Source organism: Melopsittacus undulatus, chromosome 6, assembly GCF_012275295.1.
Source record: "Melopsittacus undulatus isolate bMelUnd1 chromosome 6, bMelUnd1.mat.Z, whole genome shotgun sequence".
NCBI classification, from domain to species: Eukaryota; Metazoa; Chordata; class Aves; order Psittaciformes; family Psittaculidae; genus Melopsittacus; species Melopsittacus undulatus.
This window is the reverse complement of record NC_047532.1, coordinates 23,734,888-23,806,976: the sequence shown is the minus strand read 5'-3', so window position 1 is coordinate 23,806,976 and position 72,089 is coordinate 23,734,888.

Here is a 72,089-nt window from a genome sequence, read left to right as displayed (position 1 = left end):
TTGCATTCTTTTTTGAGCCACTGGCACTGAAGATGACGGATGGGAATCAAATGAAGTGTGCTAAGTGTTGCTGCTGTAGGCTTTCATCTGCCTACATTTTGTGGTATGATTTATCCTAGTAATACATCATGTGCCTCATTTTCTTTTGCTTATTTTATTTAGTGTTGTCACAAATAATATCATTTGACCATCTACCATAAGCACTAAGCAGTTGTAAATTAATGAAATAAACTGAATCTATGGATCTCATCTGTCCCAAATTTGATTAGAGACGCCAGAGTTGTACCAAGCCATTTACTACAGATGAACCTCATTTATTAAGGACAAAGCTTTGCAGGGTCTTAGCTAACTATGGTAAATTGTTATGCATTGTATTTACAATTACTTTAATGAAATAGTTAAAAGTGTTCTTTTTTATATCTCAATTGTGACTGGTGTTTTATATTTCTAAAACTGGCATTTTTAGTTAGTCTGTTGCTTTGTTCTAAGTCACTGGCATACATCTGCTTAAGTGCGTCTCCTCCTTCTCTCCCCAGAATGAGGTGTCTTGTGAGTAGGAGGCATTGAAAGATAACCTTAAACTGGCTTAATAACTAGAATTCAGTATCCCTCATCATGGTTTTGGAGATTCTTCTAGTTTTTATTTACTACTATCTGTAGTATGTGAGGTTTTTAATTACTTTTTTTTTCTCCTCTTAGTATGGCTGATGCATTCCAGTGTAATGGGATAATATAATATCAAAGTGCATGCTTGAGCCAAACCCCAAGATGCAACTATTCTGGATGGTGGAGGAAATTCTTACTTGCAGAGTTAGTGAGAAGACAGGAAAAACTACTCTTCATGTGGAATGCAGTTTGAAAACCTGGTGCATTCAGATAAAGAAAGTTAATAAGATAGTATGGTATTTTAATGGTACATAAAACATCTGATACGTATTGAGACTTATGTCCTGGCAGTAAAAGCTGAACAAAGGTTAAAAATGACTCAGACAAATTCTGAAATGTGTATGCCGGGAAGTGGCTGAGTTAGATATAAAACACCCAAATGTTCTGGACTAGCAATCACATTTTTAAAAAAGTAGATGAAAGAATATATTGCTGGAACACACAGGACAAAGCATGGAAAGGCTGGGGAAACAATGGTAACTGAGAGGAGAAAAACAATGTTGATGAAGAGGGAAGATTAGGTAGGTAGAAATACTGTTCCTTGGAAATACTAATTATATGAACACAGGAAGAATTGACAGTATCTAAATGAAGCTCTTTTTGTGGTATGCATTGGCAAAGGATAGTGATGACTATCCAGTAACCTGTAGCCGAGGTTCATAAGCCCACTTGATTATTTCATTATGGTCAGACTGCTAGGGTAATGGTAATGCATGACAGGAATTATTGTATCAAAAGCAAAATGAAAATACAATACTTTAGCTGAACAAATATATCATAAATGTCTAAGAAACCTCTGTTTTTCTCCCCCTTCTCCTAGGTCTTTTCTCTTACATTAAATTCTCAGCTTAAACTGTTTTAGGGTAGACTTGTACACTTGTTCTGAGTAAGTTGGATATGTTCTTCAAATACACTGTCTTGTAGTTGTAATGTTTTATCTCCTGTCTAAATGTGTGTTAAATGAACTGGAGAGAACATTGGTACATGTAGGTTGTAAATAGCACATGCAAATAAAACTGCATTCAGCACAGTTGCCTAATGGAATATTAAGAGGGATTATATGTGCAACTCATTTTAATAATGTTTTATATGCAAAAAGAAAAGCATGAAAATTTATGAATGGCAGATAGCTCTAAATTGACTTAAAAAAATAAAAGGGAATGTTTTTTATTTCTTTTCTTGAACTAGCTTAATGTTATATTCTTCAACTCAAGAGCAAAACTAAAATTGTTTTTCTCATAGCTGGGTAAGATCAAGATTATCCTAAATAAACTGATTTTGATTGTTTTGTGTTTCACAATAAGAGCTTTGGGAATCAAAAGTAACTTAAAAAGTTATGAATGCCATAGCAAGCAGAGTACAGTTCTGCTGTGTGGGTGGGATACATGAAGCTTTAACTTTCATCTGTACCTTAACAGCTAAGTACTAGAAGACACTAAAGTATAATGGAGGAAAAGACTCTTAGCAAATTTGAAATCCTACTGGTGATGATTTGCAATGAATCATGACTTTGGATTCTGTTCAGTAGAATTCCTGCTCATGTGTGTATTTGGCCTGATGTGTGTATGAATATATAGATATGTTTGTGTGTGTATGTATATGTGTTGTGAATGTATACATATATATATATGTATATATGTATACACAGACACAGGTAGATCTAGGAAGCATCTGTATTATGTAAATCAGAATGTAATAAAACATCTCAACCTGAACTGTTGTTTCCAGGGGTCTGAGCTCAGTACTGGTATATCCCCAGGCACAGACTCTGCCCCAAAGACCTCATGCTTCAGTAGTTTGATGATATGTAGTGACAGACTGAAGTTAAATAACTAGAAGGAAAGGGCTGGCTTTTTTTCCCCTGTGTATGACTGAAAGAAGGGGTTATGATGAGGTAACATTGGGCATGATGAGTTCTGTCTCACAAGACAAGTTTCAGCTCTCAACAAGGGTTTCTCTTTTATGAAGAGTAACTCCAGCCCTGCAATTCATTATGCTAGTTAGGTCTTTGATTCCTGTATAAGGTCTGGATCAATATCACCAGACTGATCTTAAGTAAAACAGAAATGGGTTTAGCAGATTTTACTGTTTTTTTACAGTCTGTATGTTTATAAGAGGCAATATTTTTCTCTGTGATGTATTTTTCCCAGCACATCTATATTGAATCACACTGTTTAGACAATGTCTCTTTTTAAAAAAAGAAAGAATTTAGTTTCTGAGATTTAGATTTTCTGGCAGCCACTTGGCATACTTATCTACAAAGCAGAAGTCTTAAATTTAACATGTATACCTAGCTAATGAACCTTTCATGAAAAAATGTAATGCCACCTTGTACCAAATATATGGCATCTGAAAGCACTGAATCCCATAAAACACCTTGCTGAAAAAAAAAGAATTATAGCACACACTCAGCAGGCTATCACTAAAGCCCAATTTTCTTTACTATATAAGCACTTGAAGTCTTTTGCATAACACCCCAGAGACAACTCTAATACAGTCTCTGCCACCTATGGTTCACATCAAGATGAAGGTCAAGGTGTAGAACCATTTAACTTAAATCCCTACTACAAGTTATTAGCTAGGAAGAGAAAAGGAGGAAATGTGCAATGGAGATGTGTTCTACATGACCAGCATAAAATAACTTTTTACTTATAAGTGGTGATAGGTAAAACAGAAAACAGCATCTTACAAGCCATTAGAATGTTTTAGCAGAGCTTCAGCTCTTTTCCTATAGCCTGGATGAAATCATATAAATTAAGGGGGGAGGAAAAAAAAAGTTAGAGATATTGTAAAAGGAGAAGTGTGTGCAAAGATGTTAACTGCTACCTGTAAGGGTCTGCTAAGGTTTTTACATTAAACTTTTCATTTAATAGGTTTCTTTGTGTTTTCTGAATGTTAAATTTATATCTGTGAGTTTAGGATGGTATAGTGGTACAATACCAGTTCCATAAATTACTTATATTCGGAACTACCTTACTTGCTATTTTGTCATTGTGTTGTATAACTTCTATCTATAACTAATAATAATAAGAAAATTAAAAGGGTATTGTGGGTAATGGATGATGATGGTGTAGTGGAGGGAAACAGGAACAATTATCATTTTCTTGTACATTTATAAATCAAGCAGTTGTAAGATATGTATTCCAAATTAATAAAATAAGTAATTTACTTGCAGAGGTGAACCATCAAAAATTTTGTCACCCTCCATGCCTCTGCTTTTTTAGCTCCCTATATAATCTTCCCCAGCAAATCATAATGATTGAAAACAGAACTTTTAAATGGAACTCTAGATGTGACCATAATGATAACGCTGCCTACCATGAAAGCTAGAATAATGATTCCAATTTAGCTACATTGCTGTGTACTAGGAAAGCTTTGGACATGATAAGCGGCCCAGCTGCAACTTAAGTACCACTGCTAGGCAATTTCCATTCCAAATTTCCATTCCATTGAAAAGTTCAGTGCCTCTAAAGAATCAGTTGGGAAGATCTTGTATACATCAGTCTGCATGTATGTTCACCTTCAGTGAAATGTTTGATTCATAGCATATTCTTATATATGGCTGTGGTGTTACATTTGAGCTCTCTCAGTGACATGATCCCTCACAAAACAGTTTCCAGTATAACACCTGAGTAGCTCATACTAAGAGAAATCTGTGTTTGAAGGCAGAATTCAGTTGCTGATTTGGGGAAACTCAACTTTCTCTAGGAGAAAGTTTTCCCAGAATTTGTTCCTCTATGCCAATACCATGTCCTCTGGAGTACGTTGTATCGGCATAGAGGAATCCAGGCTGCTGGGTGCTCCTCTTGACATAATAAGAAAACTTCTAATACCTAGGAATGAACCTCCATTTCCTCACAGAAGGATGGAGTAACTTGCCTTCATGTGGAGGCTACGGGATGTGCATGGTGCTTGTGCATTGTGCTGCACGTGTGCAAGGGAAGGTCTAGGCAGAAGCTCAGCAGTGAGAATCACCATGATTGGCAGGATATTTTATTTATAATGTGAGCACTTTTCTGAACTTATGGAAGTGTCATAAGCCATAGGGCTATTGGCAACATGCTGTCGTTTCTTACTTCTATCAATAAGCATTTTGATGCCCAGGATTCTCCCCTTGATCTCCATGCATGGGAGCCTCCCAGGTACTTGCTACTGCATCATTTGCATAAAGAAAATGGAAGGAGAATAGGCAGTGTGGTATAGAAAGTCCATTTAAGGTAAAGGAGGAAACCTGAAGAGATGGGTTTGCAATAGACCCTGGTGGATACAGGAAGGGGCTGATGTAATTGTTACTTCAGGCTCATGAATGTTAGTTAGCCTGAAGAGAATTCAGTGTCACAGCAGCAGCAGAGCTCCAGCACGGGCAAAATAGGATTGTTGCCAGTTTGCTTCCTTGATGACCTCCTATCCTATCCTGTCTTGCTTCACTGTTTTCTTCCATTAGTGGAATACTCTCATCTACCAATTTGGGGTAGGAATGATGAGTCCTTGTGTGACTTAAAATTGTGTGTCCCTTTATGCAGCCTACTTCTCTGCTTCTTCTGTCATTTGGTATAGGTCTAACAGATTGGTTATTCTGTATCTATGACTGCATCCTCTTCCATGGCAGCTCCAGTGTGAGCTTCTGGTAACAGCTGATCATATCAAACCTCAATGCCAGTAATTGCCATGCACTAGGCCTTTCTCTGTCCATCTGTGCCAATGTGAATATCACTCCATCGACCTGTCTTTTTAGTGATATGAAAACTGTCATTCTGGGCTAGAATTATTGCTGGGCCAAGAACAATGAGGGGTTCATAGCATTAGTCTCAGCTAGGGGTGACAGCAATTTTTCATTTTTGTAGACTGATAAAATTTGATCAAAATCGGCAAGTTTGCACAGTTAAATGATTGAAATTAAATTCCAGCCTGCACCCCATGTATGCATGTATTTGCGTACACAGGGAGCAGAATTTTCATGGAGATAAATGGGGTTTCTTACAGCGCAGAAAGCTAAGCACATGCCGGTCTTTGCAGAATCTAAGCTTCAGTGTCTTTCCACTCCTGATGTAATTATAACCTTGCACTGCAGTCACTGTTGAAAGCTCGCTTACTGAAATCAAACTAAATGAAGACATGCTGCTAGTGCCTAAAGGAACCCGGTTGTCTAGTTAGAGATGCTTTTGTTTGTCCTTAAGCAGCACCAACCATAGGTATGAACTACGCACACCACTGACTTCCCTGCTGTATAATTTTGTAACCAGATGTGCAGAGATGAATTGTTTGCGGTCTTATGCTGGACATTACAAAGCTCCTTGTGCTTTACCTGCTATTAGAATAGCTGGTATTAGAATAAGCTATTAGAATGTCTATGTACATATCAGGCATATTGCATAAATTGTACACAAAAATCAACTAAGATCATATTTGATGTCTGAAAAGGTTAATTTGCTAGGAATTCTTTCATTCTAATGGCTGTGATTTACTGAACATGATGAATTTTCTTTAAAATATTTTGAATGATACATCAGGTCAGTTGCCTTGATCATATCATGACTCATGATTGATAGACTGATATAATTTGTCAGTGTTATAAATTTGCTGATTACATCACTGTTTCACTTACTAAATTTTAACTTTTTTTTTTTTGTCTTGCTTAAAAATAAAAGTGTGGAGAAACATCATCAAAGACTTTATTTTTTTTTTTTTGTTCAAATCTTCCTTTTGATTCTGCCTTCAGTTTCTGACAGAACTGTGCCTGAATTAATAGTGTGCCAGGCACCCAAATGAATACAGAGTTTATGGAAATTTGGAGAAAGTAGCTTCCCAAAAGACATGATACTTCTTGGTGCACATAGAAGTGTCTTTTCAGTGAGCAAAGGAATGATCCACTCGCATCATACATCAGATGACTTTAAACTTAAAAAACAATAGAAGTGTACTGGAGAGGCAAAAATGAATGAGCCACATTCTGTTTGTTTGTCCTTTTGCTGCACGTGGTAATGGTCACTTATCTGAGTACCGGTGAATATGAAAAGGCTTTTGAAATTATGAACTCTCTGTTCCATGGCAATGACAACAACCCGTGACATTTCTAACCTTACCAGCAGGTTAGAAACTATTTGTGTTTTCTTCCATTAAGAATTTTACCCCTTCTGATACATCTATTTAGTTCTGTTTGAAAGAGAAAATCATACCAGTATGACTTAAAACCACAAATGAAGACTATCTTCTCCCACGTAATCTGCATATGTTTAAGTATTTATGAGCCACCTGCTGGGGATATGAGTTGGTTATCAATCTAATAACACCTAGTGTTACTTGGAACTCTCTTTGTAAGCACCAAAGTATATATGCATTAACACTAAACAAAACCAAGCAACTGATAGTAAAATATTGAATATGTGATGTTTGTCTCTTTCTCATTTTTCCCCCTTTTAATCTGAGTTCTCAAAAGTATCTGAACAAGGTAAAGAATAAACAATCTTTATGGATCTCCAACCTGGAACAAGTGTGTAATATATTTCACTCAGCGTGGTCTAATATTTTTGCATCAGAAATGTCAGTCTTGCTTTATAAGTAGGGCTGCCATGTAGCTGTATTTTTAAGGCTTATGGAGGTTTTCATTTAAGTATTTCAATAGACTCACAAACAGTTATCCATATCCTCTGGATTTGCAGAGTTAATTTTGGTCATGTTGTTCTTTCTTTTATTTTTGTGCTATTGTTTTCAGTTTCAAGGAGTGAGAGGTATTGCTTGATAACAAAGGTAGAAGCTAATGCTGTTGTATTTAATATCCCTTCAGTGTGTACAGTGTAAAGACTGCAATCTAGATGAAATTACTGTTGATGCCAGTGAATAAGTTATTCATAGTTTTGCAGAAGGAGCTGTACTTCCAACTTGAATGCCTCAAGAGTTGTTTATTTTACATCTTTGGATGTAAATTACCAGCTATTTTAATCTAGGAATATATCAGAAACAGAGCTGTAGAGCGGTCTGTTTTACAGCAGCTTTGTCAAACTTACCGGTATTCAGCCTATTTTCTGAAATTACATGGGTCAAATAGCAAGAAGATTGTTTAGAATTTATACAGAAAAATATATTGGGAGATCTAATTTAGTTTCTGACCACTAATGACAAGTGGGGTCTGTATTTTGCCAAAATGCTGTTACTGTGGTCCTTAGCAATCAGCCTTTACTTTTCTGTAGGAAAAGTATAATGGATTTAGGGCTTTATTTTAGAATCCTAGAAATTCTTTTATATCCAGAAAGACACTGGTCATGGTTAACAATAAGATATTTTTCAGTGCATCATTAAACTTGAATTTACATTACTGTGCATCAAATTTCCCATACTCTGTATTTAGTAATAACCTGTGACTGAAATAGGATTAGAAAGGGAAAAATAGACATTACAAACTGTTTTATTCAAGTTATTATTGTTGGATTTTTATTTTTCTTCTCTCTATGTTTTTCATTGCTGCAGCCCTGGCATGACATTACCCAAATAAGTTATCCATGGACTAGATTGTAGTCTTCCATGCTTCTAGTTTTGAATGCAAATAACTGCAGATGGCAAATAATTGATAAGTTTACATTGGAGTAACAGCTTAGCTTTTGTTGCTTGACCCATTGTCCTCCCACAGATAAAAATGTCCTGGAAGACACCAAGGTTGATCACAGATTCTAAACCCTTATGGAACAGATTAACATGTGTGCTTTGCAAATCTTGCCAGTAGAATGGTGTTACCTAATTTCTGAAAGAAATATTTGTCTTAAAAACTGCAGAAGCATGACTTAAAAATAATGCAAATTTTTATTTGTTCTACACTTAGCACAAGTCTGGCAAAAGTCAACCACAATTAATAGTGGAACTATAGATATATTACAGAAATTCTTTACAATTTAAAACTGGTAGTGATCTGATAGAACTTGCTGTCTGAGACAGAAGCATACAGGAAGTGTCTGGGTGGTTAGATACCCAATATTGCTCTAAACCTTAAATTGTAGTTACAGTACTTAAAATATCCTACTTAAAAGGTAGAATAAGTGTTAATAAATAAAATGTATGGGTGTTTTTCATAGTGTATATCTATGTTAATTTTTAGAAAAATTATATTAAAATAAGAATAATTGAGCAAATGAGAAAACAAACACCAGATATGTTGTTTCATGCCAGTGTTAATTCTTAAATATCTGTATCTTTTGGTATGTATTTATATATTTATATTCCTTCATTTACATATATATGAAGAAAAGTAAAAATATTTATCATGCACTGTAGTAGGATGTACAGAAGATTTATTTTGGCCTTTCAGAGAACTACTGTGCTTTCGGAGACAAAATGGAAATTTAGGTTTTTAGAATTCATGATATTTAGTTATGCCTTAGTTCAGCAAAGCATTTACACAAGTACTTTACTTCACTGATTGCAGCAGAACCAAATTTAAGTAGTTAAGTGCTTTGCAGAGTAGAACCACAGTTTCTTTAAATGCCAACATACCAGACAAATGTCACAAAAAGTGCTCTTAGGGGAAGGAAGCTACCAGTAACAACAAACAATGAACAGCAGGTAAATCAATATTCTTCTTTATGAAAAATAGCATGGAATATTGCATGGGAAAAGAGGAGAATAATAATTAGTGTAGTACATTAGTAAGAAAGGATACAGACAAGTTTAAGCTGATATTTAGGTGTCAAATTAGTTAAATACAAAAATTTGAGTCCTATAAAATTAAGTTTTCCTTAGGTCTTGTACTAGCTCCCTTAAAAAAAACCAGCCTTAATTGTAAATAACCACCCAGTGTTACAAGCCACTGCCTGTTGTTAATAAGTGGAGAGGCTTTGTGGTGCCTCAAGCTGCTTACACTTTGGAGTCCAGAATGCAAGCACATTGCTGAGTTAGGCAGGGTAACTTTGCAAGTAGTTAGCAGCCTCCCAGCCGCTCTGACCTCTGCATAAACTGCACTTGATTTTGCCCACCTGTATTTGCAGGGTAAGTAACTTTTATTAGTTGGTAAGCAAGCTCACATCAAGTTTACTACAGAGTAATATCATGTACATTGGGCAAATCAGCTCCGTGAGCTGCTCATTCAGACTGTAATTTGCCTCATGTTGACATTGTTGTGCATCCATCATCTGGAGTCACTCACTGTTTTGTTTTCTTTTATGTCAAGTGATAAATTGGTTGGTATTTTGTTCTATTTAATTTTAAAAATCATCATAAATGCATGTATTTAGGTGTTTGGAGATGTTTTTATACAATAGAAGATTAATATAGCCAGTGAAAACTTTTACTACTTTCCTGTCATGCTGGTTTGTAGAGCATGGGGCTGGCTACAAAGACATAAATAAAATTAACATTTGTAAGCAATAAATATTGATTACACGAGGCTTATGTTTCAGTGTGCTCTTGCTCCTAGCAGGTCCCACCTGCATGGCAGAGCACACTGTTAAATGAGCATTGCTATCGGAATAACTCCTAGTGGGATTTCACTAGAGAAAAGGCTTTTAGATAGGGTAGATGTGGACAGATTTTTTTGGCTTCAATTTGAACCAAACAATTTTTAAGTCCGAGTATCCTCCTCAAAGTCTAGTATGTCTAAACTGATGTCTTTGATTCAGACTATTCAGCATGCAAGTACATGAACAAATTACCTGCTGGTTAGTATTTAAACCATGCTCATAAAAGAAAGTTCGTATGAGAAAAGGTCATTCACAGGTATTTCTTCTAATGTGTGCTTATGTCCTCCCATGTATCTATAGCCAGGTCAGTCTTTTTGCTCCTGTGGCACTAACAGCAGATGTGCCGTGCGGTAGCTGGGACTGTTTGCCATGTTTGGTTTTATGGGGAGTGGTAAAGGGGGTAAAAGGGCTGCAGTGCTCCATTAGCATGTTTCTGGTCATCATGGCTAGACCTAGGTTGTATGTGAGTGTATTCCATCACATATCTGTTTGTCTCAGAGCTTCTATTATATAACAGAAAATAGTCTTTGGCAATTAGAAAAATAGTAATGATTGTTAGAGGTAATAGCTTCAGCTTTCCAGAGCTGCAGTGTACTAAGGGATTCAAACTCTAACATATACTTTTAGTTTTCCAAATTATTTACTAGCTCACAACTCCTCCTAGGCAGGGGACAAATTGCAGACTATTTCTGGATCTACACTGAGCCCATGAATGCAGGTTTGCTGCAGTGTCCCATCTCCAACCTGCAATGCAAAGAAAGCAGCTCTGAGAGGCTAGGGTTGATTTTGTTCTTTAGCCAAAAAACAAATTGCAGAGGCATGAACTTATGATGATAAAAAGCCAGCAAGACCACGAGAAGAGGCAAAATGATTAAAAAAAAACCCAACCAAAAACTGAAACAAAACCCAAAGCAAAACAACCCAAGCTCCTAAAAAAAACCAAACCAAGACAGACAGAAAAAAAAATAAAACCCCAGACCACTAAGGGGCCCAAGGAAAACCATATGTAATTGAAAAGGTTTGGTGACTAAGTAAAATGAAAACAAAAGAAATTAAAATGTAAAAAAAACCCAACCAACCAACCAAACAAAAACTTAAAAAAAATGTTTTCACTAAGGAAAACAGTCATGCTAAGCACATAGACACAGCACAGAACAAAAGATGGAATGCTCTGAAGATTTATAGGGAGTCTAAAAGATGCCTCATCCAAACCGGCTTGATATCTGGCAAGTTTTCTAACTCCTCTAATGTTTCTTTATTTTAATTTTTGTCAAAAATGAGAGCATGCCTGCCAAGCTGTTCTCTTCCCAAAGCTCTCACAGCTCTACCTTTTTCAAACCTTTGTACTTTGATTAATACCTGCTTATTTCTGGTAAAGTACTATAGATCATAATTCAATAAAGATGGCATTTACTGCCATCTGTCTTGACAGTCTTTGAATAAAAAATGTGAAAGGTGAAAGGTTTACTGGTAGGGCTTATTGCCTCCAGCATACAGGTGGAATAAGAAGTATTAGATATGGTACACAGTAATAAAAAAAAAATTCATCTTATTTTCCCTATCTTCTCTATTGCAGTTGTATGTTCTCTAGGCATTTATCTTACCAAAACAGCTTTCTCTAAAGAGTACAACACATCAGGTCATAGTCACTGTTTGTCAGAGCAACTGCTGTAACTGGGACTGAGTGCTTGAAGACTCTATCACCATTCTAGACTGTTAAACTGCTGTTCCTTATTAGAGAGAAAACAAGAAAATATTTTATACTGCTTTAATGCTTATTCCGAAAGCCGAGCCATTTTAGTTGAACACCTCACTGTAATACATAATTGTCTTTTTTCTGGCAATTCTCTGCAAACATTTTTTAACAATGACATGTTTATGTTTTCAACTGTACTTAACTTCTTTAGTAGCTTCTTTAATTATTATTTATTAGTAAAATTAATTGAACTGAATTTTAGGATTCTTACTGTAACTGACTAGGATCCTAGATCCATGATAGATTAGCCTAATAATTCTTATGCTACAGTGTATATGAAATAGCCTTAGAGTTTAAAAGAGGGGAGATTTTTGGCAGTTTTAAACCTAAAAAAATTATACAACTGAGACTTGGGTTTTGCCTAATTGATTGTTGTTTTTTTCTACCACCACCTGTTTTACGTATTAGTCTGGTGTGAAGCAAGTCTGGTTTTAAACTGCCTGAAATTTGTTTTTCAAAAACCCATGACATACTGTTCTCAAAAGATGCTATATAAAAGCTTATGTAATTACTTTGCTAAAAATACAGAAATCAGAAAAATCAAATTGTCACTTTTAAAAGCCAAAATACAAAACAATGTGCAATCTTTTCACCACACTATAAAAGAGATGATAATAAGTATCTTGCTTTTAATTATTACTGGACATGGCTAATAGAAACAAGAAAATAACTTTCCCTTTTAGTGTCCTTCAGTTTCCTACAGTGTGGAAAATATTTCCTCCCCTATGTTTCTTGTACAGTTCAATGCAGCCTTGAACATAGTACATACCCTAGTATGATTTACTCATCAGTATCCCTGATGATGTTCTCAGTGACATCAGCTTGATTGTAGAAATAGGACCTGTGCTTCTTACTCTTCATTAGGAGATCAAGGTCAGATCAAAGGTGAGGTAATGAATCTTGAGTCAGAGTTTCTTTTCTAACTGTGAACCACTCTTACCCCAAATATCACAGAATCACAGAATCCCGAGGGTTGGAAGGGACCTCGAAAGATCATCTAGTCCAAGCCCCCTGCAAGAGCAGGGTAACCTAGAGTACATCGCACAGGAACTTGTCCAGGCAGGCCTTGAATATCTCCAACGTAGGAGACTCCACGACCCCCCTGAGCAACCTGTTCCTGTATCCTGCACTTTATTGTCAATTTTAAGTAATCGTCAGTCCAAACTGAGTGGCCTAATAGAAATGATAGGAGCTGGTGCCTCTTTTGAGCCTCAGTGCTGTAGGAATGCGTAGAAAATCTCATCCTGAAACCAATTCCCTTTTTGGGTCATACTTACCCAATACTTACCCCATACTTAGTCCTACTGACCCTAAGGCTGACACACACAGTAATCTGCCAGTGCAAAATGAATTACAGAATTAAGTTCTCAGATGATAGCATGTGGCATGTATTTTGGAATTGCCTTCCTCTTCTTTCACCACTTAAAATGCAGTTTAATCTCTCCCAGGAATGCAACTGAAGTATTTTTCAGGTCATTGGATGACAAATGCTACGTATTAAATATGCTACATGATGCCTCTCAGTTGTATAGCCTACAACTAGCTAAAAGGGGATAACACAAAGGACAGGGATACATATGTGTGGCAGAGGCTGTGGTGTAATGTGTTGTATTATACGGAAAGATAGAATGCTTCAAGCCCTTTCAGCTCTCCTTAACACTTAACTGCTTTATTGCTTTGTGATCTTTAAAGGTTAAATTTTTAAGGCTTCAAACCAAGCTGCTTTAGGAGAGGTGAAGCTTAAGGTGAAACTAAGATGGGTGATTGCTTTGTTTTACTCATCCATGGGGAAGGGATAGGCTTTGCCATCCTTAGGGCCTGGACCGTGAAAAGCTGACATGGAATTGGGTGAGTATCCCTGCCCATGGCAGGGGGGTTGGAACTAGAGGATCTTAAGGTCCTTTCTAACCCTAACTATTCTATGATTCTATTTTATGAGTCTATGATCTTTGAGTAGCTTGTGTGCCTTGAGTTCCAGATCAGATCTAGACAATAATTACTAAGTTTCTCTGGTAAGAATAGACAATGTATAAACTGTACACAGCTGTGTTTAGACCATGTTGAGGCCTGATGTAAGTAAGTGCAGCTCTGCTGATGTCAGTGAAGTTACATCTGCTTGCACTGGCTCTTAATATAGTCTTCAGACTGCAGGAAGCCGTATTTATGGATGTACTGAATGCTGTGTGGTAGCAGTAAATAATGGAATTCACTCATACAAAGTGTCTTCCATCTGAATATCCTAAAGCACTTGGGAAGCCTGATTTTTCTTTCAAGGGAGGGGAAGGAATCTAAATAGCTACCCAGATATGTATCCTTTACTCATTTGAGAACAGGAAAGATTACGCATTGTGGATATGGGGGTGGTATTTTCTTTTTTAAAAAGTAATGATATATTTAGACATTAATGGTATAATTTTATATCGTCAAGAACTGAATATTTTCTGTCCTACCCAAATGTATTTTGGAAAGATGATCTGTGGTATACATCAGTTTGCAAACAGCATGAATATGTTAGCCTTTGCTGCTTTATCCTCTGCCAAAAATGTAGAGACGATAGCATCTGTTTCCACTACCCACGCTATCCAAATCATTAAAAACTCACAAGAGTTGGAAAAGAAGTTCTGAAAGCTTTCACATGTCTGTCTTTGCTAGGAAAATCATTCTCTTGTAACCATGTGTTCAGACAGTCTTCCTTGCTTGTGGTCCTGAATTTCAGGTGATAATGAGTGATGCCTGTAAAGGTGGGATTAAAATTTAGAAAATGACAGATTTCAAACACAAATAAGTCCCAAGTGCATGATTTAATAAGTGCTGCTTCAGCAGTCTTTGAAATCTTATCTACAGTTTTCTTTCTTTTCAATGAGATATAGAAAACACTTCAGAAACAAGGGTAGCTGAGGAAAAGTAACAAGATGCATACTTAAGTTGTGGTCATATGGATCTTGGATGCATAAATAAGTGACTAGTTCTCTCCAGTGCTGAAAACCTCTATTACAAGTTGGCTTTAGAACATATGAAGGTTTGGAACTGGTTCACTCTTTTTCCAGATAGTTTGCTAGCAGCTATTAAGAGCCTTCTAAAATAACCAATGTACATTTCCCTTTCCCATCTCTTTCCCACACTCACTTTATTTCTCCCATATGCCACTGGTGGGTCGTAGGTAGAAAGAACTCTATGTACTGAACTGACCAAACTACAGGAAATAGTGGTCTCTTACTTGTCTTTCCTTATTATTTTTTAAACCATATTTCTCCTGTGCAACATAGAACAATTTGAAACCGTAAAGGAACCAAATCCAAAGCGACGTTGAGTTCTTTCACTTTCTTCCATCTCTGCCGCAAATTCTGTGTTCTGCTGTTGCAGAGTCTGGTCCCTTGTTGCTAGTATCAATAACAGTGCAGATAATATTTTCTGAGCAAGCAGAACTGGCTTGGGTTTTGTGGTCTAAAGCATAGAATTTAAAGACATTAAACAGCAAAGAAATGCATCACTGGTGCCTGTGCAATTAGATGTACAATAACCTTTTTAAAGCTGTCTCAGTACTTCAGTAGAATAGGAAGTAGGAGGTTAGTGAAGAAAGCTACAAGGGGGATCAAAGTGTAAGGGTATGTAAGAATTTGAGGACCACAGAGCCAAGTGAGAAATAATAATGTTAAAAAAGCTTGAAATAACCAAACCTGGGGAGATGAGAGGAGAGTAAAACTTAGAATTCTACTAATATATTATCTACATCTTTTTAAATGTTAAAGAATTTGTTTTTATTCTTCTTGACTTCTGTGCTCAAATCAGGAAGATTTGAACCCCTTTATAAACCTTAATACTATTTCATCCTAGCCTTTTTCAAAACAGGCAATATTTGCAATTATATGTAGCTTTTATGTGACTTTCTATGTAAAAAATCTTTTGTCTGAAACTTGGTAATAGGAACAGGCTATATGGGCACCTTAACTCTGTTATATTAAGCTCTTCTTTCATGGCATCTATCATGTAGTTGGATAACAGACCATCAAGTGACTTTCTGATACAATTAACAAGAGTTGCTTGCCAACTTCTATTGGAAATTGTTCTTCCAACTTTTTGGACAGAAAAAAAATCACCACCACCACCAAAAAAAAAAAAAGAAACCCACCTCAACATTTTTGTAGCAGTGTGGCCTAGAATGTGCAGATATGCTGACTTCTGTCATTAGAGCCTATGCTTAATATTCTAAACATGTATGTTTTGTCAGGTCTGAAATAACTTCTGGTGTGAGGATTTAAAGCTCCCAGTATCTGTCTTGGGGCTGAGCTCATTTCCGTGCAGTGTGAGAAATTCATTGTTTTTTCAGTTCTAGTTTCATGAGTAAGAGGAAAATACTGCAAGGCTGGTCCTTATTCTTAGTGGGAAAGCCAAAACAGTCTGCTGTGCAGTGTGCATATGTGGCCTCAGGGCTTCCAGACTTCTAGTCAATTAAAAAGTTTTAAGTTGAGCAAGTTTTGTCCCTTTTAGTGACAATGCAGGATATCCCTGAATAGTCACAGAAAAGTATCTCTCCAGATGAGTCACGTTTTTAATATATTAGTTACATGTGTTTTCTGTAACTTGGGGAAAAACACAAGTTACTGGTGTGATTGTAAGTCACATGATCAAAAAAACCATATTTTTCTTGGTGAGCCTAGGACGTGATGCTGACCTAGCAGCGGTCCTCCAATGATGGACCTTCAGTCGTCTGTATAATTGTCCTCTAGCTTGTTTCCTCGACTACATAGTAAGCTTGCTTGACTTTCATCTAACCTCAAATTAGGAGCTTTTTGAGGTTTTTAACATTGAGGCATGGTAAGAAACTGGCTTGAATTTTGGCCTCCTCGTTGTCTTGCAAGAGAGGTTTTTTTGCAGCAAAAAACGGCCATTTCTTTCTATCACCCATATGTTGCACAGCAGAGCAGGAACCTGAAGTCTGGCAGTGATGGTTCCTACACTTCCTCCCTGTCTCAAGAAATCTTTAAGCAATGCCCTGCTGTGTTATATGCTATTTTGTTTAACAACATTGTAATGATAGAAGTTTAACAGCTTGGTGTTTTTGCTAATTGTATCATAAATGTAGCCAACAATGCTGATATTTTATTTGCCACAGGTAGGCTCCAGGGTTAATTCTCCTTTGATTTTTTTTTTTAAGTTATTATGTAATAAGGCATTCAAAATGAATAAGCTTGCCCATTTAAAGAGAACAAAATATCTGAAGATGTTATACTGATCAAATTAGAAGCAGCAGCATGTTTACCTGTGTTTTCTTCAGCTACACCACTGAACGAATGTTAGTTCACAGGTTTCAGAGCTGTTATTGTATGCAGCATGCAGACACGTTTGCATAGTTTATTCTGAATTTCTACCTGTGGAGACTATGTACAGACATCCAACATTTCCTTAGGCTCATGGCTAAACATTTTTATTGTGTGCATTCCCAAAGGGAAAATTCAGTCCTCTTTTCTTCTACTTCTAAATCTTTAAGATAGTTATAACTGACAAAGAATATAGCATTGGATAGAAATATGGAAGCAGCTGGGGCAACGGACATTACTTGTTCAATGGCTTAGGTAAGATGTACGGTATCTTACAATGTATCAGTGATGGAGTGAAGGATGGAGACAGACATCTTCCTGCACCTAACAGTGAGAGTCTTTGAAGGGAATTTCTCTTGCAAACAAGCCTAACTCCCTCTAAAGTATCCTAAAAAATCAGTGTTACAAAAATGCCAAAAGGAATGAAGTAGGCAGTTTTTAATTGAGGTGAAACAATTCCACAAATTCTTCTTCAACTTGTAAATAGATTGTGAATGCTTGGAGAGGTGAAATAATAATTGAAAATTATATTTTTCCCTCTATTGTGAGTTGCCATTATGAGCACATGTTGCTATGTGCCAAAACATACAAGAAATAATAAAAACACAGTTTTCTTTTCTTATTGATAAATCTACATCAGTGGTGCATATGCAGAATAATGGGTTAAAGTAGAGAAAATATGTGCATGCCATTCTTTCAGAATTTACCAGACATGCCCATGACTTATCGGTGTGAAACGCTGTGTGTGTCTAGTATGATGATGTAGTAGTCTCAGAGATAGCATGCAATGTGGCAGTTACTATGGTAACAAGATGTTTTTCATTGAAGAGCCATTAAAATGGTGGCATATAAATAACATATGTACACTACGTTTTCTTTAAGATAAGTTCTTGTCCAGGGATTGTAAGCACATGCTTTCATACCCCTTTCCTTCTCCACCCCACCCCCTCTACCTCCTTACCCAAATTCTTGCATATTTTTGATGTCATATGATCAATCTGCCTCATTTTTAGCACTTTGCCTCTTTGAAGCTGTAGTGCTTGCAGACCTGAAACGGTGTAATAAGAGGTGCCTGGATAATGTGCTTGTTGTTAAGGACTTGAGACAAAAGGAAATAAAGCAAGTGATACTCTCATTCCACAACTCCTAAGCATGGCACTTGGGTAAGAGTCAGTTAGGAGTATGAACTTCCGAAGTGCAGAACAGTTTGTCCTAGTGCATGCTTCAGTGCTTTATTGCACTTAAACTGTAGACACCAAAATAATTCAGTGGACTTCAGTTAGGTAATTCACTGAATTAAAGCTAAACAAGGGTTGAAATGTTTTCCTGAGCTAGAGCTTGGCAGTTCAGATCTGTCTAAGATCAAGTCACTATATATTTGTAGAGACCAAACGTTGCAGAGGCTCTGTTCCCACTTCCCCATGTGTTTGGAGAAGGCAGTAGGGCTGCAGCAGCATAGAAGATAAGTGATTCCACTTTAATGCAATTGGTACTGAAGACAAATGTTTCTCTTTTCCAAGTGTCTGCTATCCACAGTCATGTAGCACAGGACATGCAATTTTTATACAGGTGTTGTGATTTATATGGGAAATATGTGTAGCTGTACAGTTTACAATACTGAACAAAAATTCCTGAGATTACCATGACATGCATTAACAAAACCAGCCGTTGCTCACTTGGTGCTGTGAAAGTGGGATTTTATGCCTTTCACTATTGATCCCTAACCTGGAAAAAGAATAAAATATGCTACAGCAGGAAATGCATTTCAGCACTAATACACAATTGCAAAGCAAATGATAAAAACTTGTCTAACTGCTGGAAGTGAACTGTTGTAACAAGAACAATATCTTAATTCTTCATCAAGTCATTGCTCTATAAGGAATACTGTATTTGAAGCATATTTTATGCTGAGATGGGCATCCCATGGGTTAGAAGGGAGGTAGCAGGATTTATTTATTATTTTTTTTTTTGCCATACTGTGACGTATGTTCAGGCAATGTAGCTTCTCTACACCATGGAGGTAGATGTAGTGATCCTGCTTGGTAAAGCCATACACCATACCAAGTCCTCTACCATCTGCTGGTGAATTTACCCTTTTTTTTTTCCCCAAAAGGAAAATCGGTGGAAATCTCCTGTGAAGGTTCAGCAGAAACTGAAATTTAAAAGAGAGTTACAGCACAATCCTTGAACTCAGTAGTGCATGTAGCCAAATACCAACTGACTGCTTCCCCCAGTTCTCTTACTACCACAAGAATTCCTGTGTTTACAGTTTATTCCTATTTTTTCCTTTGTTTTGTTTTCTTTCCAAACATGCTTTTTAAGAGAAAAAGCCTCAGTAGTATATCAGAAAAGTAAATGCTTGCTCAGGCAGTCACCAATATGCAATAGGAACATGCACTAATCTAAAAAATTCAGTCTGAAGTTTGTGTTAGCAGAATTCAACCATCAATTATCCCAAATCACTTCAGTGCAGCAGAGAACATAAAGAAATGAAAAACTGTGGCAGTCTTGCATGGGTGAGCTGTGGCTCGCAGGAAGATGGCACCTGGGTGATGCTCTTCGCTTTTTTTTTATAAAAGGCAATGAGGAATAAATGGTTGTCTTGCAGCTGCAAGGAAGATTTAGATACTGGTAGTGAGAAGTATGTAATTCCCAGAGGACAGACCTCACTGGAGATGGGAACCTGCTGTTGTGTTTTCCTGTCCTGCATGAGAAACTAAAGCCAAGTCGTATAATAATCAGATACAGAATTGACTTGAGATGACTGCTCAGTTTCATTGATTCAAGGGCAGAAGTGGCAGTGTTTACTCCAAAGAATGCTCAGTCTTCCTGTAGGAAGTAGTTTCTATTGAAAATTATATTCTTAGCAATAGGTTTATTTCCAATTCTAAGAACAGAAGGCTGAGAAACTTCTGTGACAGTGTGTGATAAATATGGGCAAATGCTGAATTTCTATGATGGTTCTATGTATATGCAGTCAAAACAAAGCTATACATCGAAAATTCTAGGCATTATTAAGGCTGTAAATTCAATAACTTAAGAGCTGGAATTCAAGGTTTGGAGGACAACCTTAATTCAGTACTAGTATTGTATCAGAATCTGTAATCTGATTTTTTTTTTTTAATAACTAGTTTTACAAAGGTTCTCGGTTTTTTTTTTTATATGTATCCATAAATTAAGACATACTTATATTGCACTCCTGGACTAAAGAGAAAACTAAAGTCAAACAATCCATCATTTTTCTTTTCACAGGGAGAGGAATAACTTTTATCAACCTTCCTCTTGGAAAAATCTGTATGATTGATACATATGTAAGTTATGTCACTGTCCCTCCTACATGAAGAAGTGTATGTCAACTTCTGTGACAGAAGAGTGAGTCAGTAAGGTTCAAATGAACTGGGTCAACCTGAATCTACCACAGAATTTGTCTATGACAATGGGTAATTCAGTCAGCTCCTGTCAGGTGGATGGTAGGGAATAATCAATATTGGGAAAGCAGTCTCCCTTGTGTAAAAGGTGCTTCATGATGATGACAGAAGAAATCATTAAATGGTGAAGTTACAGTGTGCCAATATTGTTGCTTTTCTGTAATGACATACAACAGAAAACAACATAAAAACTAAGTATTCATTAGGCTAATAAGGGGCACATCTTCATAATCCTCTATGAAATCTAATAATGATTAAAACAATAATTCAAACTTTTTTATAGTTGGAAAAGGAATATTTTTCTAATTGCAGTGTTTCATAAATGCCTTTGACTGTAACATCTGTGCGAATCAAATGCCAGTTAAGCCATACTCTAGCTGAGATCAGCAGCTATGAGATCCCAACCTACTCATAACCATGTACCATTTTCTAAAGTCAAAATAAGTAATAGGAAACATAAATAGGTGTAGATGATTCAAATAAATAAAGCAGCCAAAACAAGTAACTAGGTACAAGCTGGTGATGCATCAGTTAGCTGAGGCACTACTGCAATACAGTATAGCTGCTGTCAGCCCTCATGTCTGTCCTGAACCAGTGCTCTTACTGCTGGCCAGCACCAGGTTCTGTGCTGGCAACTGAAGCTGGTGGGGCTCAGCTTACATGCCTGAGGTACACAGGAAAGAGCTCTGCTGTGGGATCTGTGCTCAATTTGAAGTGCCTTGAGAGCGATGGTTAAAGGCAGTGTGGAGGAGGTAGCAAAATGATAGTGCTTTGCCAGGTAGGGTCCTGTCCTTGCGTTGCTCCTCTAGGCTCAGTTTGCTTGCTACTTTTGCATATGCCTGTTGTGCTTCCACTGTGCTGCTGTGTTTGTATTTCAGGCATAGTTTTTAAATGAGTAGAGGCTACTGGAGCACCAGTCACCGATGGGACATATGCATAGGCATAACATATGCGTAACATATGCATGTGGCACAATGCAACCTGGAGCTTTGATATCAGTGCTTTCTCAGTTGTTGCTATGCACTCCTGCTACTAGTACAATAGCAGAACTGTCCCAGCATTCTGCTGCTGTTTTCATATTTCTGTTCCTAGACTTTATCTTTCTAAAGCCACATTTGTATCCATCTTTCCAACTTACTTATAAGAATACTGCATAAATAATTTCCCTTCCACAAGCTTTTTCTCATTACCAACTTCAAGAGAAAAGCTAAAAAGGAAGCATTGTATTTCCCAGTGAGGGAAACCTGTCACTTATTTTGATGTGTTCACGTCATACTTTCCATACTTCTGCCATAACTAGCATTAAAAATCTCATCTTGGAGGAGAGACTCTTTAGGCTCCCCAGAAAATGCATAAACTTTGTAGAAGGTGTTTGTCTTTAGAACTGACACAGTGTGTGCAGAGAGCTGTTGTTTGCCTATCATCTAAACATATGTTGTCCATTTATAGTTGCACAAAGCAAAGATGAATGAAAACAATGTTTTTTGTTTCTAACAGATTTGATTCAATTTTAGCACACAACTTGCTTTGCATAACAAATACAAGGCAAGCTAGTTAAATTGCACATGCTAACAGACCTATATTTTACATGTCCGTTGTGGATGAAGAAAGGGAAAGCTACCTTGGAGGAAGGATAAATAATTACAAATATACATGCTTAAAAAACCCACTACATGCACTTTGTCATTGTATGAATAGGAAAGTACAAGTAAGATGTCTGAATGGAGTACAATCCTTGAACCTGATACACAGGGAAAAAGAGCTTCAAGCTACCTCTTTAGAGCAAGGCAGAAAAGGTATTTCTCTGTGGCATGGCTCTGCCTAATGGAGTAATTTAAATTTAACTTTAGATTCATATACTTCAGTTATTTCAGAAGCAGATGAGAGAAATTTATCTCTTTTATATGTTTGATGCTGTTGGTTATGGAAAAATTATATGCTGTTTATATAAATAGATAGTATTTAACTTTTTCTTCAGTCCTTTTACTTCTTTGTTGCCAACAGGAATACATGGTATACTAGGCTTTTTCTGGTCTAAATTGGACTTTTTTTCTTTAGCTGCATGCTCCTTGTAATGCAAAACAGTAGGCAGTGATCCATGCAGGCTTCTATTTATAATATTAATACAAGCCATGTTCCATGCTAATACATCTCATTAATATTAAAGCAAGAAGTGTAAGACTGGTGAGTGCTTAATCATTTGCAATTAGCACCTAACAGCTAATTCAGCAGAGGGCTTTTAGAAGGAAAAAAAGTGTGTATGTGGAAGGGGGAAGAAGGGGGAGCAGCAGTTTGCTAAATGCTGGTTGATTTAACTTAAAGTATTAAATACTGTGAAAACTTAGTAATTAGAAGAATTCTTGTCACCAGACAACTTTCCCTTAATTGATCATTTAAAAAATAAAATAAAAACTTTTTCTCCTTAGAAAAGAGAGCAATGACAGCATAAACCATAAAGTCTCTTTACTAATTTATTTCAAGATTGTTCTTACTGATAATCATTTAGGGTTATCTAAAGTTTAATCTGCTCAAGGCAGGAATCCTGTCTTTGCTGCAATGCAGAGCAACCTACTCAACTTGTTGGGTTGTTTATGGATGTAGAAAGTTAATCTAATCAGCCTGCAGCTCAAGTCTCCAAATCAGAATGCTCAAATGCTGATACACACACTCTAGTGAGCAAAAGGGGTTGTTGGATGTTAAGTGAAGCAACTTCCTGGTATTCTTCACATGAGTCTATGTATTGTTTGTTTTGTGGCTGCTCTTCTGGTATCTCAGCAGACTGAGATCACTTGTAAGTTAGGGCTTGTCTGTTTGGGAAACTTAACTTTCCCAGGCAGAGAACCCCATAGTCAAGATTCAACTTGCCTGTACGTTTAATACTGAGAAAAAAATTACATCCAATATTTATCAAGTAAATATCAACAAACTATTTCTTTGCCTTATCTCCCACTGAAGTTGCATTTCAGGATCTCCCTGATGGATACATGTCCAGTTCTGTTAGTGTCTACTATAACTTAAGTCTTTTCTTCAAAATGCCCAATTTTGAAAAAGGGTGAGTGGTGTTCAGAGATAGGGTTTTAAAGCAGGACACATCTCTGCTCCTGGCTTTGCTTTTCATTTTCTGCGCTGCTTTGTCAAAGACTTCACACTTTCAGTTGAAAGCATCCATATGTGTAATTAGAGAGAAAAACAAATGTATTGCCTTTAACTGGGGATTTGAGTGTTTGTTCTTAGGAAGTGCTTTTTTTGGTGAGGTTGCTGTATACATATATACATTACACTATGCTTTAATGAATCACAGACAAAAACTATTGATTCATGCTGATATCTGTAAAGAGCAAATCACATCAGTGAGGTAGAAGTAGCTTTACTGCCAACAATTTTGAGGGGAATTATGTATAATTTCACATATTATGAGTAATCTGAGGAGATTTACTTATGGATGGGAGTTAAAATGTCTTACCTCCCACCCTCTCCTCTTTTTCTTTCTATCCATTGTGATTGCCTGGCCTGGTACTCTGTGTGTTGTTCTTATTTTATGTTTTATATTATTTTCCTTTTGTCATGGCAGCTTGCATTTCATTCCTTTTTCCAGTTGCTTATGGCTGATCTGTATAATAACCTCAGGACTCTTTACTAATCTTTCTTCATGCACTACTCCCCACATGTACAATCTGAGCTGCAAAGAAACAACCTGTCACAGCTCATTGATTTTGGCAGGTGTGAATCAGAGGTTATATGGGAACAAACCTTACTGTACAGAATAGAGCCCATCCCTCTCTGACCGCACGTATGATGGCTATTTCCAAACAGTTCTTATGTATTGGCCAGCTTCACCCATATCATAATGGCTGAAGAAACCAAATGACTCTGAGACATTCTTTGTGCCGCCTGTCTGGGAACAGAAATGCTCTCAGAAGAGTCCGTACTTCCTTTTCTCCCCCAGGCCTTCCAGTGTAGTGATGTGGAGTAGTATTTTTCAAATACAGTGTCCCAGGCTTTGACAGTTATTAAGTTAAATGACACTTAAAAACCTGAAAGGGATGGGGAGAGAGAAGCTTACAAATAATATTGCGCAGAATATATTTCCAGATTACTACTACAAAAAGACTGTAGAGCCATAAAATTATAGAGAATAGTGAAAGGCTGAAATCTGACTCATTTGGAGGCTTAAAGAAGGCTCTTGTGGTGACAGCAACAATCAAATAACTAATAGAAAAATTAGCAAATAACCTCTGGCAATCATCATGAAAGGTTCAGGAGAGCATGCTCATGATCTTTTCCCCTCTCTGACCTTTACCTGCAAAATCTGTCCTTGCTTGAAGAAAAACAAGAATGGAGAGCAGAATGGTCAAGAAGAAACAACACTGAGGAGGCGTTAGATTAAATTAAAAAAATACTGTACTCTGCTTGTTGCTGTGTTTTAGAGAAAGAAAAATAAAATAAAGAAAAAACTTTTTAAGGGAAAAAGAAAATAGAAAAAGGAGTTTCCACGAATGGTCTCAAGACGTGGTAAAAGAAAGTCAGTTAAGTCAGCAGCACACAGAAAGGGTGACTGCATGGAAGAAAAAAAGCAAGAAAAGATGAAACAAATAATAGAAGGCCTGACTAGAAAAAAGATGAAAAAAAGAAAGAAAAAGAGAATCAGAGCAGAAGAAAGTGTAGAAGGAGGACTTGGAAGGGGGAAAAGATTCAAAGATGCTGTTAGAAATGTCTCAGTAATATGGAGAGGGGTGAGCATGGGCTTTTACTGGAGGGGAAGGGTGGGAAGAAAGGAGAGAGGATGGCTGAATGTGGTAACAAGACAACCAGTATTAGAATCCATCTGTGTATGTAATATATTTGCACCTTTGCAAGCCTCTGCCTAGGCACTCTACTGTTCCAACTTTTTTTTTTTTGTCATCAGGGAAGCTAGTAATGACACCTAGCGCTTGGGCCATGCTGACAGGCAAGGTGAAAAAAAATCTCTTTGGAAAGGAAAGGACAAACCTCTCAAAAAGAAGTCATTCACTTGTCGAATTAGTGGCTTTAATGAAAGTGGATAGAGACTAATGAAAGGTTAAACCTGTAAGTTGCAGTCTAACAAATGGGTTCACAGTAGACAGATCTCTTTTTATAGAAAGAAAAGAAATAATACTGACAAAATATTATTACCTTGGAGAGATGATGATGAAGCCGCGATTCCCTCAGACAGCAGCATGCTTTCCTGCTGTTCTGCTGAGCCGGGCACTCCTGCTTCTCTTGAAGGATTGACAGACAAACAGCTCTCCATTGATCGCTGTACTTTGAGAGTGCTTTGATCGTTATACTGAGTCTTCAGCAATATATACTATAATGATATCTCTGCCAGAACCCAGGCAGTTCAAAATAGAATCATTAAGTTCACTCAAAAATCTTATGTTTACGTATTGTGAAGGGTTCAGGAATTATATGGGAGGTAAATTTATACAGTAGAGTGCTTCTGACAAAATTAAAACAAAATCATAATTAAAAGCAAGATTGGGATTTGGGTTCTTTCATATTTTCTATCCTGCTTTTATCTTTCTGGCATTTTTCATGGCCTTGGCTGTTTTAGGGAGTGGCAGGAGAGGAGCCACTCAGTCTGTGCCTGAGAGGTGTGAATGTGTAAATGTAAGACAGCATTGGAGGACTAACAGGGTATGTACCATGTTTTGGTTGGCTTTTCTTTTGTTAACTTACCTTTCATCTCTTTTAGAGACTTTACTTACATGTCTTTTTTTTTTTTTCTTTGTTCTTCCAGGCTTCTTTCCTGCAAATTCTTCCCATCTTAAATTTTGCTTATTACAAAGAATAGTTCCCCAAAACATTGGTTTTGTCTCAAGGAGGATGTAGTTAAGATTTTCATTTTCGAGTTCCTTGGGGCAGTGAAATTCTGCTCTTATGCACTGTTAGTGAAGGGTGCTCTAAATAATTAGGAGTAATAAAAATGAAGTTGTTCAGGTGGGAAAGACTGTCTTCAAGATGCTATACTATGTAATTATTTAATTTCAGCATACACCACCAGCTGCTTGCATGTGATGTGCCTTCCTTAAGGTTTGCTTATGTTGCTGTTCAAAAGTTTCAGGCAAATCAAGAAACTTCCTTTCCAATCTGTAGAAGAGCGATCATGAATATTCTTTTCTTCCAAATAAGATACAGTTTTAAGTAGGACATGAACATAATAAATATGTTGTGCAAAGGTTATACTTCTAATTTTTCAGCAGTCAGATATTTAATAATTTGGTGTCACATCAGGAAGTTTTAATTTGAGTGTTTTATTGTGTCTTACATTTAGCAGCAATCTGATACTGGAGAGGAAATTGCTGCAGTCCCTATTTTTCATGGTTTGTCTGAATGAATAATTAACTATAACACATGATTAATTTAAAATATTTAATAATAAAGCATTTCAGTACACCTCATGTAACATCCTGTATCACTTTCACAGTGTGCTGCGTATAAGAATTATGGTAGTAAAAAGCAGATACAGAAGAGCACAAGTGCCAGAAGTGCAGAACACAACAGTTGAAGCATGGAGGCCAATGCATTGCCCTTCTTTTACCTGGCTGAGAAACCCTTAGATAAAATGGAGGGGAGGTGGGCGGTGTGTGGAAGAGAGGCTGGGGTGAGAACAGCTTGCAGTAGTTGCAAAAAAAAAAAAGAAAAATTTAAAAAGGAAGATATACAACAATTATAAACTGAATTAGGTGATTAGTCAAATTCTGTCAGGAAGGAAAGAATGATCTGGTTACTTCAGGGATGTCAGATGATCCAGTGGATTGCCAGCTGGGTGACCAGTGTGTAGCTTTGTCGCTGACTGGGTGTATACTTGTAAGCCATTTCATGTACTTGTGCCCCAGGTTTTCTCTATGCAGAGAAATATTGATACATCTAAGTGGTTTGAGACGACAGAAAAAAAACAACTCTTAGAGTTCAGTGTATTGAGTAGCATTACCAGTTTGCACCTGAGGGATTGCAGAGTTCTGTGCATTTTAAGAAATGGGGTTTGAAGCTGATGCCAAGCACAAAACTATAGCAAGAGGTGGTATGTGGTTTAGCAGACATGGATGTCTGGGTGTTCTTCACTTCTGATGGAACAGTCACAGGGAGAGCATCACTTAACAAAATCCTCTTATGCAGTATCTTGAAAACGAAAAGGAGAAAGTAACTGACAGTAAGAAAGAGGAGTAGGAAGAGGTAGAAAAGATGTAATAAAAATAAAATAATTCTGCAGAAACTGCCTGTAAAACTCAGTTCTGTGGGCTTTTCCAGGTGGTCCCTGGGATGAGTCCAGGAGGAGCTCTTCAGTAGCCTATCAGGCCTCCCTCTCCCACAGGCTTTCAGTCATGCACACTCCCACCTCCTTTCTCAAATGTACAGTTGTAGCAGCCAGGGGAAGTGCAATCTCAGACCTTTTTGTGAAAGCTGGTATTATACTATGTCCTTCGACTAATGATGAGTACCTTCCAAAAACATCCTAAGGATCAAATTCAGTACAATTTCTGGGAAGAAAGCAGACTTTTTGAACATAATCCCCACATTAATATCCAAAGATCTGATGCTGTAGCAGTCTGGGTCACTAAAAATCCCTCTGGTTTCTGTGTAGAACCAAATGTTTCTCAAGAGATGCACAGCAGCTTGCAGCAGTGACCCAAAGCTGAGGTCTATTTCGGTCTTGTTCCCTGTGTGGAATATATCTCCTTGGCACTTTGTTCTGGCTAGCTGGTGACTTTTAAGCATATGTGGAAAAAAAGCAGTTGCAGTTTCCTCATTAAACCTTTTCCTGTTTGTATCAGTGAAGTTTGTTTTTAATCGGTCATCTTAAATTGGGCATTAAATTCAGTTTTCTTTTCACAAGAGGATTCTGTGTTCTAGCAAGTCTGATTGATCCCAAACCCTTTCTTGCTCCTGGCTTGTAAGCAGCAAGTTAGTATGTCCAAGAAAACGTACTCTATTTTTTGGCTGCAGTTTTTGAATAATGTTATTTTAAAACATCATTGACATTTCTAAATAGGCCAACAAGAAGCATAAACACAGTTAGCCAAGGTAGAGGCATTCATCCAGTTACATGGAGTTTGTCTTTATTTTCCTGCTGAACTCCAAACTGGAGTCTCCCTTCCGAATAACTGTTGGCAGAACAATGTCCAGTGTTGAAACTAGCCACTAAATGACCTTTGGTTTATGAGCTGATCATGTAAAATGTGAAGCTGATCCAAAGCTCATTCCAGTATCTGAAGAGGGCCTGTAGGGATGCTGGGGATGGACTATTCATTAGGGACTGTAGTGACAGGAGAAGGGTTAATGGGTTAAAACTTAAACAGGGGAAGTTTAGATTGGATATAAGGAAGAAATTCTTTACTGTTAGGGTGGTGAGGCACTGGAATGGGTTGCCCAGGAATGTTGTGTATGCTCCATCCCTGGTGGTGGTCAAGGCCAGGTTGGACAGAGCCTTGGGTGACATGGTTTAGTAGGAGATGTCCCTGTCCATGGCAGGGAGGTTGGAACTAGATGATCTTAAGGTCCTTTCCAACCCTAACTGTTCTATGATTCTGAGTCCGGGGGAATCTTTGCATTTAACTCAGTCAACTTTGAAACAGGCACTATGTGGAGGAGAGAGAAAGTATGTGAGCTGTTGCTGGTGGAAAGTCCCTCAAGGACAAGTAGTCCGTAAAAAATCATGAGTTTTGCTCTCAGGAAGGCAGCATGCAGCCAGAAATGCTGGAAAATCTGCTGAGGAAGTTCTAGGCAGAGAACTATTAATGGAGTTTCTTTAGATTTCTGTCATATTTGAAAATTGTCCTTTATCTTGTAAACACAACCTATCTGCCTTTAACTCCCTGTCAATGTAATGAGTATAACTGTCACTGTGTTTCAGAGAAACCTAGATTGAAATAATTGCAGTAAGAGTTTGTGCAGGTCAGATATGATAATGATGGGTACAAGGTCAGAAAGAAGAAGTTTTGCCATTGGTATGAGCAAGAGCAAGGCTGATTCCAAATAAAACATCAAGTTTTTTCGAAAATTTCACATTGGGTAAAGCTAATATACATGATATTGTAGTTAAAGTGGAATTTTCTTCTATTTCTTGTAAGTTTCTTGTTTCTTGGTCCATGTTAGGAATAACATGCTATGTTATTACGAAGTTATGGTAACTTAAGAACTGCAGGACTTCATATTGAATGTAGTACAATAATTTTCTGTAATAGGTAGCAAAGTCTTGACGAGTCTGAAGAAAAAATCTCTAAAAGGCAAAGTACAGTTTCTGCCATAGTACTTGTCATTTTCCCATGTTATCTGTTTATGCAGTGTGGAATTTTAAAAAATAAATTATATAAATATTTATGCAAATGTTGATTTATTATTCAGTAATCAATCTTTGTTGGATACATTATAGCATAATCAGTTCTATGTTAAAAAGCATTTAATTTCATGCCTAATTAACATATTATAAATTGAGGAGTGAAAATTAAATTATTATGGACAGTTTGCAAATGTAATACATACAGTGTTCTTCAATAATTGCATGAATATTGGATGTAATGTGATGTGTTACTTCTAGTCTCTTTTGTGCTCACTTTTCACTGATAGAGTGGAATGAATGGACTCCAAGGGATGTGTACTGTACTGCCCTGAAGCAGCATCAGATTCCCATTAACATCAAAGCAAACTGTATGCAGAGGCAGAGCACAGTGTATGGCCCAGCGTGTGTAAATTAGATCAGCCCCATGTAGGCATCTGGAATTTTGAAACACGTCTACCTTTTGAGGAGCAATTTCCTGTAACTTGATTATTTTGGCAAATAGATGCATAGTTTGGGCCCAATCCTCTTCTTTGTATAGTCAGTGGCAAAATTCCCACTGACTTCAGTGAGAACTGGACAAGGTGCCAAAAGCTGTGTGTGTAGCTTGTGCAGTTTGGCTATGCCTAATTTCATAGCACTGTGAATTTTGGAAAAATTGCTGCCACAGAATATTGTTGCCTTGTTTTGTGCTGTCTTTGCACTTCACATAATGAATTCCTGCTTTCTGTAAAGGGAGTAATGATTTCTTGAGCAACTGCAGAGACAATATGTATTGGTTCATAATATTTTCTTTGGGATCCCTGACTCCCTGGGAATTCAAAGCCAGCTGTTTGCATTGCATTTACAATGCTTAGGACCTAGGATTTCTGTAGTAGACGCTTGACTTTTGTCTAATTAAATGTACTTTGTAATGGAAAATTTGATACACAGGGCCGGGGTCAGAAAACTGAAGGGCAGAATGGGACTGCTTAGTTTTATTCAGCTGAACCATGCAAATTGGCTCCCAACTGAATTGTTACTGTTAGCTGAATAACTGAGTAATCTTTGTTGTTTAGAGATAAATAATAATACATGTTACTGAATTCCACTGACAAATAAATCATTTAATGATTTATGATTATATAAACATGCATATTGGGGGGGGGGGGGGGCAAAAAAAAAAGCTTTGAGAAGTAAAGCTCCCTTCAGTCGATAACAGGACAGTTTTGTAAACCACTTAAAGCTGTGATAAAATCCTACTTGACTGGCCCATGAGCAGATGTGACAAGTTGAATTTATTTCCTCTCTTACCAGGAAGCTTTGCAGGAAACTCTTAACATATGGTGCTTTTCACTTCCATCTAGAGCTATAAATGTTATTGGAAAAGGATGTTCCCAGGAGCAGCAAGTTTCTGACGTTTCTGCCAAATGGACTCCAAATGATCCTTCTGCGGTTCTGAATTCCCCAAGATCTTAGGAGCTGGCAGCCAAGAATCTCTGATCTAAACACAACTCACTAATTTAATTATTTTATTATAGGTCTGTGGAAGGCTCTTGCAGTCCGGTGACTTTGCATCTGTATTGGATCTAGCTAGGCAGGAAGCACAAGTTAGAAGAATATAAATATTTTGTTTCATAATGGCTTTTTTGCTTGAAAACTTGGAAACCATTTCACACACAAATCAGTCACACAAGTGTGAATGCAGAGGAAGGAGAAACAGATAAAAGTAATATCAACTTGTATTTGGTTTATGTTTTGAATGTCTGTTTCCTTGGGAGACAGAGTAGTCTGTGTCCAGTAAATGGGACTAGTGATGAAAATCACAACATGACACTGTACATCTGCACTTGAGCTGTCCCCTCACACCCTCCCTAAAGAGGTAAATTAAGTACTTGTATGGAGAGCAAGTCATTGAATCCCTGTATCTGGTTTATAATAGCACAAGAGGTTCAAAAGAAGCACCAAAGTATGTTTTTGTTTAATCTGGTTCCAGAATATTTTACTGTCAGAAACTAAATAGCTTAATTTTACTTTTTTTTCCATTGGAAGATTAGCTACTGGCTACAAAATAACATTTGTCTAAGATTATGAACTCGCAGTGCAGGAGAGTTTCACTTGTAGGTTTAGTTGAAGGATTGAAAGAAAAGAGAGAATTGTGTTTCAGGTGGGACCTGCTTTGGAATGGCATCAAAAGAGGAGGAATATGAGCGGGAACTGGTAACTCAGGAAACCACAAACAAACCCCTCCACCACTGCCAGAGCCTGGGCATGCCTGGTGGCAGGATTTGGTGTGACCCTCAGCAAGTCCTCAGGCTCTGTGGGGAGACAGGGAATACTTTTTGTCAGTCAGCTCATCTGTGAATAAAAATTTAGGCAGAGGCTGATGCTGACTGGAAGGTTTTGAGTTCCTTGGACACAGGCAATTTGCCATGAAAGAAAAAGGATAAAGGTATGTCTGACACAGATACAGTGTTTGATGAAAGAAAGGATATTGACTTAAAATCCTGCTTTGGCTTGGGTGTTAAAGCAAGATTCAGCTTTCCCCCCACCTCTGTTAATGGGGTTTGTACTAGATGAGCTGGGGGAGGGGAGATGATGTCCAGGAGATTAGTCTGGGACTCTGCTGTCCATGAGCTTATGTTTATGTGACCATGTAGGGGAGGAAAAAATAGTGGATCTACCTGCCCAAACCCTTTTTCTGATAACTGCATTTTCATACAAACTAAGGAATAGAATTCCTTACACAAAAGAAAATGGTGATTTATATGATATCACAAGACTTGGGACAGGTCCAAGGACTGGAAGAATACACTCTGGAAGAGTAGTTCTGGTTCATAAAGGATTGAAAGCAAAAATGGCAATGAGCAGGGTTGCTGAAATTTGTACTGGTGCTTTGTAGACCAGGAAGAGTTGGAACTGCTGAAAGGCAGCAGATGAAACAGGGAATGGACAAAAGCATTGAAGTCAGGAATAAAAAGCTTAATGTGACTAGTTTAACATTTGGGGAAAAAAAAAAATCGGGGTTCAAGGGCTTTTTACCCATGTGCAAACTGGAAAAAAAACCAGTACATTTTGTTGTTGTTTTGAGAGAAGAGCTGTCTTAGGAGAGGAGAACTGGGTCAGAATCTAAGATAAGTGTATAAAAAAGTGTATCACTGTATAAAAGTGATTACAAAATCAGTTATTCTCATGCTGTGTTGCTAGGTAAAGGCTTTAAAATAGTTGTTTTTCTCCTCCTTGAAGTGCCATCCTCTTAAACAGTGATGAAAAAAAAACCCCAAAACATCTACACATGCAGGATTAGGTTCTAACAGGGCACTACTAGTGACACTGTAGTGTTCTGTCCTGCCTTTGTAATTTGGCAAAGATCTCCATTGATTATGCTAATTGCTAGTGAGTATTCTGCAAGCAAATTATGGCATTCCCCTTTGGGCTGCCTCAGCTGCAGAAGGAGAACCCAGGCTATGCTCATGCACATCCTGAGCCCAGCTTTCAGCATCAAGTGGAAATAAAGTTCAACACAGTGCCTAGTTAGTGTTGTGTGCCTGGGCACCATGCAGCAGCATGAGGGAGTTCTTACCTCCCCATCTTTGGCTGATGGATAACTGAGTTTGGTTTGGTCCTCACTTCCCATATTGGTTTTAACTGTGTTATTGCCATAATAGCCTGCATTGCTGTGTATCACATTAATTTACACCTTATATATCTGGGGCCAGAGGTATGCACAGATACCAAGAGGGGTTTTTTTTTTCTTTTTGAACTAAATTATTTTGGCAATTAATAAATGCTGGTAGGCATTTACTCTTGTGTTTTACAGCTTCAAAAAATATAACATGACTGATAATATTCCTTAACATTTTAACTGTCTTAATTATCTGTAGCTAAGACTTGGCTTAGATTTGGTGAGTTATTGTCTATGAAATAAACACTAACTCGAGAGAAAGCAAGCGTATAGTTGAATTTTGTTTTCATTTGCATCTGTGCAACCTCACTGAATTCACTGCTGCTGTCTAAGGACACAATTTGGACAGTAATTTAGCAAATCTTCTTATGTAGAGGAGCTGTTAAACCTCTAAAAATATTTTAATAATCAATTGCTATTTAATTAACATGCAATTGCTGTCTTAGTAAATCTAAATTAAATTCCCATTTTAGCCACTTAATTCATAGTGTGAATTAACATTCTTTATTGATAAGTAGTATTATAATAGGCTTTCAGTCCTGAATGAAAAAAAAAATCAATTTTAACGTTAAGTTGGATTCAGTATAAAATTAATCACATATTTCTAGCACAGTGTAAATTCCTTCTTACACCTTCTCTTGGTTCAGTATATCTGTTCTTGATCAGAACATCTCATGGTAAAGGGACAGATTGCATTTCCGCTTCCTAGCTTTCACGAGGACTGCAGTACTTATTAATCCCGTTCAAAATTCATGCATATTGTAGAAAATACGGAGTAATAGAATAGACAGATTCTTTTAGCAGGGTCTGAACTTTGGGCAGCTTTGGGCAGATGTTTTGGGAGAGCTCTCTCACCTTAACCCCCCACCATGCAGGGAGTAAAGAAGATCTGGTGGGAAACAGTCAAGGGAAAAGACACTAAGATGTGAGGCAAGGATGAGAAAGAAAATAAGGTAGACAGAAAATTAGGCACACAGAAAAGAAAAATGTGTGCAAGGCACAACAATAATTAAGGAGGTGGGAGGCACCAGAGGAATTTTGAGGACCTTGATTGGTCTAGGATAAATTTGCACAAACAGACTTGAGATTGGTGGATGTTATGAGAGGGCAGATCACCAAGTGCTTTACCTCTACCAATGGAGCTCATGATATGAACTAGTCATTGACCCTAGGGAATGCATTGACCACATTTACTGTGTCCTATCCACCCCCATGAATTTCAGCCAAAGCCTGAGTAATGTTACAAGAGTCACATATTTCAGCTTTAGCCAATACTTTCTGCTAAATCTGTCTATCATAATGATGTCTCAGCAGGACTGGGCCTCATTCTTCTGTCACTGATCGGAGCAAATCCAATCGAAGCAAATTGGAGCCAATTGGTGTTTCCATTATGCAGTAGCAGGAGAATTGAACTCATTGTCACTAAGGATATATCAGTACTTCCTATTAATGTCAGTTTTCAGTTTTATAACATTTTGTTAAAAGTTCCCTCAGGCTGTATTCGCTATACAGATTTTCAGAGAAGGAAGACATTTTATATTGAGAGCTCATTTGGTTTATTGTTAGAGGATGCTTGTGTTCTGAACTTAAATGGATATTACTTTCAACAAGTAAAGACATTGTCTCTTTTATTGTAGCTACTGGTCTGCAAATGGACAATTTGCTCAAATTTTGATTGGATAGCTTTATTGGCTTTTGGACCAGTTTAAGCAGAATTAATATTTCTTTGCTAAGCTCAATACTTAGCAGTATAGTCATAACTTAGATTTTATAATTGATTACTTTTTTAATATTACATACTCTGTATTAATACCGAACTTCCATGTTTTGCTAGAAAAGGTCTATATTTTGGCACTGGGTATGAATATGCAACTATTTCTAATTTAAATAAAGGTTAAAAGGACAATTTAAAGCATTATAATAGATTTTATTTTGCCATTTATTCTCTTTCTTATTCTAAATGGATCTTTAAATGTCCTAGCTAGCTTTATTTTATAAATTTGAGGATGAATTACTTTGTCACAGCTCTGAGTTAGTTTTGGATTTTTTATATCTGTCTTAGATTGCTTTCATTATTACAATTTCTTGTATTGTTTATTTATGATGTCATTTTAGCTTAAGGCTAGTGTGGTGTAATCATTCTGCCTTAAGCATCTTTTTTCCCTATGCCATGGAGGTGAACATAGCGAGTAGTACAAACTACTGACTGGAAGTGTTGCTGCTGACATTGTGTTTAGCAACAATAGATGTAAGCTTATGGGTCCTCTCTTGATGAGCTGTTCCAGGTGTTTTTTTTTCTCTCAGACTTGCTGATGTAAATAAGAAGTAATGCTATTTATTCTAGCTAAAGATAGTGTTTCTCAGTGAGGAGAATCTGCTGTCTAAAACAGTCTGTCCAGGCCTTCACAGGGCTTACACACATTGTTCGAAATATAATTGGTGGAAGTGCTCCCCTTTGCTTACGATTTTGCCACTGTTCAAGTGTATTTGGTGTGTAGCAGAGTCCTGTTGTTCCCAGGGAACAAGAACCCAGCCAAGAGTGTAGAACACAAGGGAAACAAAGCACTGTTCTTTATTGTCTTTGCAATCTTCTTTCTTGTCTGTCTTTAAAGGCTGAAATCAGAAGCCATAATGTCTTTGTTATTAAAATAGGAGTAGAATTTGAGTCTGTTTCATGTGTTTACACATGAAAGGCCAACAGCTCAGCTCTGTAGTTATACCCACATAGTTCTTGTTTCCTGCTTGCAGCAAAAATCACTCAGATTTCAAAAGTTGATTCTCCATTTTTTTGTGACAAGTTTCACCCTGTTTTGATTGCATTCCTTTGGAAATTGAGATATCTGTTGCTGAGAATCGAAAATTGCATTGCAGACAATATGAAATTGAGAGGAGCAGCTGATACATCAGGAGGTTGTATCAGCTGTCGTTTAGAGATCTCAACAGCCTGGAGAAATGGACCAACAGAAAGCTCATTAAATTAAAAAAAAAAAAAGTAAATGCTAAGTCCTGCACCTAGGAAGGAATCAGCAGCGTGTCATGTGGCAAAGAAGGTCAACAGCCTCCTGGGCTGCATGAGGCAGCACCTTTTCTAGCACATTGAGGGAGGTAATCCCTCCCCTCTACTCAATCTTGGTGAGATATTTGAAGTATTGTGTCCAATTCTGGCCTCCTCAATACAAGAGGTGTATGGACATCCTGGAAATTGCTCAGCAGAGAGGCTGAGACCTGGTGATGTTCAGCCTGGAGAAGAGAAAGCCTGGGGGTCTTATGAATGCCTATAAATACATGATGGGAATCTTCCTAGTGGTGGCTGGTGAAAAAACAAGAGGTGATGGGCACAAATTGAAATACAGGAAATTCCATGCAAGCATAAGAAAAGCCTTTTTAACTGTGAGGTTGATCAAATATTGGAGCAAGTTGTCCAAAGAGATTTGGGTATCTCCATCCTTGAAAGTGTTCAGAATCTGAATGGACATTGCCCTCAACAACCTTCTCAGGTTGAACCTGCTTTGGGCAGCAGGCTGGGGTAAGATGATGTCTAGAAGTCCCTGCAAACTTCAGTGACTGTGTGTCTGTGAATCTCTTACCCATACCCCTGTTTATGAGATCCAAATATACATTCAGATCTTGCTTTCACAAAATAATCCACCATGAAAATAAATTGTCTCTATGCAGTGCAGTCTTCAGCTCTCTGTCCTACTCAGGCAAAAAGATATCCATATATGATGGAGATGCTTAGACATTGTAAAGGCATATGTTAAATGTCAATATGAAATGATTTAATCTTGTGTCCTCATGGTCCTGCTGAGAGTTTTGTATCTTTGCAGATATTTGATTGTGTGATGCTCGGGGTTGTTTTTTTTTGATTGTTTTTCTCTGTTTTTAGGTTTGGTTTGCTTTTTTTGGTGTGTTGGTTTTAGTTTTTGTTTTCTTTTTGGTGGATTTTTTTCTGTTTGGTTGGTTTTGTTTTGTTTTTAATAAGCCTTTTACCAAAATATTGCTCTGTCTATGCTTACACGTTTGCTAGCATGCTCCAGATACTTTCACAGGGGCTACTCATGCAAGATATCCGATTTATTCATACAGCTTTTTTTTGGAAACATAAGCACAGTAAATACTTATGCTAGATTTTGTAGTCTTTCATACACCAATCTGATTTTTATCCCCTGGCCACATTGCCAGAATGACTTCACACACTTTGTTCCACTCTTGCAAAGATTTACATTCTCCATTCTCATTTCCAACAGGCCTCAGTTTGTCTCAAATATTAAGTTAATTAGACATCACATATTTTTATGGAGTCTTTTTCTCTTTGACTTGTGAGATGGTTTTCTTTGCTGAATGTTTTTTGTAAACAGCTGTGATTCTGTAGCTCTCTTGGAAACACTTCATTTCCTAGCATCTGATTCACAAAATAGCTGTTTGTTAGTTTTGATCAGGCACAGAGACCACACAGAACACATTTTAATGTGTTTAGTTGAACAAGCAGAATCCTAAAAAATAGCTTTTTTTTTTTTTTTTTTTTAGTGCAAATGCTTGCCTTCATAAATTCAGGATTTGCTCTCCATGAGAATTTACAGATGCATCTTTTAAATTCACAAACATCCCTCATCTTAGACTTGTTTGTTAAAATATTAAGAAGGTAATAAACAGAAAGAAGTTTAAGCATACTAATTTAAAAATATGAAAATATTTTTGCAGAGACATTTCTTCATTATTTGCTCAGTTCTAATTTGGACTCTTTACCACCAAGATGTGAGCCAGACCCCTAACCCATTTTAAATAAATTACTGAACAAATGATAATGACTTTTGGTCATTATCAGCATGGGCTAAATTCATGCTGGTTTTCATCAGATGAAAGACTGTGTCACACTACGATTCCCCTGAGCCATCCAGTCCCTCAGCTATCAGCAGCACTTTAATTTTCTCTTAGAGACAGTATAATGTGAGCACTCAGCCTGGTTCACTCAGAAAATGTGGTAATTTTTCATACTTTCAAACACAGATGTTCTACCAAGTTTCATCCAGAGAGGCTAAATCTACATTTTAAAGCAAGGACACCCTAGATGTTACTTTTGAAATAACATACAACATGGCACAAAGAAATAAATTAATATAATCAGTAACAAAAGTTATAAATCAGACCCAGGAGACATGAATAACAAAATAAAAGTGAAAAATTCACCTTTTAATTACAGTGGTGGAGCCTCTGAGATTGTGAAAACATTCATTTGTATAATTCTGATGTATACAATCCTTACAGGAGCATTTGCTAAATGTCTCTCTTGAATATAATCTTGCAGATAGGCAAAAGTTTGTTGGTTTTTGGTTTGGTTTTTTTTTATATTCTGACAAATTATATGATATAATTCTAAGAAAACTCACTGTCATGAGCACATTTTATCTGCAGAAATGAGATGCCAGGCCTTTCAAGAAAAACATTTAGCAAGGAATGTTTTATTTTAAAGGCCAGTCTTAAATCTTTCTGTTCTTCTTTTGCAGTGTCAGAGCATTTTTTTTATTCCCTAGATTTAGTTTAATATTACACCACAAGTGTTCATACTGTGTGTTGCTAGTCTCCAGGACACTGGGAAAAATTGAAAATTTCCCTGAAGGTTTGTGTACTGTTAATGTTTTTGTACATCTGGAGTTCAAGAGATGAAGAAATGTCAAGCCGTTTGCATGACAGTTGCCAACAAAACCAAGCAGCCCCTCATTCCCAGGACCTGTTTCACCTTTGCCCTACAACCTGTAGGGGTAAACAGTAGGCACAGCAGTTGGGGAGTGTGAGGTGCAGCTTTTTTTTCCCAAAGAAACAGAAGAATTAAGTAAAACCATAGGGGATAAGCCTGAACTAAGAATATTTGGTCTTCCACTACGGATAATGAACATGTCTGCCAGCTTAGGGGGTTGTGTTTAAGCATCATGCAATTTACTGATTGATGTAGACAGAGACTTAATGGGGAAGTTCATATTTAAGCTCTTTTAAGTTCATATTTAGTCTCCTCACTATTCTACATAATGCCACTGTTAAACTTGTCACAAATCTTTGTAGATATGTCCCTGAAATTTTGCCAGCACTTACAAAAAGATTAATCTCTTGTTCCTTTCTGCATGAGTTTTTTTGAGAAAAAGTTAACATATTTGCTCTACTTTCAAGATTTTATCTTGCCCTATATAGAAATATCATGAGACAGCAACAAAGGATATCTATATACTATATAACAAACGTGTATCAGTTTAATATTGTACTTGTAAATATATGACACTTCAGAAGTAGAAGTGTGATGCGGTTTCTCAAAAGAAAATGATTCAAGGTAGCAAGCCCTAATATATTCTTCTGTGAAGGAATACCTGCAGGCGAGGATAATATAGAGGTTCCCACATAAATCCTGACATCCTTACCTCAGTGATTTTTGGCTTGTGCGCTTTCCTTAGAAGCTGGAGAGTGCAGAGGAAGCTAAAGTTTGATGCAACCTGGAAAACCCAGCGGGTTTCTCGTTGCAAACTTTCATTTCTCCTACATATCCTTCTTGGCACTGTGAGTGCTAGCTTCTTCAGAAACAGTGTGCCTATCTCTGGCAAACCTGGTTACCAGAACTTCCCTAGGTGTCTAAAATAAATTGGAGTTTGGCCTGCAGTGACCCCTTAACAGCACACGCATGACATTTAAAGCCTCACAAAACTCACTATGTCTGTTTCTCTCTAAGTACAGCAGATGTAGCTGATGCCTGGTAGGATATGTAGGGAAGCAGATGATGCAGTAAGGTGCTTAACAATGTTTTAAAGCTAGAGTCGCAAGTTCCTGTGCTACTTCGGTCCTGCAAAACCCATATAGAAGTTTCTATGTGTTTTCTAGGTAGGATGGAATGGAAGACCCTTAAAATTAAGAGAAATCTAGAGGTCAGAATTACTCATGATGAGCATGTAGATGAACATGTAGAAAACATGTCTAGTTACTCTTTTCTGGCTTTACACATTACTTTTTGTACTGAACTTTGCTGAAGCCTGTCACTATATATGAGAATATGTCATACCTTTTTAAAAACAAAGGTGATGGAATATAATGCCATCTAATGTTTATAGAAACAATTATTGCTGGGGTTTTTTTCAGAATCCTTTTAGAATACTTATTTGGTTTTGGGTAGAGGTAGTAACCAAGGAAAAAGTATAAGATCATTCAGTTAGGCAAGGTATATAATTTATTTTTGTCATTAAATTCAAATTGGGAAGTAAAAGAGATCAAACAACTCTGGTAAGATTTTGACTCCACCAAAGTCGCTGCTGTAAATCTATTGGCTTCATCAAGACAGTGCCCTGTATCTACCATATATGTCTATTTACCTGTAAAGTCCATCAGACAGAAAAAGTGGGCTGCTATGTAAAAAAAAAAAAAACAAACAACAAACCACAAATAGGTTTTAGAGCTCCTGTAAGAAAATGAAAACTGGAAATAATGTTGTGTATTAATCTTTGTAGAAGCAACATAATTTTCAGTTTTAGCTTTAGATTTTTAATTTTGCTTTAAAAAATGTGAAAACCCATGTCATTTTGTAACTACTTCAGTGTTTCATAGTTAAAACTATTGAGCTACTTGACAATATACCTTGAATAAAGTAACTAAGATTATCTTGTCCCCAGTATCTAATTGCTTTATTATTAGTATTCTTTCCTTGTCTGAAAATGCAGAAAATTCTAGGTTGGTTTGGTTTTGTTTTTTTAAGTAAACTACATTATTTAAATGCATACTTTTGCTTAAGCCTCAACGGGTTACTCTGACTTGTAAGACCATTACTTTTCCAGTTGCAAGCAATAATGATACTGTAAAGATATTCCATTGGAGAAAATATTTAAACAAACTTTCTTCATCCAAAAATGAGATGCAGCATATTTACATTTTTATTTGATGAAGTCTGTTCCTGCTATCTTTGTTCTTAATTTGGTCTCAAAAGAATTAGTAGTAAGAGGAAAAATAGTCTGTAAATATGTATGAAATCAAATTTAGAGGGTAGGCTAAAAGGTATTGACTGCCAGCAGTGCTAAACGGCAGGAGGCAAAATTTCCTCCATAGTTTTCTTCTTGGCTGGAAACACATTGCCTTCCATCTAGATTATTTAATCCTCAAAATGCACATCAAAGCTTCTCATCGGGTGGTGTATGTCTTTATAGGCAGTTGAATGTCAAAGATCTAGCTTAAAGATTTTTGAAAAATGTAAAACATGATAGATCCCAGATAATAACACAGCAGTGAAGCTCCTGTACTATTCCTTCCAGCAACATACTGGTATCACGGGTTGTAGCTAATCTTTGTGGTGAAAGGAGAAGCAAATTTCCTACATGAGAATTCGTGACATCCATTCAACAGATAGAAATAAAATGATCAAGTCATGTTCCTGGGCTAATACTAGCTTGTTAACAATTCCCTTCTCTCTTTACACTTGTGGTTTGCCAGAACAATAGCCTGTGAGTTATCTCACTCCTCCAGCCCAATTAGACAGTGGAAAAATGTATGCAAAATATGTACGAAACATTTTCCTCTTCTATATTCTTAACAGGATGCAGGCTTCAACACTGTCCCTCTAATTTAATTCAGTCTTTGCCAAGAGCTGATTACTAGTAAGTATTGCATCAATTCTCATGAATGATTATCTCATTCTTAGGGATTATCTTCAAAACCTTTTAAACAATTTTGTTTTGTTTTTCTGAGCTTGAATTTTGCTCTGACATGAGTACATAAAGTAGCCAGACATTAATGAGGAGCCCCACAAAGAGATTCGGTGGAAATGTGGTAGCTGAAGAGTGTTTTGCTTTTTGGTGTTATCCCTGTCACAGGAGCAGGGCTTACCCCTCAGCAGCTGCCAAAATAGAAGGGGAAGAAATAAAGAGGAGTTTGAAATAAAAAGTGATTCTTCATTATGCAATGGAGATTTCCTGTTCTTTCTTTTAATGTTATACTCTCTTTCCTTTTTATTTGTTTAAATACCAGTGATACAATATTTCCTATAGATGGCTCAGCTGTGACACAGAAATAAAGTAGCTGTGCTGAATACTTAGGGGTTTCATTTCACATCTGTTTAAGACAACCTTATTTTTAAAATTCTGAGTAGTCTTGTTCCCATCTCTGTCCCTGACCTTCCCTTTCTTTTTTCTGGTTATGTTGTTCTTGTAGCACCTTTTTGTTTCCAGCAATCTTATCTCTAGTGGTGTAAACGCTTGCTCTGTTTCTGCTACCTGGAAGTTCTACTTTATCACATTTCTGTCTTTCCAGATATATTATTTTCCATAACTTTTAATTTCCAGTCATGCTTTATGACACCCAGTATATTTTAATCTCTGAAGATACTCATCCATTCATCATGCCTAGTTTCTCCTTATTTCTATTGTGTTTTAAGTAATACTCTCCTGTTAACTGCATACTCAAACCAATTTCTATTTCTGTGGAAACAACAAAGGCTTTGCCTAGCTTTACATCTCATCAGAATTTGCTGGCCTTTTGTTGGCTGTAGGGCTTTAGTGATGTTTCTGAGGGAAAGTTAAAACACTTCAGAAGGAAGTATTTGAGAGTTGAAGCCCTTCTCTCTGTCCCAATCTTCATTACTTTCATTGTGGTACAAGACTGGGAAACAGACAGGTAGCCCTCCCACCCTTAGAATAGCCATTTCTTGCTGAACTTTTGTTCCTGTTTTTTTAATCCTACTTTTCCATCTGAAAAATAGTAATTAATGAGTTAAACTACTTCCAAACGTATCCTCACTCTGTTCCACTTTTGCATTTCTCTTCCTCTTCAGTTTCACATGTGGTCTTCAGCAACATCCATCAGTATTTGGTGTGGTGTTTCAGGAATGTCCAAGTATATTCCAATAGTTAATGTCTGCAGTCTTCCTCTGCATAGTTTATGAGGTAGGGATTGATCATCCATTAGCATCCTTCATCTGGATTGTTCTCTTTCTCCTTTGTTTGTGCTCAGGGAATTACCCTGTTTCAGTTGACTGGAGAGGTAAGACATAGATGACATCTAAAACACACATAGACAGAAGTGTTGATGACAGAAATGACAGGGTTGCAGAGGCAGCCTGGCTGCGTGCTAGGGCTCAGTGCTTGGGGCAGCCTCGGGAATCTGTCTAACAGGTGTGACATCGTCAAGGTGTATCTTTGCTACTGATTCTATCTTAGCTTCTTATTTGGTAGACAAATGAATTGGCATTCACTCTGCTTCCAGAGTACAGACTAGTCAAACATCATCCTTGATACACAACCTTTGACTTGTATGTGAGAGATGCTCATTAATGTCAAAGGATGATTTAGTACAATATGTGGCCTTTCACTTGTAATTGAAAACTGATCTTATGAGATGCAAAGAAGCCACAAGTTCTGTTTAACCGACTGGCTGATTTAAGGTCTCATTGTGTCTGAAGAGGTGCTTAGTGTTATTCTGGGTGAGACTGTAATGGGGATATTACTTTATTGTCAAGCCAGTGACTTAGTGTATAGAATCAACAGCAGTGCACAATGAACTGAACAGATGTGAAATAGTAATCCATCTTGCAAGTAATCCTACCTAAATGTATACAATAAGAGGAAGATATAACATCAAAGAAAGGAAGGCATTATGTAAGTAACTAAGGATGTACTTGTATTGCATGCAGGCAACAGGGAATGTGAATTTATCACTTTAAAGCAGTATTTTATTATTTTCAATGTTCTCTTAAATATTTTTAGTGGTTTCAATCTCTTTTTTTTTTTTAATTTATTGCTCATTTGACTTGAAAACCCCATAGTATCATCATGTTTGGTTTGGGTTTTTTAATTCCTGATTTTAGGAAACTCAGCAAAGCTTCCAAGAAAAAGTGTAACTGACTATAAATGTATGGTATAAGTTTGCTTTTACTGTTCTCTGTGTACAGTGAAGAAAAACCATAGTGCAAAAACATTTGTTTGGTGATCTCAAGTTTGTATGAATTATATTTTTATTAAATAATGTTGTGCCTTGGTTCCTACTCTGAACACAATATCACAGTTTCATTTTAAGGCCTAATAACTTGAAAACGTGTGTATATTTTGAATTCTTCAATGATTTTCTCTTGTAACCATCAAACAAGGAAGTTTATAGTAATAACACATATATGCTGTACTGAAAACATCATAAACAATCTCCGTGAGTTACTTAGAGTAAGCACAGCAAGCACATAGTAAGCAACTTTTTCCTACAGAGCTCAGGGTGTCTTCAGAGCTCATTTTAAGTGTGTGTTTGTTTTTTATGCACTACTATATGATGCTTGACTACCATATTATTATATTTATTTTAGATATTAGAGGAGTTTGGATAAAAAAAAAGAGAAGTCATTTTGGTTTGTTTTGCTTTAAATGGTCTTAAGGGGAGGGGAAGAGAGAGTAGAGGAGCAATGTATAAGAGACCACCTGCCAAGGTTAGAAGATTACGTACTTAATTAAGTTTGATTGTGGAAGGCTGCATTTGCAAATATCTGTCTATAATTCAGAACAGAAATCTTGTTTCTTATAGTCATATTCTGTTTACATAAGTGTGAGTGCTTAGTCATAAAAGTAACTTGTTTAGAAGAGCCTCTTTATCCTATTTGCTAAGTTCTATATCACTAAATACAGAATAAATTTAGGGCTTGTAGAAGTTCATGAAAGATATTTTTTCTATGAGAAATAATTAAAAAGTTTAGAGGCTTAAAACAATAGAAAGGAAGAGGTATTTCTACAAGTGACAGATTGATGTTGATTTCAGTGGGAAAATACAGCATCTCTATTTTTTTTTTTGTGGCATCCTTTGTGAAGTGATTTTATAACAATTCTGTATACTCTGAAGACAGAAACTTGATGTCAGTGCCTTGTCATCTCTGGTCAGTAGAGTAGTTTGTCAGGAGAGTTTTCAACTATAAAAGCATCAGTAACTCATCAGAATATTTGTTGGGCTTTTCTGACAAAGAGGCAAGTGTCTGTCAGGAAAAATGTGGAGTTTTCCTTGACTTCCCCTAGGAATATGTAACCTAGTTCTCCTAGGCCAGTTCCCAAACCCTTCAGTGCAAAATGGACAGATCGTTCCTCTAGACTCTGGCTGTTTGTACCATGCCACAGCATGACTTTTCCTGTTTCTTCCATGTGTGAAACTAAATGAGTAACATCTATTAATGAAGGCTATACTGAGGCTTGAACAGATGTCTCACTGAGTGTGACAGAAAGGAAATTCTAAAATAAAAATTCACAAATGGTGCCTCTGATTTGAAATCTAGCTTTAGAAGCTATTAAACGTCAATAGGCTATGAACCCATACAGGGAGGTGAGGGATAACACCTAGTAGATCGTAACCACGCGTATAAACAAACAATCCAATTGCTTACGGGTTATAGAAATTTAAATGCAAATAAGACTTGGTAATAATACCCTGGAGACTGACGTTGTCAGTTTCTGGAGGATGCAGCATTGTAAACTTAGTTTTTGCTTCTGGTTTCCTTAGAAACTAGAACGAGATATTGTTTAGGACACAAAATAATACTGTGTTTCAGTGATTGCGGATCCTGAACTAAAAAGTAATTGATTTTGCATGAGGCACTGGATTTTCATGTATTCTTTCTAGGAAATATTAAGGCACACAATGTATATATGGTGAAATGGTTTCAAATATGTTATTTCTAATGATCTCACTGTGTAAATCCTGTGTAAATCATCAACTTTTAAACCATAGAATCACAGAATGGTTATGGTTAGAAAGGACCTTAAGATCATCTAGTTCGAACACCCCTGCCACATGCGTGGACACCTTCTACTAGACCAGGTTGCTCAAAACTCTGTCCAACCTGATCTGGAACACTTCCAGGGATGGGGCAGTCACAGCTTCACAGTGCTTGTGAGCTTTAAATACTCACTAATAATCTAATGTAATCATGCCCAAGCATGCCCAGCATTCTATGTCCTATGAAGAAATAAATCTTCATGTATACCTTGGTCATAAAAGGATGCATTTAATGTGTTTAGCAAGTGAATGCGTATAAAGTACCTCATAGATAAATGAATAATCCTACACAAAATATGTTATAAATACAGATTAAGAGCCATAGAGAACTGCAAACAGTTACACCTACAGGGAAGTATTAAGGTAATTTTAAGATTTTGTTCATGAGGAGAAGTATACCTGAATGAAACATTTCTTAAGACTGGACACTGTTGCTCTCATTTATGCATGTATTTCGAATAGCCAAGTATACACATATATGTATACACACATATACATGTCCAAATTTAAATGCCCAAATCAAATGGGCAGTGGGTTGTATTTACGTGTGTGTGTGTGTGTGTGTGGAAAGGACCAGTCTTTTGATTTGAGGTGCTCTAGCTTTTGACTGCTAAATTAACCTGCTTCCTTAAAGGTAGGAACACTTACTTTATGAAAATTGAATCCATGGTAGCCATGACTGGGAACCCAGAAAATCAGCTAAGGATTCTTAAATAATGGTCTGGTTAAAAAAAAAAACAAACAGATTTTGTGGAATACTAGTTCCAGTTTTTCCCACTTCAGGTTTTAAAAAATGTTTTAATAATACCTTATGTATTCCTTCTATCATTTTACATGTCCTATCAGAGATATTGCTAGCAAGCATAAGTTGCTTCCTAGTCAAATTTTTAAAGACTTGTTTATTAAAATAATGTTCTTGACTTTTTTATGTTTTTAAAATATATGATATGTTTCTGTCTTGCTGTCTTGTCTGTTTTCGATAAAGCAGATACAAGACAGTTATTGTTGGCAAAATGAAATTCCATGCTTCATATGAACCTTTTTATCATTGTGTTTTTGTGGAAATCATTATTTTATGGATGTTAAATACAGATGAAAGATTATTCACAATTCATCCTGCAAAATAGGATTTTATAAAAGGCACTTCCCCAAATCTTTTAATATATTACAGTTTACTTTTTTGCTTATGTGAACATACTTTCATGTCAGCTTGGAACAGTGGTATCTTTCCCCTCTCTCCCTCTAAGCATGTGTTGTTTTTATCAAAGAACATTCCTTTTTTTATCTCAAATATTCTCTATGCCCGGAAGTTCATTGTCCAACAGTTCTCTGACAAGGACATTGCAGGAGAATCAATAAACTACAAATGCACCATTATACATTCAGATGCTGTTCAGGTATTAACGTTATGGCAAAGAAAAGTTGGAGCATTCATGAATTTAAATATTTTTCATATAAACTATGTAAATATAATGATTAACAATGACCTACATTCACTATTCAGACATGCAATGTAGCATTTTCCTAATTACGCTTACCCGTGTGGGAGGATATGACTGCAGAGGAAGATTAAACTATTTGTATTTATTCAGTGTTGCTTTATAGTATTAACCAGGAAACTCACTTCTGCAGTACTGAATGTAAGAATCTGGAATAACCTAAAGAATTTGATTAGGGCAGGCAGCAGCCTGCACCAGGTTTGAGTAGGGATGGTAGGCTCTACTCATTTTGCATCAGCAATCATTTTAGCTACCTCTCCCATCTGCAATTTCACTCTTGATAGGGTGATTTAAAACACAGAGAAAATTACTGCTTAATATTATGGCTTTATATAAAGCTCTTGAAGTAAACCAACCAAACAAAAATAAAAAAAAGCCCACCTGGCAGGCAAGCTTCTGTTTTCAGTTATTCATGTTTTATTAAAATAAACAAGTAGTTTGCAAGTAGTGGAACTAATGAAACCTGGTGTGCTGTAGCTCTGCATCTAGTGATGGGAATCTGCAAAGACTAATAAGGCGCAACTCAAACTGAAGATTTCCCTGAAATTAGGACATGTGTAATGTCCCTTCTGTCCCTTGGAATCTCTGATGCCTATGGAAAGATGAGCTCATATTGCAGTTGTTCCCAGAGCAGACGCCCTAATTGAGTTTTTTCATTTTTCTTTTAACACCAGCCTATTCACACAACATTTAAAGAAGCTTAGCATCTATATGGCTACATCCAATTTTGGAGAAATCAGAAAAAAAAATTGACAAGTTACTGGAGACAGAAAAATGATATAAACAGGGGGGTACTCCTTTACCCTGCTTGTTCATGAAACAAGGCTACAAGGTTTCCCATTATGACTATAGTGATGATCTTAGGAGAGACTGTCTCACTCTAACAGGTTTTTGTAGGCCCCCCTCTCAACGATGTCAGAGTGGGCGTTGTCCCTCTATGGTTTTACTTTAATGGCCAATGAGGTACTGGAGTTGAATGAAGATTTATGATGTCTAATGGGTTGTAATGGCTGCCAGCTCACTCTGAGGGTTGCTTCACCTAGTCATCCCTGTCATTCTGTGCTCTGATGTCAAAGGTATCAGTCTGGCACTGTTTGTTTCCCATGTACTGTTTCTCACAGTAAAGCTTTGAGAAATTTGGTGCTTATGATTCATTATGGTCTTGAGAAGCTGAGTGAAACTATTTTGTTAGTTTGTATAACAGGCTGAGATGCTTCAGATTTTCAGAAACTAATGTTGGAATTTGGATGTAACTGTGTAATGGCTTACCTTCACAGGAGAAAAAAATGTGTGGTTTCTGTTTATGGTGTAAAAAGGACAATAGATTTCATAGCTTATTCATTAGTTAATTTGTAGTATATATGTACAAATAAACAAGGATGTTTATGATGAACTGTTAGTGTAGCCAGACTATGTTAAAGTACTTCCAAAATTAATGTTTGATGATGTTGATGCTTTGGCAGTGCTATGATGTTTACATGACAGGCAAGCATGACTTTAATCAACTGAGTGCATTGCTTTGAGAATATTACAAGTAGGTGGGTTTAGAGGCCAAAAAGGGAGCCCTGGTATCCCAAATACTGACCATTTGCTGCATACTGGCCACACCAGAGAGCTGAGAATGTGGGGCAATGGTTCCAGTAGGAATGCCTGTTGGACTTGATAATGAAGACTACTAAATAATAGATATTTGTTCTGGTCCCTGATATTTACTATATAAAGATATACAGTATTTTATGTAAAAACTGAAACAGCTTGTATATGACCTTTTAGGAGGGCAGTTAATAACAGTGTGCTTTACTACCTGGCTTTAGTCAGCAGTCAATCATAGATTCAGATGAAAAATATTGTGATGGAGACAGAAGATGGAAAAAAATTGACAGTGTGTGCTAAGTATTTGGACCCACCTATCTGTTGCAGTTCTGCTTTTGCTGTTTAGAAGGGAGTGTGTTTTGGTTCTTTCATTATTTTTTTAAAGCCCATTACTTCTGTCAAGAAAGATGCCAATGCTGCATTCTGCCTTATTTGTTTGGAGGCTTCTAAAAGCAGCCTTAGTGTTCTTGGCACCAAAAATTTACCAACTGGATTCTCAGAGACACTAGTGCAAAGACAAAGAAGAAAGGAAAACAAAGCCAGGACAAGAACAATACTTGGAAATTATATAAAAACAATATAGCAAGACCATCAAAGAGCCTAGAAGTCTACGCAAATGTAAAAGGCAAAGTATAATGTTTGCATAGTCTGGCATATTGCTCTCTAGGACAAGGACTGAACTTGCAATCATTGTTTGCAGAACAGATTTCTGCATGTTTGAACATTACTGTTCCCTTGTGATTCACAGTCTTATTCTTCTTTTGCTTGTTTTTTGGAAAAAAAAACAAGATTGTAAGTTATTTGAACTATGGACTTTCTAAACGTAAAACATCAGATATTCCTTTAAAAAGTGTCTATGTTAAGATTTTCATGCAATTCTTAAATGCTAAATAGAGGTGATGTTTAGTGAGTACCACCCTGTATTTCGCTTCTCTAGTGTATGCCCTATGAACCCAGGACAGAGGGTTACAACATCTGAGAAAAACGCTTCTGCATCACTGTTGTTAGATCAGCTCCTGTTCAGTGTTCATGTGTTTGTTCTGATGTGTGGTCCTGGAAATCTTGCTGTAGTTGCATCTTGTATTCTTATAACTGAGAAAAGCAAGATCCATCAAGTTGCTGTTTTGCTTGTAATTTGTAGATAGGTAAACTGTTAAACCTAAAGAGTAGTCTGAAAACTGGAATGTCTAAATGGGTAAAATGTATGACTCTAAGCAAAATTTTCAGCAATGCCAATACTTGAAAAGAATAATGCACTTCCTTCTTCAGATGTAACGAGACATAGGTTGCTTTTAAGAACCCATCTTGTGCTTTTCCTCTTTCTCAATTCCCTGTTCTAGCAAGGGTTGCAGATCTCAGCAGGTGTTGGCTTGGAAATTCTTAACGATATGATTAGTTTCTTGTCAGCTACTCTATATTGCATGGTGATGTGGAAAAGGAAAAGTTGTTTGTGGGACTATATTGCATTGTAACTAAAGAAAGCTAGGAATAACTGCTGAAAGAAGAATCCAGGTAATGAGAAAAGTATTAAATTGTCAGAGTAGTACAGGATAATGTGATTCTCTGGGATGGTGGAACTTATTGTTGTGATTCACAGTGATAAAGGGGGGAGGGATTCGTCAGCGTGCTCTGTCTTTCCTAGAGAAGATAGTTTTAGAAATGAATTGTAGTGCATCATCTGGTGTTGGGGAATAATCTAATGTTGATTTTAAAAGTGAGTCTTGGTAGAGCCTGTGTTTCCATCCAACATTTTGTATAAAATATATGCTATGAGGCGAAATGATTTTTTTCTCTTTTTTTTTTTTTGGAGGGGGGGTGGTTTTTGTTGCTGTTTGGTTAATTGGTTTTGGTTTTTTGCTTGATTTTGTTTTTAAACTATGGCATAAGGGTCAGATTACCTTTGGCCATGAACAGAAGTTTGGGTTTGATTGTATTTGTTAATTCAAACCTCCTTGTAGGGTTGTAGGACATGTATTAGAGAGCCCATGAGTCAAAGCCTTACCTGTGGCTTTAAAGACATTTTCTGTCCCTTAATTTTGAGTAGTCAGAAGTTGGACTGGAGAGAACAGGGACGGGTGATTTCTCATTTTTTTTCTTGAATATTCTGGTTTATTTCCAATCATGTTGTACAAGAAAAAAAAAATAAAAAATCCTGCTGTGTGACTTCTTCTCACAGCTACTTCTGTAGCTCATCATACACTATTCAGCATATCAGCATTCAAGCTGGACGAAGAAGATGTCACAAGTGGAATTAATCTCTTCTGACTTAAATGAGTTTTAACTCCATGTTTATGCCAAGTCACAGTGAGAGAAGCCTATCTATGTCCTGAGCATCAATTCTTTACTTTCAAGAGTATCATCATGTGAAATTCTGGCAGTCTATTAAGGAAAAGCCTGATTTTACATCTTTATCTGAAGTCTCAAAGCAGAAGAACTGCTACAGCCTGAGCTGTAATGCCAAAGACTTTTCTCTGTCTTTCCAGCCTCATGAACTACCTTTTTATTCTTTCCCCTCTTTTTTATTTTTCAGAAAACTGGGATTCTTTGCAGATGAATTACAGGAGGTTTACCTGATGAAAAGTTGCTGCAAGATAAAATCTTGTAGCTGAGCTCTTTGCCCCAGAAATACATACAGATACTTGTCAAAATGTGGATTTGTGGGGAATGAAGGAAAGAGCTAACAGCTCCCACTGCACTACTGCAGCTCACTCTGCTGCTCAACAGCTCTCTTGCAGCTCTGTGGTGTATACCCAGCTCAGGGCTGGCCCTCCTGTCAAGAATAATTTAATGGGCTACTGAAATATTTTGAAGTAATTACTTATCTAAGAAGATTATATCCTCACATGTGTTTGGAGAGTACTTTTAAAAATATTCCATGCAGTAGTCTCCACAATGGTCTCACTCTGAGCAATATGAATCTCAGATTTCCTGCCAAGACAGAACATCGCAATACCAGGCCCTGAGCTATTGATAAACTATGCTAAGGCATTCACATGAGTACTAAGTGTTTGACTGAGGCTGCAGAAAAGTTTCTGCTCTCTTTGCTCGGTCTTGGAATATTTTTCTATTTATGTCTGCATGGTTCTTTTCCTGGACAAAAGGAGAGAGAAGGTTGAGGGAGTTTGTAAACATGTGGTATCTTTAATTCTAAATTTGCTATTTGCTTTAGGTATTTTAACACCTTCTGTAATGTTTTAATGTAGACTTTTTCCCCCTTGAAGTTATATACTGTTTTCAGTGTGGCTCTTTATTGACTGCTTTCATAGATGTCTTCTACATAAATAAAAAGTGAAATATCTTCAAATGTATCTATGACTTACTCCATCTAACTTATTGCATATGCAGGTGTAGTGATAACATGCTGATTTCCTTTTTGGCTTCAGGGTTATGCAGCTCTTCTGAATGCTGTTTTTCTCAGTCATTATAATGTAATGCTAAACTTCACAGGTCCACTGTTAGCCAGGGCTGTACTATGCAATCTACATCTACCTCTGCTGAAGCTTCATGCTCAGCTTGCTAACAGCTTGTTCACTGAATTTTCTTGGTTTCAGTCTTCCTCTTGCTCTTTTAGATGCAGTAAAGTTTACCCATTTTCCAATCAGATAAGTTGTCCTCACCTCTAGCAGACAGTGAGCCTTATATCTGTTTTTCCTCATTCAAGACCCCTGTTGGAGCAAACCATTCTACTGCAAATTATATTGTCCTTCACAGCCTGTTTAGACATAGTTAAGGTGTATCACTTGAGTTTTCTCAAGACAGCAGGGGGTTGTCAGATCACAAAGTAAAATCCTCTATATAGTCTGTAATAAAGCAAGTTAGTTTAACACCTCAAACCTAAAAACCTGAATTTACTGCTCCAGTTCTAGGAGAAAAACTGACATGAGATAGGGTACATAGCCCTTTACTAGCAGGAAGGCCACTGCAAACCCAAACCTAAAAGAGGTGATGGTTGTTATACTGGGGACAAGCCAAGTCCTATATCTCAACCCTGCCATATCACTTGCCTTAAGTAGAGAGCAGTATTCTTTGAACTTCATCTGCAGTTTGGCCATTTTGAATGTCCTCTTCTTTTTCTCCAAACAGTCTCCACATTCCTAGATAGGTTTGAAAATGACATGTTTGTTTGCTCCTTTTTTAATGATGAGGTAGGGGAAAGCACTTGGGTTTTATATGCTGTGCATGGCAGCTATTTTTAATGCAGCTGATTCACTTGTCTGTAGCACCCAAGATTAAATTCCATGGGAAACTGTAGATTTTCAGTAACATGTAGTAATTTTTATTTATAATTGATACTGAAAAGAATTGTCATTTTTCTTTGTACCTTTTAATTCTGTGCAGCAAAAATTTACATATGTGCAACCTTCTAAGGCGGCTGACATAAAAGGTAATTTCTCAATGAGGTGAACAGGGAGTTACATGAATAACTCCTATTATTAATAATGGGAGTTGTGTTCCTTTTCCCTATGTACTCTGTTGAAAATTGTATCCCTAAAGAAGTTGACAACAAATATGCTTTCCTTGTTTAAGTTGCAAAGCACACTAACATCAAGGTCACTTGCTCCATTTGACGGAAGAAAAAAAGCACTATATAAAATATGGATAGAGTGTCAATCAAAACTGGTTTTACAGTATACACTATGGTAATGTGAGTCATATTGCTTTTTTATTTTTAAACACAACTAGATATGGTAGTTTGGCAGCAGTGTTTTTACAAAGACAGTGCCTTCAAACTCTTTCATAGCAAGACTGGAAATCCTGCCAGGTAAAAAAAAAAAATGTTATTGAAAACCTTTCTTCCCTTATAGGCCCATTTTGACAGGAAATCTTTGAGAGGCAGCAGCAATGAAGTGCCCAGAGATTTCATCTGTCTTCTTTTGCTTCAGGAAATGCTGAGCACAGGCTCCTCTATTAGGCAAAATACACGAAGTACCAAATCCCCTTAACAATCATCTTCAGTCTACTCTTAGGTTGACAGCTTTCTGTGTCCTAGACTGTCAAACAGGGCCTGTTACTGAGACTCATATTACTGGGACCAATGTGAAAGTTTTTGACAGTACTTTGAGGTGGAAAAGCATTGTCAATGCTTACATTTTATCTCATCCAATCAATTTTGCAGGGACTTAATCAGAATAAAATATATTTTACTAGAACTATATTAATTCACAGTGATTTTACTTCTACTCCATAGTGCTGACAAAGATACAGTTTGAAGAATTTTCTATCATTCTGTGTGATTTGGTAAAATTCGGCAAATATTAGCTGCTGCGTTATAATATCCAATAGTAGGGTTTTTTTTTTTTTTTATTTTGACAGATGCCAAATTTAAAATTTAAATAATGTTTCAAGAAATGACAGTTTGCAGTAATTCTGCAGGTGTCCGAGCAGATGTACTTCCAAAAATAATTAGACAAAATATGTACAGATTGCCTGAAATCTGAAAAAAATTGACATCAAATTTTCATGAGTAGACTCTGTATATGTTGGGCATTTTAGCTACTTTAAAACTATTAGTTATTAAGAAACTTTCATACACTTACAGAATAATGAATGCATATGAAACCAGTTTAAGCCAAAAAAGCTAATCTTGTCTTTGAACATGGAAGAGGGGCTGGGAGGGGGAGAAGTTGAAGTGTCTTAGACTAGTATAATCTTAAGGAGTTTTCTTGAGAAATTTTGTCAACCAGGCAAGTAATAAAGAGGGATATATAAGAAACAGTTAGAAACATGGATCCTGCTCACAAAGTATTATTTAGGACAGTGATTTCACAGAACTTTACTAGATGTATTAATGGTTTATACTAGGGATAATGAAAACAAAGGGAAATGGAGTATGTGCATTTATTTCCAGTCATCTATATACATTTCTCTAAGTGCAGAGGTAAAGATGGGAGTGAAAGCTGATTTTTGAATTTTTTTCTTGATTGAAATGTGGGCTCTGTGTGTCTTCACTCCATCTCTCCCTCCCATCCTTCTCTCCTCGAAAATGCGTTCTGGAAGTAACCTTAGATATTAAACATTCTGCCCCTTTTTTCAGCTAATGCTTTGCTATAGAGTCAGCACAATAACAGCTGAATGCCACTGATGCTGGGAAAATGACAAGGACTTAATAAAGGCAGAAACCAAAAATTATAAGAATAGCACAAAATAAGGCAGGTATCTCCCTAAATTATCTTTTCTTATCCTAGTGTTAAATGGTTATTGAATAAAATAAGCAAGCAATCCTAAGTACAAGCCTTGGAAATTAGGACTTTTGCCCATCACTTGTAAATCACTACTTGTCTTAATCTGCTTATATTTAAAATCTTGCTGTTTTCATTCTTCGTCTTTCTATTTCTGGCCCAAATATTCTCAGTTCCTTTTCCCAGTACAGTGATACAGGCTTAACAAAAGCTGCTGCTGATGTGTCATTATCAAGCAGTCTATGGCATTAGTGTATATTGCTTATGAAATTAAGATGTGATCCTAAATATACTAAAGCAGAAGAAGGAATTTTACCTGGATTTCCAGTTTGCTTTACAAGATCTCTAATCACCAAGCTATCATATCAAACAGTAAGCAGACCCATTTCCCACAGTAGTTACATGAAAAGAAAGTTGTGCTCCCACACTTTCTCTCCTTATGGAGCATATAAAAACTTTTAACAACTAATCAAGGAAGACAAGAGCGTGTAAAAATGCAACCCACACCATGGAGTCAGCGCTCCTTCTCCCTCTCCTCTCCATCCCAAACCATTGTTTTTTTAAAAGCAAAACCATTCTGAAGAGATTTTTGTTATATTTGAAATAAATGGACACACCCATGCAGTAAGGTACAGGGGAAAAGATTTGTTCTTCATCTTTTTCCCTTGGGACTCAATCCTACTAAACTGCTGTAAATGAGAAGTTTGTTGTTGTCCAGCTGAGGTCCCTGGAGTACACATGTAGTCCAGTAACAGGGTGGGAGGAGGAAAGATGTGGTGATTGCAGCATTGTGGGAGGATACTGCTAGCTGTTCAAGTAGGAGAAGGAAGGGAGAGCACTGTTTATTCTCCTTTATCTTTCTTTTCCTTCCTTACTTGGATTAGTAGTAGTAAAGATTTGTTAGTCATTTTGGCCATCCTCCAGCCCATTTCCTACAGCAGTTCCCTCAGCTTTTTATTATTATTTTTTTAAGCCTCTGTTATCTGAAGCTATGGGACATCTGACATACTGCTTGGCAAAGGATTCCACAGTTTAATCAGCACCAGCTTCAGCACTGTGCTTTGGTGTTGTGCTTGAGAGGGGTTTTTTGGCATTTTACTTGTTTCTGAATTTGAAACTTAAATAACTTCTCTTCCTACATTTGGTACTAATAGTATGTAAATTCCTTGCTAATCTTCCAGGCATCTTTTCAATAAGTTCTTTCACAAATGCACCTCTGATTTGTTTGACTTTCAAACTGGTAACAAAACTGTGTGTAAAACTGTCACTATGGCAGCATTTATATCCTTTCTTCTTCCTAGATTTCAGTGGAGCAAACTGCCATCCAGATTGTACTGTGGAGGAAGTTTCCTGTTTCCTCATTGTTTAAATATACAAAATAAAATGATGTCTAAAACTTAAAATGTAAAACTTCACATTCTCTTCCATCACAGTATATTTGTTTGTGTAAGAGTCTTGGCTTGAGTGTTTTAGTTTTTACTTTCTGCTCGTTTTATCTCTTTCCATATGCATCATGGTTCCTTTTTCTCCAGTCTATTCATTTTCAAGGAAACCCTTTAATGTGACGTGTTTATATGTGTTTCATTGTATCTTCTATTTTATTTACACATTTTAGAACAAATGTTTTAATTAACTTTAAAAGAATGATAATGTAGCTATACTAATGCAGCTTGCACATTGCAAAAACAGTATTTGTGCTTCCTTTTTCATGGTGTTCTGTGATGGGGTGGTTAAGTTTTTACCACCATTAAAAAAACCCAAAACCAACACCTAATGGGAAAAGTTTCAAATGGTGGAAGAGCTAAACAAAGCTTTGGGGGCATTTGGACACATCCCTCCTCCCTCTCCAGTTCCTGGAGATATGTCTGTCATGCTTTGAAAATTGTAAAGATGTGAAACAAATCTCATGGCAGATGCTATCGTTCCTAGTTGAGCTGAGTCATTTTCAGCCCACTAACTTAAACGGTTTTTGGATTAGGCCCTAAAGAAAAGGATGTCATCTTTGAGATGTGAAAGGGTTCTTCACAACATCCAAGGATAAGTATTGCAAACAGAATTGATTTAATACAGAATCTTTCTTTTCTCATTACAATGGATTTAGCTAAACTGTCAGAAAATGTCAGATCTATTTGTGCCCCACAGGATTATTTATTTTTTCCCCCAGCATGTTATTCTTTTTTTTTTTCACAATTTCTCCTTGCTGCAGCACCTAGTGTTTCGTGAAAATTTTAGGTACTTTCACTAATGTCTTTGACCTCTGCAAACACTAGCTGCCTTCTCATTATTTCCAAATAATACACTCCTTACAGAAAATTCCTGTGTTCTGAAATAGACTTGCAAGTGCATGTTAAAGGGACAATTTTACTGTAACCCTCAGCAATTCTAAAAGATGAAGTATTGCATCAATTTGATGTGGTATCCAGGTAAACAAAGTTTACATATGCCAACTATTCTTTGCTCATGTTAAGAAGAATTGGGTGCCACAGGAGAACTCTGAGCACTACCATAATTCATTCAGCTGCAGACTTCTTTGCAAACAAAGGTAGGAACCTTCGTCACTGCTCCCACTACACTAGTCAGCTATTTATTCTTACTTCCTTCTATCCTACACCTCTCTTGCCACAGTATGCAAGGTGTCCTTGTTGCAGAAGCCTAAATAATGAAATGTGTTTTGAAACCTGTACTAAATAAGTGCTGATGGTGCAGTATCAACTTTGAAGTGGGTGAGCATGGCTTGAAAAAGCAAAATATTTCAGTCAGTGGTGTGCATATATAATAGTGTTTTCTATGCAGAAGCAGCTGACAGCAGGATAATCCAGGAGGATAATGCAGGTGCAAAAATAGGAGAAAGAATCAGCCCAGACAGAGAATCTCTCGCTACTTCTCAATCTTATGAAAAATTATTTAGGTTCTCTGGGGTTTTGAAGATGAAAATGTTGCCTTGTTTGCTAGGGAGAGATGAGATTTTCCTGCTGGTGATTAAAAGTTGGAGCAAAAGAATATGAATGAGTGGATACATGCAGAATGACTCAGTAACTTTTTCAGTTCACTACTGATGACAGGGAAAGAAGGAGTGAAATTACACTGTGAAATAATAATGCTTTAATTCAAATAGTAATTTGTGTTTTCCTTGAAATGACAAATTCTGCTGGACAATTTTGAAGCTTTCTTTTTATATTCATATAGAAAGTAATCATTTGTGTAAAGCACATAATCCACAGACTTCTGATGTTTTTATTTTCTGTAATAAATTGGTATTAAAAATAGCATATAACAAAGAAATACTGACATTTCTGTCTCATGTTGGCTTCTCCTATTCTGGTACAAGTTTTATTCTTCCACTTTTTCTACTTTTTCAGTCAGTGTAGGATATGGTGAGCTGCCCCCAAGAGTTTTGCCACTGATTTCAGTGAGTCAGGATTTAATTCTTATTTATGTAACTTATGGGTTCATCAGTCTCTGTCTTCTGCCTAATTTCCCACATTTTACTAGCAGGACACTGTGATCTAGAATCATCAAGCCTTTTTCCTACTGCTACATTTTGTAGATGATTTCTGGTATCTTGTTGGTGCTAAAGCTGAAGATTTACTGACATTGTCATTTGTACTCTTTCATTACTACTGTTCAGTATTTCATCCAGGAGAAACTGACTGGAACTGAAATTTAAAATGTGTCAACTGCTTCTTAATGGAAATAGGATGTTCAAAGCCATCAAGTTACATAATATATCAGGTAAAGATATTTTAGTATATTGCTATATTAAAATTATTAGTTCAGGATTGAAGGAAAGAATGGGAAGATTTCTCATCCTTATGGGACAACTTCCAGGTGGGTACATCACCCATAGGAAAAGAAACATAGTTATGCTAAATAAATACTCAGTAGTTGCATATCAGTCTGGCATTTAACTAGCTTGGGGCACCACTGTATTCAATGTAGAAAGGCTTTCGTCCCAGCATTGTGTTTAGAACCATTCTCAAGTTTTTATAACTGTTAATTTTATGCTTTGTGACAGCTGGAACTTGTAACCTGGAGAGAAACAAGCTCTAAGTCTGGCTTTTGAGTAGAAGCTTTTAGGATGAGGTATTGCCTCACTAGAAACTTGCCTGCAGCATCTCGTCTTTTTTTTTTTCCTCATTTTTCTAACAAAAAAATATTATTTTTTTTCCTGATGTGCAGGTGAATAAATCTTAGTGAGACCCTAAAACATAGTTGCTGTACAAAGGTACAGGGGTATAAAAGGGAGACTGGGGTGAACAGTGCAGTGTATGTGGAAGGTCAGTCTGATGGAGATGACAGATCTCATCAAACCATTGTGTTTGCTTGAACCTGCAATAGGCTTTCCTCACCCTTAATGCTTCTGAATCAGATGCAGTCTCTGGAATGTAAAATATTTGTCAGTTAACTACATAAGAAATCATGATCATATTTTTCTCTTTCTTCTTTATATTGTTCATAGATCTTTACAACTTCCCTGAGGAGGAAAAAAAGCAAACCCATGAATTAATTTATAGGTGAATTTTTTTATCATCTTGTGGTTGTATCTTTATTCCGAGCTTCACCACTTTGTGGTAAATGCTTCCTTCAGCGGGGTTAGAGATACATTCCCTCTCAGGAAATACCTGCTCCACCATGGTCTCTGCTGTGGTGCCTGGAGCTCCTCCTCAGACGTGGCTGCTCACAGGGCTGTTTCTCCCACTTTTTTTCGTCATTCTCCTGGGCAGTGTTTTGCCCTTTCTTAAATAATTCTTAAATATGTTTTCACATGTTTAAACAAGTTCACATTCTTAAACATGTTTTCACATATTCATATTTAAGAGGTGCTTTCACGAGCTTCACTGATGGGCCCCTCTGTGTGCTGTGGTGAGTGCATGAGACTGGCTGTCTCTGGAGCGGGGCAGCACCCACATATCCACAACAGAGGCTCCTGCAAAGCCTTTGTCCATACCTGCACATGCGCACCCAGTACACAAACCCTGACAAAAAAGAGTTTAATGAAAGCTTGAGAAAGCTTAGAGGTGATTCTAAAACTTATTTAGAGAGGTCTTAAACCCGTCAACTTTACTTTTGTAAGTAGTTTGCTTCCTTTTTACAAGTGAGTTCAGAGTATCTCTGTTAAATTTCCCAGATGTCTCGAGGAGCTCAAGATAGCCTATTACTCTCATAGTACAAGGGGTTTGGCCTCCCTTGGAACTGTGTAGGTTGTGCTTTACAAGGTGCAGTATATTGGTGTTCAAACACTTGGATCTCAAAGGCTATTTTGAAGGTATTGATTTTCTTTCATTTCTATATATTGATTTCTAGAAATTGAGACTGCTTTAAATAGAAGGGAGTTTTTTTGGCTCAGTTGTGGATCTTTACATGTAATCTCTGAATCTTAAAGATATCACTACTTATTATTTTAGGGGCTAAATCGAAAGAGAGTCAGACATCTCAGTTTTGCTTAAATTTATTGTGTCAGTGCCACTTCCAACCTAAAGCTATGGCACACCATTGTGCCTGAGTTTTTGCTGGTGGCCATAATTCCCTTAGTCCTGATGTTGCTAGCTGGCTTCTCTCTTTCTCCCAGGCATTGCTGAGAGAGGATGCATTCCCTTTCCTGTTCTGCACCTGAGGCTTGATTAATTAGAAGCTTGTAAAACACAAAATTCCTGGAGAATTAGCTTCCTTCCTTTCTTTCCTGTATCCTTTGAAAGATGTAGCAGCCTCACCTGTGACATGCCACACTCCAGGACAGCCATGTTCAAAACACTGCTTTGCCTGAGCTGCACAATGACTTTTAGTAGTAACTTACTTGAAAGTCCTTTGTGTTTGGCTCTTGAGGATGCTCATTGTGAAGCTGCAGGCCTGAATTCAAGTACCTCTTCAAGTGTGGCATGAAAGGGGTTTTATTTTAGATCTCCCAGGAAATGGGCTACCCATTATGTTTCAGAGTATAAAAAGAGGGACATTAGTTGTTGTTTTGTTTTGTGATTTTTTTTCACTTGTTCCCTCCTCCATATTTCTGAGAAGTAAAAACTATATCATAGCTGCAACCTATGTCACTCACATAGTGAGTTGGCTGAGATCACTTGCTAATCTGTAATTCTGTGTTTAATTCCTTGAGAAGGACCATGCTCACTTTTCCATATTTGCTGTCATGTCACTTTTTTTTTGTGAGGTTTGTCACACTATTTCTAGGTTCACTTTGATATTTTCTGGGTTACGTTTTAACATGTAGTTATCCTGGAGTCTCCAGATAAATCTAATATCACCTATTTTCATTACCAAAAGGAAGGCATCAGGCAGTGATCAGTTCTGTAATACATGCATATTTAGTGCCTAGTTAGAAAAAAACAAAACAAAACAAAAAAAAATTCCAGAATTAGCTTCTCAAAACCTTTTACACACACTGAAGATGAGAGATCAAGTAATGGTAACAGAAAGTTCAACAGTTGTGCCTATGTGTCACCTGGAGCCACAGGTTAAATATTATCTCTAAGTTTGCAATTTCAATATAAAGAAACAGTTTTCCAGAAGAAGCAGAGCAGTTATGATTCTATGGCCCTTTGACTGCTTCTTTGATAGCTTAATGAACTGCTTTCCTGTAAGCAGATACTCAGTGTCCCTGCTTAGCATTATAAATAAAATCCATCTAGTACATAGATGGTGGTATGGGGTATTAAAGGCTAAGGATTAAGCATTCATTAAAGGATGAATTATATTCATTATGGTCTCTTTCTGTAGAACAAGCCTGTCTGCTACAAACCCAAATAATCTCTATGGTGAATAAACAAAAAATGTCTAACTGAACTTATGTCTTGGTTGTTCTGTAAGACTTCATTTGCTTTATTGTTCTATGTTCTCCTCTCAGTCAGATCTTGTCTTGCAATATTCTTGTTCCAGCAGTAACATCTCTTAAGTGATGTTTCCACATCCAAGACTTCCCTTGCCATCCTCTTCTCAAAAGCTGTGTATAATCCTCTTCCATAATATGACTTTTCTTAGGTGACTTCTATTCCTATGCTATCATCTACCTATCAAATCTCACTTTCCTTCACTTATTTTTGATATACCAAATGTCACAATTTATGAGAGATAACAGTGTGAAAACATTCAAGTTATCTTGGTCCCTATATTTATTCCTGCTTTCTATTTCTAACTAAAACTTTTCTTAGATAAGTTCAGTTTAAAACTTATGACATATAGAAACATTTACTGATAATATGCTGTTAGGAACCACAGATCACACCTGTGACAGTCCTCTTTGCAGAGGACTCCAGAGAGCAGAGCAGTTTGGGACTATGATCTTTGGAAACTTATTAAATAACATCAAGGTTTTTTAATTTTTGTATTTGACTTTTTTCTTGAAAAACCATAAATATTAGTACTAGCTGACAAATTTAGTTAGAAACATACAGAAATCCAGTGTCCAAATGCTGTTTTCTCACACACTCCTTTTCTACTGTCAGTTTTGAAACAGACACAAGGAATTTTATTTATTATTTTGATTGATTGATTGATTGACTGAGGCATTGGCATAATTGAAATGTTTGATCTATGGTTGAAATGTTTGATCTATTATAAATTCTCGCTTTCAAATATTAAGTTGTTTGATATGGACCTTTTAATAGAAACTCACATAGAACATTATAGATTGAAGGACTGCTTATTATTTCATATGTTGGCCTGTAACTAAAACTCTAATTTTTTACTACAGGCTACAACACATCAAACATTCCTATTGAGTCATAGATCTGAGGTTCTAAAGTGAACAGTGAGCAGAAAATGCATAAATCCTCAGCTGGTCTCTGTGCTTAATAAAAATGGGTCAGAAAACAAAGTAAAGTAGATGCCCTAGGCAGCCAGGGCAATATGTGCTATCATCTAGAATAATTCTCTTCTGCTGTAGATAAAATATTTTAAAGACCATCAGTAGATAATGCCCATTACTCTCGCAGAAGTATTGTTTGCATTTATGAAGTCTGTCAAATCCTTTAGGTTTCTTCTAGTATAGCAGACAGTATACAGCTATAAATATGGTGGTTGGAAGGAAAGTTCTTCCAAAGGGAAAGGCTTGCTTGCTAAAGATTGTTTGCCAGGGCAGAAAGAGAGCTTCAGATTTTAATGTATTCAGAGTATAAAATGGATTTGATTGCTGAACATATCTAAAAGAAGGAAAAAAAAGTGTGTTTAAAAGTGAGAAAAATTGTTACTTTGCTTTTAATCACATTTATTTCATCATAGTGTCTAAAAAATGAAAATTGGATGTAGCTTAATGGGCAGAATGTTCCCATATAAACTGTAATGTACATGTCCTACAGTAGAAGGCACAGAGAGATAAGAAGTGCCAAATAAAATTTGGTTTTGCCACTTCAGAATCTACTGAAACTTAAACGTGTATGTAGGCTGTGAGAAGTGTAAAATAATTCTCAGACTTCAGATGTCTTCTAGCTATGTCTTAATTAAACATCATTGTGCTCTTTTAAGCATTAATAAATGAAAAATGAGTATCACACATTAGCTATATTTCCTGTTGGTAGGTATCACAAACATGAGATGGGCCTGCATAATGAAAGGAAGTGCATGAGCCATGGAGACTTATTGCTGAGAGCAGTGACTGTTGGAGAGAGACCTCCAGTAGAGGTCAGAGAAAGGGTTGCAATAAATTCAGACCTACATTTTCACTTTTCCCAGATTCAGCAGTGTTGAGATCAAGAATTCTACATTGTGACTGACCGTAAGATAAAAGGCCTGTCAGTTTTGTAACAGAAGACATGCAAAAAAGGCAAGAATCTGCTGCTTCTGCATTTAAAATATTTAATTTCCGAAGCTTCTTGACTCCCATCCCTTCCATAGCTCCTATCCCTTGGAGCCTCAACTAAATTCATGCTGTCATGGTTTAAAACCAAGCTGCACAGCTTGCACACTCACTCCCCCCCCCTTGCTCCCAAAACTCCCAGAGGACTGGGAAGAAGAATCCAAAGAATGTAGCCCCCACGGGTTGAGATAAGAACAGTTTAATAACTAAGGCATAACACAAATCACTACTGCTACCACCAATAATGGTAATAATGATAAAGCAAATAACAAGTGAAGAGAATACAACACCTCACCAACCACCAACCCATAATTCACCCCACCCTGCCCGACTGAGCACCAACTGATACCTCCTCCATCCGCCAGAGTCCCAGCCCTTCCTGGTAACTCTCCCTTACAGCCTGGGTATTATGTGCTATGGTATGGAATACCTCTTTGGCTAGCCTGGGTCAGGTGTCCTGTCTCTCCTTCCTCCTGGCCTCCCCTCCTTTCCCGGCAGAGCATGAGCTCAGAAAAGGCCTTGGACAAACCAAACATTTGAGCAGTAACTCAAAACATACTTTCTATCAGCAAGCGTTCCCGGCCTGAAAGTCAAAACACAGCACTGCACCAGCTACCAAGAAGGAGAAAAATGACTGCTACTGCTGAACCCAGGACACATTCATTCACCATCACAACAGCATCTGACTGCCTTGCTGTCTTCCCTCCAGCCAAGAGAGTGAACAAGTGTTTTTGTCATTTCACTGATGTGGTGCTTGGCAGGAGATGCTGCAGTTACAAGGCCTGTAGTTTGTAATAGGAGTGAATGAGGAGATGAAATCAGTTGAGCAATCATCTGTCACACATCTAGTAGATTATGAGGTACTCTGTTTATTTTCCTGCCTAAGAGAATGGCAGGCAACTATACTTCATTTTACTAATATGACTAATTTTTTTAAGTACAATGTACTAGAGGTAAGAGGAACACTGCCTCATGACAGCAGTAAAATTGGCAGCTGCCAGCAGGTCTTGTTGCTGTAAGATTTGCAGTTCTGCTCTGATGGGGACAGATTCTCTCTCTCCTCCCATTGAGATGAATGCTGTAGCAATTTCATAGATTTTTACTGTGTGCCAGTGTGCAGTTAGCACTTCCATTTGCTTTGTTCTTCATTTTCCTCTTAATCATATTTTTCTGTTTTCTTTCATTTCTATTATAGGCAGACGTAGTATTATTGTCCATAGTTATGATTGCCTAGTAGTTTCTATTACAAGATTTGGTTTTCAATTGCATGTGAATTTGCTAACATTTAAGAGTTCAGGCAGAAATGTTTCACAGAGGTCTCTGTCTCAGAGTGATGGTGACTGAAAGCTGCAGCTAATGCAATCTCAGCATTAGGGAATGCAATCTCAGTGTTAGGGAAAGAGGTTTTTTAAGTGTGCCTAAGATTCATCTGGGAAGGTATGGTATCACCATACTATGGAGAAAACATAGCGTCAAGGAGCACTTTTTTTATTCCCCCAGTTAATAGTCATTGAAACTAAGCTCTGGAAAAAAAATCCATTTGCACATGTTATAGAATTTTGGTGAATTTAGCTGTTAATTCACTGGAGATTTCCTCTAGGTTATGGGTACTTAAAGATCATACATACAGACTGCACCTCAAATGTGCCAATATGCCCTGTTGAGAATGGTGACATCACAGGAATGAAGAGGATGAAGTGTGTGCCAAGTATCTCTGATAGTGGCTTTTTTTTCTAATTTTAAGGGAGTATTTAACTTTTCAAGGTTAAGTTTCTTCATCTTTTGAAATGTTTTGGGCTTTTTGTTTATTTTTTTCTTTTTTTTTTCATTTTGATACATAAAAGGAATAAGGTAAACCATTTGAGTACTGATTTTGCACTCAGTGTTTTTCATTGCAAAATGTCTACAGAAGATCTTTTGTTCATGCATACATGCCTCAGTTTCCTGGCAAGCAAAATACTTATTCAGATTTTGCTCATAGTGATATGTTTGATTCATCTTGGACAGAAAGAAACTGATCTCTTCAGGCCTTCAAAACTGGGACAGGTGGGTTCTGGGATCTCAGTTCATGTGGATCATGTAGGTCCTGGATCAGGTGTTGGGAATGTGCACCATGTGTGTGGCAGCATAGGTACCAATTGAGAAGTAGGACTTCAGCAGAACACTCTCATACTCTGACAGATGGGATCAAAATATTTGCTTTAGATTTACTTTTTAGAGATAATTTTGTGGAGAATTATATATGGTTGCTCTCAGTCATTGAAACCTACTTTCTTCAGAGGAAGATGCGTTTTTCTTGGGTAGTTCCTTTTCTTGTTTTAAATGGTTTCACATGGGGAAATAAGCTGTTTTCTCAGTAGTGGCTGATCTTTGTTTTGCATATTAATTTTTCATCTTGAAGATGATGGAGACTACATTTGCTTTCCTGTATTCTCTGAAACAGACAAGTAATTTATTTTTGTTAAAAAAAACATTTGCCTTTCTGCTTGCACTGCTAAAGCAGACCGAGGATGCTCCATAGCCTTTATCTAATTCTGAGGCAAAACTCTCAGTGACTTAAATAGCAAATGCACAAAGCACGCTTTTAGGTTTACATGATATCACTCCAATGACTTTACTGGAGATTTTTTTACAATACTGAAAAATATTAGCTATGCACTGGGGTCTAATCCGAGCCTACTCATGTCAGGGCAAAGAATCCCACTGACTTCAGTAGGCCTGGGAATCAGTCCATGAAGACAGGTAGTGGTTTTATGTTGCAGGTGCATGGCACAGACTAAACACATTTTTCACTCTAGTGAGTCTTGAGAAAAATATTAAAAAGGGGCTGTCTCTGGAAGGAACTGCATTTGGACCTATAACAGGGCAGTCATTAACCACCTTGTTCATTTAAAAGATACCACTCATAACTGGTCTACCTTTTTCCTAAGTCTAATTATACCAAAAATAATTTAATGTGTATGGTCTTGTACAAAAGCATGTCTTTGATACATGCCTTCTGAATACTTAAAAGCATTTAGCTTCTAAAGCTGCCATATAGATTCTCTTTTTCATGTTTTTATTGCACATATCATAAAAGATCTACTGTTGCTCATGTTTATGTACAAGTGTGGCCACTAACCTTGCCCCACTTTCATAGATTTGTTCATCTCATGAGACACTTTGCATGCTATAAACAGAAAAAAGATACACAATTAAAACTTGTTAAAGATAATTAAACTGAAGTGGAGGGGAAAAAAAACCAAACCTGCCTCACTGCTTTGTTCATAATAATAGTCTCTGAACTATAATTAAATTCTTCCTTCCAATAATTGTATACATACAAAGGAATTTTCCAGATAGCAAAACAATACAATGATTAAAAATGATTAAGAAGCTGATTCCAAAAGCAAAGATGAGCCAGGGAGGGTTGGAAAGATTTTAGGTGCATCTAAATATACTGTACCAGCTGGGTACCAGATGGTGTTTGGCTACTTGCACCCACTAACTGAAAATATCAGAGGAGCAACTACACTACTGCCAGAATCAGTTCCCCTCCCTTAAATAAAAGTAGCACTCTTGGGAACTACTTGGCAATGCAGAAAAATTTCCTGACAATGAGATCTATTAGACTGTGGAATAGTCTCCCGAAGGCAGAAGTAGATGCCAAATTACTTGGCATGTTAGAGAAGCTGGATGAAAGCTAGAAAACGTACCATCGAGATGTGCTGCTCTTGTGAGGTGGTGACTTACTCTGTTACAAACACAGAATTAGGGGAACTAGATAAGGATGTCACGGCTTTCTTGAGAGTAAGTTTAGAATATTTAGCTAACTTTTTGCGTTATGCTTGTTTGTATGGGGCATAAAGGAAAGATTAGAGAATCAGTGTTGGTTAAAGATAATTTTTGTCTGACTTGTCTCTAATCAAAAAATCAATTAGTAATTTCATGGATATACTTTGCTTCATGATCTTGGTAGTTCTGTGTTTTTTTAAAAGTTATTTTGTTTCAGGGTAACATACAGGCTTCCCTCCCAAAATGATGCCAAGGCACCTTGCAGAAACAATAAGTGTCACCAATATGTTATACTAGACATGCAGACACCATCAGCTTTTGTGGATGATGAAAAAAATATCATAATTTCTTCATCTTATCTGTGATCAAAAGATAATTATAAAGAAAGAAAAGATAATTAAAAAGAAATTAACTTTTAACTCCCATTTTTGTTGGCTGTTTGAGAGGCAAGCCAGAAATAAGAAGCACTTCGCTGTATGTAGCAGTTTGCTAGCAAGAAATCATCTCCAAATTGTTAGAAGTGTGATTACATTAGTTGTGTCCAAAATGAAAGGTTAAAGAAATCAGTAGAAGAACTGTATTATGGAATACAAAAAAGGAATGATTTGATTAACTAATGAAGGTTCTAGCCTGTAAGGATGTTGCTGGAACTTGTTTGCTATTTCAGACTAGCTGAATCATTATGTCCAAGGTAAAAGCAACACAAAAAAGAAAAAAAGTAAAATATTTTTCTGTTTTCTTATTATTTATTTATTCATTTAAATGAATAAAATACCTTGGGGACCTAAAGCCTCCAGTGTCATTTGAAAGTAGCATTTTTGATTTGAGCCCCAGCTGTGGACTCTTTTGTCTTTGAAATAAATGCAGCTGGGGCTGAAAGTGCCCTTGGCAGAGAAAAAACAGTTGTTTTGAGAGGCTAGGCTTTGATTCTGCATATTTCCTCACTGCCACTACAGACTAATTTTTGACAGTAAGTAGAATTTAAGTCTTGTGCTTAAACCATAGGTCTGCCTGTGCTGAGTAGCATCCTTGTAGGCTGCACAGAAAGGGTATGTATCACCTTCTCCACAGGCTCTCCTATCTTTTGAAAACTTTGAAGTATCCCCACAGGAGCTCTTCTCAGTATGAGAAAATCTGAAGTTTTAAAAATTCAGTCATCTTACAGTCCAGTGTTAGTTTGTAATGATGGACAGAAGTAAGTAGAAGTGTAGCGGAGTCCTCTCCAAGTATGTTGCTACTTCTCACTCAGAGCTTGCTCCTCAATCTATTTAGTACAGAGACAGCAGGACAAAATCACAAGACAGCTAAAGTTTATGCTTTGATATTTATTTATTTCAGAAATTGAGTTTTTTTTTAAAGACTGCTTAAATCCTGGTAGCACAGGGCTCCTTTGTTGTTGTTGGGTATTTGCCAATCAGCACTTAGTAGAAAAGCACTGCTCAGGACAGTTTGCACATGTTGTTAAGGTCTGCTCTGTTTCAGATGTTGCCATGCTCAGATTTAAGCTCTATGAGCACAAGAGAGTGAATGGTGATGATCAAAATAACTGTTCATCCAGTGTCCAAGTCTCATCAAGCTTTCCCAAAGCTAAATCACAGAGGGGTGTCAGGAACTAATAATAGGTCACTGAGTTTATTTTGAACCAGCAATTTAAAATTTAATTCCTGTCCACAGTAGCAGCAAATACTGACTGGATTCTGCTACCAGCATCTCATTGCTGTTACCTCACTGAAAATGCAAAATGAAGTTTGGTAGGAAATTGTGAAACCTTATAAAAATAAGCATTCAACCACACTCAGGTCCTGGTCCCTCATTAACCTCATGGAGCAATGCAGAAAACAGAAAACAAATGCAAACCCTGGCCAGCTGAAATTTTTTTTTGTTTGTTTGTTTGTTTGAGGAGGGTGCCAGTCTAATAAGGAACTGACACAGACCTCACAGCATACAAAATTCTTCCTTTTCAGTCTCTGTTTGCAGGATGAAGTTGGGGAAAAGCACGGCAATGAGAAGACTGCTCTTATTGCAGTTGGGATTTGGAAAGTCCCTGAGGGTCCCGGTGAAACAAGAAACAGAATTTAGGGCATCCTTGAAGACATTCTGGCCAAAACTGCTTTTTGCATTTCCATGATAAGCAAGTTGAGAAAATGACACCCAAAATAAATTTGTAACTCTCCATTTATCTAGGTTAGTATCTATAAAATGTACATGAACATCCAAGTATGTCCAGACAGAACCTGTAGTGTGAAACAAAGGTTGATAACTGTAAATTGTTTCTGCAAAAATAATATGTGGGCATTCAGACATGCATGTATTTGAAATTGCGCCTGCCTTTGTTTACTTATTCTTCAAATTAGGACTGTCTTGTCATGTTTCACAGGTCAGCAGGAAAAAAAGTTGTTTTGCTGTAACTCGACTGACTTCTGTAAAGACTGAAGTTGGCATTTGACTTTGATCAAGTTACATCAGGAAAGAATGTGTCCTCTGCTATTCCACTTTAGAGACTTAGAAGTTTTGTTTTTTCAGAAGAATATGCTGATGCCGTGGGTCCCAGTTTATTTCCTGAAGAACTGTAGTTAAACAGAACTTTTCTGAGTTTATTTTTTTATATTTCTACTTTCTGCCTGAGATAATTAATTAGCTGTTTACATGTAATATTGATCAGCATCTTACAAACCAAGTGGAATATTTGCCGTAAGACTGAAATAATCCTACTGTGTGTTTCTATAAAAAAGAAACTCTTCAGTGTTTTCTTTAACGTAATCTAGTGTTCTAAACTCCCAAATGTCCACTAATTTCAATTCGACCACAGTATTTTAGTTTTTTTTCTTGTAGCAAACACATGCAACATGCATGAACTAATGGAGAAGATTTTGGGAGCTCATGAAACAGAGCTGACCTGTCTGAATCAACAGCTTTTCTCTTTTGTGCTTGTTGTATACTGCACATCCTTTCGGAACACAGTCCCAAATTGTAATGACGTCCCAAATCACAGGATTAATGTGCCTATGAACAGACCTCTTATGCCTCTAGAATGAAGTACTCCTTGCTAATTTCTCTTCAAGACACCAGCTTAATTGCATTTTAAACAAATGGGCTGCTTTGCTGGCCAACTTTTAAATGAGATAACAGCAATGTTCACTCTCCAGCAGTGATGAGTGCCTTGCAGTAGATTCAAAACTCTGTTCAATAACAGGTTTAATCTCACACCAGCAGATTTACTGCAGAATAAACTGCCACTGAGCTCATAATTAGTAAAACAAAAAAACCCAACCTACTAAATATTATTTTCCAAAGCAGCAGGCTATGTTTTAGTGGAAATTTTTAGTCCTTTTCTTTGTATGTTTTATTGATTTTATGTATGATATTGGGAATTCATGCTATGATTTAAGATAATGGTCTTTATCGATCACTTAAGCAGTTGTTTAGCTACATAGTAACAAAATGATGCTCCCATTCACAGAATATGTGATACTGACAGCGGGGAGACCACAGTGCTTCCCTTCTTAATGTTTATTTCGTTTTTCCAAAAGCATATTCACTGCTGGAAAACAGCAACTGCAAACATTTGTGCTCTAGAAACAATCTTCCCATAATTTTCTTTGTTGCAGCTATTAGTAGCCAATTGTGATTCAGTGATACCCAGTTCAACAAACAGATGTTCCAAAGTATATTCTCTGTAGCACAAGAACAAATATTAATGAGGTAATTGGAACTAAAAGAACATGGTGAGTATGTAGTTTCTACTGTTTGAAGTCGTGCCCTTCAGTGTTTTCTTCTATTTAGTGACAAAGTGAAGTTTCAGTGTCTGTGTTTAAACACCAGAGGGCAAATTTTTACAAAGGCTTCGTCCTAGGTTCAGGTCTGTATGTGCACACCAGGTTTGTGCTCAGGAAGGAGAAAGTTGGAGAGGGT